This window comes from Vigna angularis, chromosome 1 (assembly GCF_016808095.1).
Source record: "Vigna angularis cultivar LongXiaoDou No.4 chromosome 1, ASM1680809v1, whole genome shotgun sequence".
NCBI lineage: Eukaryota > Viridiplantae > Streptophyta > Magnoliopsida > Fabales > Fabaceae > Vigna > Vigna angularis.
Window position 1 is genome coordinate 53,290,330 of NC_068970.1, and position 71,797 is coordinate 53,362,126.

Genomic DNA, 71,797 nt, shown 5'->3' on the forward strand with positions numbered 1-71,797 from the left:
AGAGGGTGCGCTGAGCGAAAGGTTCAGGTTTTAGTTCACTCTTTTCTTCTTTGTGTTAATTTAATTTAAATGAAGTGTGTAGTATATTATGAAGTATGTTTGAGTGTGTTTTACAGTATATGATTGATTACTATCATGAGTATGTTTCCAAGAGAAGTTGTGTGAATTTTAAGTGATGGAAGTAAGTTTCAAGGTAGAATCTTTTGGTGAGATTCAAGTTTGTTTAGAATGAATGCATGAGCTCAGTCTTGGGGGTTATCCTAAAACTCCAATGATTTTTCATTCTCAAGTAAAGAGGATTGAACCATGTCGTGAGGAGTAGCAGGAGGTCTTAGTCTTCAGGGCTTCCAGTATGCCTCAAGGTGTGGTACAGACTAACCTCGTGAGTGTGGTAGGGTGAAACCCATTAGCAATGACTTTGCAAAGCAATAAAGACCACCACGAGTGCACAACCCGCCATAGCTTGACAATCATTCTAAGTCCGGACGATCACGTCTAGGTCATAACATGTTAGGATGTTTGAACTAGTTTATCTTGCTTGATTAATCATGTGTATGTTATATGATATGTAATTATATGGATTCTTTTATATCTAGCTTACCTTTTTGTTTGTGATTTTGCTTTTGTATGTTTGGTGTTCCTCCTTTGCGATGATCACCTTGTGGGTGTGAGTAGAGGGAGAAGAGGTGTCTCTAGAGCAAGCTCTGGATGGCGAGGATGCTTCAACATAGTTGTACTTTAGAGTAGCTTTATGTATAGTTTTGATAACTCCTTGTATCTAAAGTTTTAAATTTTATGGTTATTTTGGATGACTGTAAAGTTAATACTTTGTTTACTAGTCCATAACTGTTCTATCATATTATTTTGTGACTACTCTAATATGGTTTATGCTTATATTTTGGGATGTTACACCACCAAAGTATAGTCACGATGTCAAACTCAAAAGAACAAGTTCTTCAATCCCTTTCACTTTATCTTGTCATTATGGTGCTCATTTGGGCTCAAACTTTAATTCTTCCTAATTACACATTGGTTTTTCATTCACTAGTTATTGTTTCGTGCCCTAAAGGTTGAGTTTTTGTGTTTTTAGTTTAATCTTACGTTTGTAAACTTCAAATTATTATAACTTTTGGTATAAACCTTGGAAGACGCTCAAAAAATGAAAGTTGTTGGAAGCGCTGACCATTGTTTTCAAGAGGTTTTTTTTCTCAAGAATATTATGAAATTTTAAAAAATTCATTGTTTAAGGTATGATTTTTATTTTCTTAGTATTTTTCACCTATTTTTATATATTTTACACTTTTATTTTAGATATCCATATTATTTCTAAAATTTTGGAAATTTTTGTGGTGTATTATTGTATTGTATATTGATTTTCCACGATTTCAATGGAGAAAAATTGATGAAAAATTCAAAATAAAACAAACTCACAATTTGATGTTTATTGTAAATGTTAATTGACGTTTGTTAGAAACAATAGGCGCTAATTTGGCATCTTCTACTATGACGTCTGATCTAAAATAACATATGTTAAAAGCATTTTTTTTTGTGTTATACACTTAATATGTGTTTTCATTAGCGTACAATATGACCACCTGGTCTGTCATGAATCGAGAAGTCAACGATCTTTTCGGTCTCACATGGAATGATCGGTTGACCGGCTGGTTAGAATACAAAATTAGTGCTAAAAATAGTTACATCAACCCCAAGTCATATAATATTGTTTGGGCCATAATTAGGTTAGCACTAATCAAAAGCTCATCCCAAAATTTATAAATACAAGTTTGGTATTCAAGTAATTGGTTACTTTTACTACATATATTGTTAGAGCATTCAGACAAACATTGACTTTAGCATCACCGAATGAACCGAACGGTAAAGAGAAGACTGAAGACAAAATCTTGACCTAAACTTTAAACTTGGAGATTATTTAAAGAAGAAGATTCAACATCGATCCCATAAACCGAAACAATTAGTAAAATAGAAATTAAACATTAAAAATTTAAGATTAATAATTAATCAAATATATATAAATAATCATTCTAAATATCGTATCCAATTTTAAAAACTAATATTACTTATAGTTATATTTGATCATTTTTTTTATAACATTAGCACAAATTCAAAAAAAATAAATAAATACTTAATTATCTTTCTATCTACAAATTTATGCCAACTAGGTAAACCATTCCTAAAAATTTCTTCAAAATTTAGTGCATGAGTTGGTATAAACTCTCTCAAAATTATACGCTATTAAGTTGTTATAAACTTCTTTATATATAATATATGTCAATTCTTACATGTGGGAATGAACACGCTTGTTTGTATTAAAAAAATTTAACTTGAATTATTAATTAGTTAGAGGTTAATCTTTATATAAGAAGTTTATATTTTCACATATAAATCTATGGTTAAACTTTAATAATATTCACTTTGTGAAGGTCTCTAATGTTGACGGTGCTCCATTATAATTAAAAGGGAAATAATGCATCCACTTTTCCTTTAGAACAGTCACATGCCCACCACAACCTTCAATCTTATCCTTTTCTTTTTACAACTTTATTATGCAATTGAAATTAGGAACAGTACGTTTTCACATGAGTAGTTTGAGACACGTGTCCATCTAATCTTATTTAAATATTGATGTCACAACATATATTTTAATTTAAAAGAAAATGTAGAATTAGTTGTTTAAGATAAAAACAAACTAGGTATTTGCTTTCGCATCTGGGTTGTTTGGATATTTATGTTATACTTATTGATTTTGTATTGTTAAAGGGAAGGTCGATCATGAAAGAAAATTTTGTTGGGGTGTGTTTCGGTGTAAGGGCATGTGCTGGACAATTTTGTTTGTTTAGTTATGTTGCCTTTGCCTTACATTAATATATATTTTACTCGTTTATATATATAAAAAAAAAAACTCTGCCTTTATGCCCTTTTGGCAACACCAAAAGCAACCTTCTCACCAGCAAACAAAGACAATAAACAATGTTTTTTGAAGAACATATCAACCGAATGATACACGACTCAGATATGACTATTTCCCAGGATAAGTGTACTTATAATTATTGGTTAAAAAAATTCATTTATTAAAATTATGACAGAATAAAAAAATGTACATTCAATAACATAAAATTATAATAAATTGGTCCGATTAACTTTGGATGATTCAAAACTGATCTCATTTTTGTCGACTAACCTATGATTGACTACATTTAGTTAATTATTATAAATTGATTGTCATTGATCAAACATCCATAACTGATCATATTTGATTGTGATTATTCTAGATTAACCATTTTTGGTCAACTACTTTTAGATCGACCATATTTGTCAACTACTCTTGGTCGATCACATTTGGCTTACTACCTTTGGCCGACCACATTTTACCTACTACATTTGGCCGACTATTTTTGGTCGTTCATTCTTTAACCGACCTCTTGGACATATCAACACGGTTGACCATCCTGATCGACTGATTACATAATGATTAAATTAATAAAATGATAATCACAAATAAACATGTTAATGCCGATTAAGATATGATTGAGTCGGGATTAGGACGACAATAAAAGATAAAAACCCATAATAATTACTTTAAATAAAAGTCTAAGGTATAACTTTCTGTAAGACCCATGAAAAATATTTATAGTAAATTTTAGTATTTTATTAGTAATAATAATTTTAATGGATAGAAAAATATATATTTTGAATATAAAATTATAGTAATTTTAGAAGGAGAGGTTAAAATTTTTGATAACTTATTTAGTATTTTGTTTTTTTTTAAGAAAATTGAATAGTAAAAAATGAATAGTGAATAGTAAAAAGTGAATAGTAAATAGTAAAAAGTGAATAGTAAATAGTAAAAAGTAAATAGTAAAAATAAATTTTCAGCATTAAGATTCCTTAGCATGGAAGAAAGTAGTAGGTAGAAATTAGGATCAGATTTGGTGAGAAAATGATTGAAATATTATTTTTAAATAATATTAAAATAATAAATAATATTAAAATATTAATGAATAGTAAATTTTTTTAACTATAAATAGCCATGGGAGGGAAGGGTATTTTGCACCAAGAAAAGAGGAATCAAGTGAGAGCTTGAGAAATAGAGAAGAAAGAGCTAGGGAGAAATTTTTAGTTGCAAGAAGAGTAGAGGTTCTGAAGGGTTTCGGGGAAATAAATTCAGATCAAGAGGAATCTGGAATAGAGGTAGGGGAGCTAATCTTTCTAAGCTTTTATATTATGATTTAGTACTATTTTATTACTATTCATGTCTTGAAATTATGTATGAATATTGTTAATGCTTACTGTATGTTTATCTATATTGATATTCGGTGTAAATATTATATGCTGTTGTTTTGAATCTGTTAATAAGAAATTTGTTAAAAACTAGTTGAGGAACACTTTGGCTAAGGAAAGACTTGGTACTTAAGTTGTCCATTGTGACGCACCTCTCTTTCCTGGAAGTCTCCTCGACAAGTTTTTAACTTAAATCTTGTGTACAGATTATGTACTGTTAAATTATCATGTAATATATCTTGTTGGAATATATTCAGTTTGTATGATTTCTGAAATGATTGAAGTTTATTTGATTTGAATTTATGCATCTGAACATGTATGAGTATTATGGGGAAATGTCGTAAGGGTATAATATGAGTCGAGGAATGTGAGTATGGTATGAGTCTCGCGGAGAGATTCTGTAATGTCATGGTATGTGTATGAGGATTATGGGTAGATTTCGTAATGGTATAATATGAGTTAAGGAATGTGAGCATTGTATGAGTTTCGTGGAGAGATTCTGTAATGACATGGTATGTGCGTATATGTTGATGTTGAGGGTCATGAAGTTGGAGGTTATCCTGATACTCTAATAATCATTCAGTCTCAAGTAGAGAATGATGAATTATGTGGTGAGAGGGGCAGGAGGTCCTGGTCTATGTGCCGGTTTAGGACATAGTGAGGGGACTAACCTTGTGAATGATATGGAGGGCAGAATGTCCTGGTCTATGTGCCGGTTTAGGACATAGTGAGGGGACTAACCTTATGAATGGTATGGAGGGCAGAATGTCCTGGTCTATGTGCCGGTTTTGGACATAGTGAGGGGACTAAGAATGACATCACAAGTGAAAAACCTTCCGTTGTATCGCTCATCAACATATCGTTGGGATAAGTACCTATTGAATATCGTTGGGATAAGTGCCTATTGAATACGTGGGGATAAGTGCCTATTGGGTATTGTGGAATGAGTGTTAAGTATTGTGGGATGAGTGTTTATTGGGTATTGTGGAATGAGTGTTTATTGGGTATTGTGGGATGAGTGTTTATTGGGTATTATGGAATGAATGTCTATTGAGTATTATGGTATTTATTGGGTATTGTGGGACGAGTGTCTAATAGGAATTGTGGTACGATGGTATGAGGGTGTTTGACATAATTATTATATGATGTTTGTATCGAAGTAATTATGCATGTCTTATAAATGATTTGTTGCATGTTAGCTCACCCTACTTGTTTGTGTTTTGTGTTTGGGTATGTGCGATGATCGTATAATTCGTTATACGGGAGCAGATGAAGGAATGTCGCCTCACATAGTACCAAGGAAAGGGAGGAGTAGAAGAACTATAATTAGAATCTTTTTACATGTATAGACTTATATCAACTAGGAAATTTTAAAGGGTGAGATTACGGAATGTTACCGTAAATGTAATGTTAATTATCAAGTGTGAAAATTTGGGATGTTACATTAATGTGAAAAGTTGGGATGTTACATTAATGTGAGAATTTGGGATGTTACACTTTCGGATACATACATTAAACCTGCAACACATGCATCACTACATTAATAATATATCAATTGATCATCTATTAACTTTACTACCAAAGTACCTTTTTCAAGAACCATCCAAATAATTTGGACATATAAAAAACTCTTACCAAACAAAACTTAAACTTTAAAGGATACATAAAAAACTAAACCGTTAACCTTGATCCACGTTAGTAGTTATATTTTTAATCATAATTATTAGTGTACTGATGTTTAAAATGCGATTTCTTCTTCACTTTGAAAGAGTAATTATAAGTTGTTTACAATTTAAAATATATTTTTATAGATTAAATAAATTTATGATTTTGCTTATGGCTTTCAATATTTTTTATATATATTTTGAATTTTAATAAGAAAAATATGTTTTGATCTTTATCATTTACTTAACAATATTATATGTATCAATCCTGTTCAGTCAGCCATAAAGTTACTTATTGATCAATTATTCACTTAAAAAGATAAAAAAAAATTGTAAAGGTTTATTTTAGACCAAAAGAAATATAAAAAAATTGCATCAGTCTAAAAGTTTATAAATTTTAAATGAAACACACGACTCTTTTCATTCAAGAGTAGTAATTAAAAGTTATCATTTCATTGTTACTTAATGTCACTTGCAATATCATTTATTTAGTACTACATGTTACTCAAACACCAATAAAAATATTTAAGAAACATAGTATTTTTGTAATTTGCTTTTTAACTAAATAGACCATGTCTTACACATTTAAGATACTAATTTGATCATTTATTAAAAAATATAAATCATTAAAGAATATTATAAGAATTATTTTCTATACTGATTTTCTATTACGATGTTAATATAAAATTGTCGTTATCACAAATAATTGTTAGTGTTATCCATGACCTTGAAGGTATATTTTTTGCATTTATTAAAGCTTGTGAAGAGAGAAAAGTAAATAAATGATCAATCTAGTCTTTAAATGTGTGAGATATTATTTTAGTTTCTGAATCGTAAACAGTTTTGAAAAGGTTTAATCCTTTCGGACATCCCTATTTGTGTAGGGTTGTCTCAAATAGGTCCTCGTATTTTTATTTATTTCAACTAGGTCCCTTTTTTTTAAAATTGACTCAATTTTAACCTTGCCGTTAAATTTAGTGGACGACGTTAAAATTTGTGTGACTTGACTTGCTGACTATGCAATTTTTAATGATGTGGCATAGTGTGGTGGAATTTTTATTGACGTGTGGAGTGTCCCGTTTGGATCCTGTTACCTTTCTTCCAAAAGCGGATCGTTCTCCTCCTCATCATCCTTCTTCCCTAAAAACTCAGACGGGAGCTGACTTGATTTCATAACCCGACTTGATTTTCTCTCGACGGTGTCGAGTGTTTGGGAGACGACGGAACCGGGGCAGCCAAGGTTATGGCTGCAAGGACGGAATGAGAGGATTTCCATTGAATTCCTTAATTCCTTAAATTAGGGATTTCAATCTTCCAATTTAGGGATTTCAATCTTGAGCGATTTTCACAGCATCAGAAGAAGCACCAGAGAGCCTTCTCTTCATGAACCCCACAGCATAAAGTCCAGCATACCCCAAAAGCCTTTCTGGTCTGACAATCTTCTGTGATGAAAAAAAAAACATTTTTTTAAAAAAGATCTAGAACATATTCTCACCAATAAGGCACGTTACTGTAGTAACCGGTTGCCAGCACCACTGCATCGACATAGAGCTTTTCACCATTGACAAGCTCAACTTCTCCACTATTGAACCTCTTAACTCCTGGCACCACTTTTATATCACCGGATCTAATCTTCGTCAAGGCACCAAGATCCAAAACCGGGGTCTTTCCCTTTGTGTTCTTCAGCTCCAAAGGACCCGTCGAAGGCCTTTTCAGCCCCAACTTGTCCATGTTCCCAAAAACAAACCATGCCAACAACAAGATAATCTTCTTTGGGCAGCCACCGCAAATATAAACGTTGATTTTCCAAATACTTCTCTGGGCAATACGTGAACCTATATCCAAAAAACAGAACACCCTTGTTATTATCCGGCCACTATGAGTTCGACGAAGAAATTATCCGGCACGGGAGGAGCGAAGGAGGAGGAAGAAGAGAAATAAAGGGGCTACTGATTCCATGGCACCCGAGAGAGTGAGAGAGGTCATAGGATCCAAACGTGACACGGGACACGTCATTAAAAAATCCAGCACACTGTGTCATGTCATTAAAATTTGCTTCGTCAGCATGCCACGACTCAATAAATTTAACGCCGTCTATTGAAATTAACGGCAGGGTTCCAATTGACTCAATTTTACAAAAATAGGGACCTGCTTGAGATAAAAATAAATACGAGGACCTATTTGAGACAACCCTACACAAATAGGGATGTCCGAAAGGATTAAACCTTTTGAAAATATGTGTTATTATCTTGTAATATTATTTTTTATTAAATATATTTTTACAACGACTATTTTGATATTAAACGAGACACTATTTATATTGTTAAATGAAAGTATCACATTAATTTGAATGTTTTAATTATTTGTACACTGACTTAGATATTTGATAAGCTCTTCATATATTTAATAATCACATGAATTATTATTACGTGGTGCATTAATTATTTTTTAATGTGTAACTCTCGGAAGTCAAATTACAATTAAATAGCAATGCTTACTTTTAACTAAAAACAGTTGCCTTCTTATTTTCAACTATAGGTTTTCTCTAATAAGTGTTAGATGCAACCCTTAGTATCATAATGAAAGTCACGAGTTACAAATAAATGATTCGAAGATTTTAGCATGTATTAACTTCCCTTGTATCGTAGTAGAACATTATAGAAGTATTGAGAAAAAACAATTCATATCACACTGAATTTGAAGAAATTAAAAATAAATTTAAGTATAGAGTTGGGTTGGATTGAAAATAATTACAGTCGGCTACAGAAATTGGATTATAATTTTATTAATATCCAACCCAAACCAAATTCATATCTTAATATTTATAAATTTTAGTAATATTTTAAATTTCATTATTGGTATATTTTTTAAAAATTTAATGATAAAATATATAAAATCATAAATCATCATTAAAATCACATATATCATTTTTCTGTTAATAATTTATTTCATTTATTTAAAACAAAAATATTTTTTTCAAATTGACTTAATATAAATTCGAAAACTGAATAATCTATCCGAATTAATTTATCATCTATATATATATATATATATATATATATATATATATATATATATATATATATATATATATATATATATATATATATATATATATTTGATAAGTTCGATAAATTAAATAATTATATATAAATTTTAAATATTAAATTTGGACTATACCCAAATTCAATAAATCGATCTAGAAATTAGATGTTCAATGAAATTGAATTATACTTATGACGTAGTGATCTTTGAAGACTTTCATTGTTTGTCCCTATGCTTGATGCCACTAGCCATGGTGATCCTTAATTTGAGTGTGAAAGAGAGAACTGATTTCTTGGTATATTGAAATTTAAAAAGAGCAAGACAAAATTGAAAATAACCCAAAAATAACTAGACAAGTTAATATACTAAAATTAATCCGTACATAATAATGTTTCTACAAAATTAGTTCTTATGTAGACGAATTTTAATTTATGGAAAAAAGTATTCCATTTTTTAATTTATTTTTCCATTAGGAAGAAAGAATTTATAGAAAAAAAGAGTTACTCTGTTAAAACGGATTAACCTTAACCAAAAAATTTAAATTTAATTTAAATTTATTATGGGTTAATAGATTAAATATTTTATAAGTTTATTTAATTATAATTTTTCTTTCGATTTCAAAAAAATTAATATCCTTTTTAATTAAAATTTAAATAAAGTTTAATAAAAAAATTAAAAATATATTAAACTTATAATTTAGAAAATATAATTAAAAACACAAAAATATAAAAGAAATTATTATTTAATATCAAATTATAGATGTCTCTGGTCTATTTATAATATTATATTTTTAAATAGATAAATTTAACAAAGATTTAAATTTAAAATTTTAATTTTTTAATATAATTTAAAATTTATAAATAAGTTAATAAACTATATTTTTTAATATAATTTTTTTAAAACTCAATAATACTTAAATCCATGGTAGACTGAATTGATGAGTGGATTTTAACCCTTGTTCACAATAAGATATTGCCCATGTATGCTATCATGCTGCAATTAATGAACTTCAACAGTCTTCTGCTGATAGATAAATTTAAATAACATCCAAGTTTAGCTAGTTGTTGGGTCACAGATTTTTCTCCTTTAAATTCATGTCTGCAATCATGTAGTTATAGATACTGAAATCCACATTAATATGCTTATGTCAAACAAGAAATAGGTTATGTCTGCAATCTTTTTATATGTTTGGGTCCTTCCAAGGATAAGTCTAAAGTGACATGTTCAAAGAAAAAAATGTCAATTTTATTGCTGTCTTATTAATATATTGCTTGCTGAATAATTCATTTGGAAGACTTTTTTTGTTTGCACTCTCACTTATATCAATAATATTTTTATTAACTTAAAGATGTATTTTAAATAGTCTAATCATACTAATTAACTTTTAGTTTTTACATAACTATGTGGCTTATATTTATAGTTCTATTTTTTACAATTAAAATTATCGTTTGGTTAACTCAAAATGAGTAATTTTTCGTAACAAAAAAAAATTATACCTTTTAATGATAGTCCATAGCATCACAATTGGAAAAATTTAGATTATAACTCCTTGAGACTAGTAAAACTAGTAATAGTCATTTTTAAATTTATCATATTATCAATCATAATCAATAATAATCTTACAAAATATATGCTTATTTTTAAGTTTTAATTTTGGTGGAAAATATTTTTAATTGTAATTTTAAAATTATAGTAACTTTTTATTTTATTTTCTCACATGGAAAGATTTTTTTTTGAATTTTTTCGTTTAAAGTGCCCTACACATCAAGATAGCCAAATGTGACTCTATCCTAAACTTCATTTGTTGATTTTATTACCATCCAATGTATTGATACAATAAATTGGTGAGTGAGGCACATGACCTACTTATTTCAAAGCAATAAATCTTATTCATTCTCATCCCAATTTGACAACTAATATTAGGTCTTATGACCCACTCCATCCATTTTAGATTGAATGCTGTTCTCCAAAGCCATTAGTGCTTCCCTTCCTTCTTACTTTGCATAAACAAACAATTGAAATTTGGTAATTGAAATAAAAATATCATAAGAAGTTGTGATTTAAAAAAAAAAATTGTATTATACTAGCGAACACTTAATAAAACTGTATAAATATGTAAACTATATACATACTTTAATTGTATAATACAACCATCTTATAGTTGGAAGGTCCTCATAACATACAGTAACAAAATTCAAATAAAAACACAACCATCAATTACCTTCGCAACATATGTTATTGTAGTATGTATAATCACTAATATCACTATAAAATGCTTTCAAAATCATCTCATATGGTTTAGTTTTTAAAAAGTGAAATCTTTTAAAATGAGGTAACATTTTTTTTGTATAAATATAAGTTTTAATTTTAAAATAACTAAAGTCTATAATAGTATATGTTTCTAGTGATATTTTTCAAAGTATTTGTAAAACTATAGATTTCAGTTATTTAAATAATCGAGGCCTATTTGTCTGCTAGGGTTAAAATTTCACAAATTTTGCATTTTCATCAAAGTTTTTCCATTTGTGTTGTTACATCACTCCTTCACTGCAAGAGTTATTATACTTCTTTCTTCGTTGTCAAACACGAACCACATCGTCGCTTTCGCTATTACTCTTCCACTCTTCTCCCTTCCCTTCCTCATGGACAACGCAAACTGTGTCGTCACGTCACCACTGCGAGCCTCCCTTTCCTTTCCATTTTGAAAGCGGCAAAAAGGTTTGTTCTCTCATCTTGCATTTTTTTTTTCTGTTTCATAACCCTTTCTTCCTAATGCAAGTATTTTTTTAATGTCTTTTATTCAATGTGGGGGTGAAAAAGGTTGTGGTGACTTTATTTGTTGGTGGAGAGCACGATGGTTCTGTGGTGGTTCTAGGGTGGAAATGTTGGGATGTTGAGGAGAGAAAAAAATTGAAACAATATTTTTTTTAAAAAAATATATAGAAATAGACTTTGGTTTAAGAAATAACTAAAGCATAAAGTAAAGACTATGCTTCAGTTATGAACCAAAGCCTAAAGTCCTACATTTTTTCACCTTACTTGAATATGCTTTAGTTAAAGAGTCGAAATATAATTTCCAAAATAACTAGGGCCAAAGCCCTTTCCTACCCTAGTGTATACATACACACAAAATAACATGCAAGAGTTGGCTAATAATTACATTAAAATATAACATCATCATATCATATTGTCATCACCATATTATATGAATGTAAATAAATTCACATTTAAACATATATCATCATATATTAACACTTGACATATATCATCATGTCATGCATCTTAACATTAATCATATGCCCTTTAAAGCATATGTAATTGATCTCATCATACCATTAAGGAAACATATATTAAATCATACATCTCAACATGTATAAAATACAATGACAACATCTTCTAACACATTGTCAAGTGACCTCCTCAAGATAAGTAAGGCAACATCCACTTCACTTAAGTAGTATCCTCTTCACCAAAGTGAAACACAACCTGAGACCATTGATCTCTTAGGGTTCTCATTGCTCCAACAACTACCTTGTTGCTTCATCGTACATCACTTCAACATTATAGCCAACACTTGGGTGACCATTACTTTGTTGAGATAAATCCAACAAGTTCATGAAACACCTTTTCCCCATTGTTGACTTCAACATCCATCCAACGTGCACAACCTACGTGTTATTAGTGCCACATATTTATGTCACATGTTCACCACCTTATATCATCATTCTTAAATGTTTGGAATCAACATTTGACAAAAAAGCAATATCATTTGGGTGTCTTGTTTAATGCTTGATTATATGCTTCTAGAGGATAGATAATCATCTTGACATCACTTAATAAAAGCCATCACTTGAGTTATACACCATGTTGCTTGAGTGGGTTGCACATATCTTGAGCAAAACAAGGTGGTTAATACAAGTAATGCACATTGTTTGACCTTATTTAAATGACAATATGTCGCTCAAGAGCTTGAACTATACACCACAATGCTTGAGCAACCAACATATCTCTTAAGCAAATTAAGGTAGTTATTGCAAATAATGACACTATTTAGACATCATATGAAAGTTTATATGCCTCTTGAGTGATATTTGACTCGAAAGCAACTCAAACTCAAATTAAATAACATTTTTTAAAGGTTCTCCAACATTTCTAATGTTTCTTCTACTTCCAAATCATTCACACCACAAGTTTTAACATGTAACATTATATATCATCATACCCAAACACTACTTCATCCTATAGTGCCAAATTTAATACAATCCATTTATTAAAAATAACCATCAATTTGTAAAAAAGTGATGTTAGTTCTTCTTACATAAATTGAAGCGTGCTTCTATCTAATAATTTCTTAGGAATCACTTCCAATCATCCAAACAACTTAAACAAGCATTTAAAAATTCAATCCTATACCAACAACATTCTCTCTTAACATCTAACTCAAGAAGGAGAAGAAAGAAGATATTAAAACACCAATATAGTTTAATATACTTACCTAAACAAAGATTCAATAAGTTTAAAATGCTCTACACCTCTTGAAGATCTCAATCAAATAAGAAAATCACAAACAAAATTGTGTTTTGTTAAAGAAAAAATGTATAAAAATAGAGTTTTTTGAAAATTAGTGATTTGGAGTGACCTAAAAGATAAACGTTTAATATTAAAATATTCTATACCTCACTTTGTAATCATTTTAGAGATTTTAGAAATTTTATAAAGACAAATTAAAGTATTATTACAAAACTAAATAAATTTATTATTGTAATAATTTTTAATAGGTTAAATTAGTCTTTTTATCCTAATTTTTTGATAAGTAGGCCCCTCTTTATTTTTTTAAATTAAGTCTATTTTTTTAAAAAATATTTTAATTTAGTCCTTTTAGTTAGCTTTGTACTAATGGTTTAAGGACATGTCACATGTTGGTTTATAGTGTTTATAATTTTTTAATTTTTTTCAATCTATTTTAATTATTTTCATTTTTTTTTAAGTTTTTTCATTCACTTATCAAGCTATTATCATGTCATGTAGTACTGTTAAGTGTGATGTGATAGTAATAATGTCAGTGTCATATGTCAGTGTCAATCCTTATATTTATTTTTTAATTCAATTTAATCTCATTTTTTTTTTAAAATGGAGCAATATTGTTCCTTTCCAAATTAGGATCAAGTTTATTTTTTTGTATAAATGTTATATTGATGTTTTTATTAAAATTGACATTTTTCTTATTTAATGCTTGAGTGTCTTGTTTAATGCTTGAGTATATGCTTTTATAGTATAAATACTCATCTTGACATCACTCAAGATATAAAGTATCACATGAGTTATGCACCATGTTGCTTGAATGACTTGCACATGTCTTAAGCAACATAAGGTGATTTATACAATTAATACATATTACTTAGTCTCTCTTAAGTCACAATACATCGCTAAAGAAATTTATCTATACACCATATAACTTGAGAAATCATCACATCTATTAAGCAAGATATATGTCTTTTGAGTAATACTTGACTCGTGAACAACTCAAATTGAAATTATATAATACTTTCTAATGGTTCTCCAACATTTCTAATGTTTCTTCTACTTCTAAATCATTCACATAACAATTTTTAGCATGCAACATTATATATCATCATACCAAGGCACTACTTCATCCTACAACACCTATAATGTCAAATTTCAAATTGTCCAAATATAAAAAATAACCATCAATTTGTAAAAAAATGATATTAGTTCTTCTCCTTAGGAATCTATTCCAATAATCTAGACAACTTAAGTAAGCATTTACAAATTCAAGATTGACAACATGATCTCTTAACATCTAAATCAAGAAGAAGAATGAAGAGATAAAAACTCCAATATGATTGAATATACTAACATAAACAAATATTCAATCAATTCAAAATGCTCTAAACCTATTCAAGATCTCATAAAACCATTAACAAAATTGTGTTTTATTAAAGAAAAAATATATAGAAAGAGAGATTTTTGAAAATTGGTGATATCAAGTGAGTAAAAAATAAGTGTTTAAATTCTTTTTATAAACTGACTTTTACTATTTCATTTAAAATATAATATTAAATACTTTAGGCCTCACTTGTAATAATTTTACTCTTTAAAGATTTCACAAATTATTTTAAATAGAAATTATATGATGAAATGTTACATTATAATGTATTTAAGTGAAATCATCAACATATGTACAATATGATTCGTATTCTCGCTTAATTCAGCCTCTTAGACAGAATACATAGTCAGCTTATAATCAACAGTCTCTACTTTGCGGTTCGAAATCTTGGACAATCTCAAATATGATACCAACAATTAATGATTACTTAATTAACAGGAAATTATCTAAATAACCTTGATTACCATGCTAAAAAAATGGACCAGTGGCAATTGGGTCCTACTTAGACCCAAAAGAAGGTAAAGGCCCATAACAGGGCAATATAAATACAAAGTGCCTCAGATAAAGTAGGTAAAGTACACATTAGCATTTTTTTTATTGTAAGATTTATATTTAATTTATTACGTGTTTTTTATTCTTTAAAATAATTGTTTTGTATTTTATATATATATATATTTATAAATTTTAATTTTTTTCTTTACTAATTCAATTTTTGACAATTGCATTATTTACATGCTATACCGAACTTCACATAAAAAGAATACCTGAGAGTTTGCTTTTGTTACATTAGAGAGAAATGCTAGTGCAATAATAATAAAAAGAACAGAAAAGATAATTATTTTATGAATAAGAATGGAAGCATAATTACATTATCAATTATACTCTTTAATAATAATAATAATAATAATAATAATAAATTGCTAAAAGGACGGAAAACGTTTTACTTTTCTTGTTTAATCCATTTTTTTTGGAATAGAATGAATTTTTAAATATATCAACTTTCTTTGACATATCTTGCTTAAGAAAACAATTCGAATTCAATGAGTAACTTAACTTCTCAACTCAAAATTTTCCTATATACTTAATTTAGAAGGTCATTATTTTTATTTTATTTTGTAAATAGTTTAAAACATTGAAATTAGATTTAATTTTATATGTAATTTCTAAATAATTCTTACACAGAATGCTGAAGTGGAAGTTTTGAAATTAGTGAACATAACGATTTGAGCGCGCGCAAACGCGAGAAAACTTGCATCGCTTGAGTTTCTCTCAACTCACAGGGCGTCTCTCTCACTGAGCTACAAAGCGTTTGCAATGTCTGCAACTAAATCCGGGTCAAGGAAGCGGGCTTCCGAATCCGAACTCACGAAAACCGATAAGAACAACCGATCAACAAATGATAATTTCGATCTCGATTTGGATTTCGATCTCTCAGAGTTCGTCTTCGCTGCTTTTGTCTTTTCATTTATTTATTTTTTCGGAATCCAGCTAAAAGTTTAACCTATTCTGCAAATCTGCAGTGACATCAAAGGAATCGTGTCCGCGTTGCACCTGATCAGAGACAAGGCTCAGAAGGATGGTCAGAAGAAGAACGAAGAGACAATTTCCAGGTACTGCGTTTGCGTACGTTTCAATCCTACCCGAAACGTTTCTGTCACCGTAGTTTGAACTTCGAAGATTGTGCCTGGAAAGATTCGAATAATGCGTAGAAGGTTTTAGCGGTTTTGATTCAGATTGCTTCTTTCATGTGATCCAGAAACATGCATGCTTGACGTGGACTTGTAAATTTGCCAAAAATATCGATCCTAACATTGAATTCGAATTAATGGAGCTACAAATTTGATGCAACCGCCATTTTATTTTCTAATTTGTTGTTTGCATAATCAGTGTTTTGGTGACTGTTGTTTTTTGTTTGTGATAGTGTGGGTTTTGAGGTTAAGTCTATGATCGAGGGATTGAGGTCAAAAATTGAGAAGGACAGGTAAACTTGAAGTCTGAATTGTATGTTGTTTTGACCTTTTTAATATTTTTTGCCGCTTCTTCACTGTATTAAACAGTATGTTCTCGTTGCAATGTCAGGCAAAGCATTACTAAAGCACTTTCGAAGAGTTCCAAAGAGGTTTGTAGACGATTATGGTTTCTGCATGATATTGAATAGTGGTAATGGAGTCATAAATAGCAAGGGGATAATTTGTGTGTTCCCAAAACTGGTTTAATCATTGTTTTTATTACGAGCATGCAGTACGAAAGTTCCTTGAAGAGTGAAACTACCAAGTTTCAAGCACTTCACGAGAATTTTTGCAAAGAGAAAACCACTTCTCTGCAGGCACTGAAAGGTACTCCCTCTAAGATTGTCATTGTGGACTAACTAGCTTCATCTGTTGTGAACGTAATATCCCCTTTTCTTAAATAACTGAAACTGCTTGTGTTATCTTATTGTGATTCTTTGGCAGTTTCTAAAATATATACTAGTGGTAAATCCTGTGAAATAATGTGTTACTTATGAAATATATAATAGTGTTAATTCATCTGTTAGAATTAGATAATTGTACTCTTTGCTGGTTAGACGTTAACTACTGTTCTGTCCATTGATAGATATTATCTCCAAATTTGAAGAGGAAAAGGAAAAACTATTTGTGCGATACGAACAACTGAGTAAGCTATATCATTTAATCTGCCTTAATGATAATAACAACCTGAATTCAATAATTTATTTTCTCTACAACTTTACGAATGCTTCAGGGAAGAAAGAAAGAATTATGATATCTGAACAAGAAAAGGCCTGCAATGAGAAAATTTCCCAACTGGAAGAGTCATTGAAAAAGAAGAAACAGGTAAATTAAGCAGTGGGATATAGTTTTTTTCTGTTGCATTCTGTCCGTCTCTCTTTGATTCATATATTCACCCCGGCATTAACATAACCGATTGATTGTCTTTTGTCACACAGGACGATAAAACTTTCAGCATTCTTAGAAAAACACTTGGTTCGTTCTTGGAAAGTACCTCGGACGAGGAATTCCCACCTGATGACTAAGACTGCAATGCGCAGATCGTCTGATGTGTAAAAATCACTGATTCTATTAATTTCACTGGAAAATGTGATCATAGATAAACTCAAGATGAACTCTCTTTACACAGTTCACTTTAATCTCTTATAACAACCAAACCAGGTGTTAAAAATAGTTCTTGCACCACAAATTCAGGACAATATCTGCTTATATTATGATATATTTTTCTTTGTTCATGCAGATGTTTCTCCTTCTTTTCTTGCTACCATTGTTGCTGATTCTGATTAAATTCTTCTCTAAGTCCGAGCGCATAGCTATAATATATAGAACCATTTGTTTTTCAGTGGCTCTAACCTTCGACAAGACATTCAGTTTGGTTTAACAGTCTTAATCTGTCCAAATCCTATCGTCAATAAAAATCTTTAATTGACCTGTTTGGAAAAGTAGGAGAAAAAATATAACATTGATAAATTTTTTACTTTTAAATTCTACACAAACATATGAAAGATCTCGTCTCATTCTTTTTTTTTTTTATTTTTAAGGAGAAATTTGGTCCGTGAAATTCAATATATTTGAATAGCTATAGCGTTAAAAAGATACCAGCAAAATCGTTTATTGTCCACCCTCGTAGCACTAGTGCATAGATAATTGAAATAACTGTTGTAGTTAACTCTGTTATTAGTTAGAGAGATATAGGGTGATTATGTTTTTGTAAGTGTAGCAGTTGTTTTTCTGTACAAGATGCGTGCATAGGTATGAATATGTGAGTTTACATGATCAATGCAAAACACTTCCTTTTATAATCTTCTTCCCTTTACGTGATTTTTTTTCCCAGCATATTGAAGAGACAGTATAGGAAACAGAGCCTGTCACGTTTTAGCATGACAAATGACATTCTATAAGAACATGGAAATAAGGCCAAAATTAACTCTACTTGTTAGAATAAAAAGTGAGGACAAATTGAGGTAAAACATAATCGACTATGAAAACCATTTCAGAATACTGACATTTTATCTCTACATTAAATTATAACAGCTAAAATGTTTTTCTTAGATTATGAATGAATAAATTATAAGAAATTCAATCCACTAATAATACGAATTGAGTTCATTAGCACCACATATAATAAAATGTGATATTAGTTGAGAATACATTTACGAGTTTAAATTTTATATTAAATAAAACATGAGAAATTAAATTTTATATATATATAAACAAATTCATAAACTCATTCTCTCAATTTTTTTTATTAGAAGTGAAGTACATTCTTTAATATGAGTTTGACTCAAATCTAACTATTCTTTAATCTTTAAAGTGAAATCCTTCAAACACTCGTCAAGCGTTACTTTCTTTAAAAAATTGAATGAGTTGGCACCACGTTTAAAAAGCGGATTCCCTTTATGGTCTCCACTTCTTTTCCTATAATCATAAAACTGCCATGCTTGACTTCTAATCTAGCTCATACTTGTTAATTTATCTAATAGGATTATTTTATCTTTTTATTTACGCAAAAGGATTGACTTTTCAAAATTTTTAAAAATAGGTGAAGTTTGGGAGGACAACCTAAAAAGTTAGAAGTTGTACCATTTAGGACTATTTCAATTAAGTCAGATTTGTCTGTCTGAAGTTATATGAGATGGAACGACTTTAATTTTATTTTATTAAGTTAAGTCATCATATTTATGAAAACTTGTTTAAAATTTTTTTTTTCTATTATAGCTGAAGTCTCGGCACGACTTTAGTTTTTTTTTTTTTAAGTAAAGTCATTAAATTTATAAATAATTGAGTTAAAAACAATTTTTTTTCTATTATGATTGAAGTCATACGATATGACACGACTTCAACATTTTTATTATTAAAGTAAAGTTATTTCGTATGTATTAAGACTTTCGTTAAAAACTTTTTTTCTATTATTGCTAAAGTTATACAGTAAATACAACTTTAGTTCTTGATTTTTTTTAAAAAGTTTCAAAATTTTATTTTTTAAGTCTTTTATATCAATAGAATGCTCCGAAAATTTTAATATTTTAATTAGTTTATTTGAATATAGTTATTTATTAATAGAATGAATGGCTGGAAAATTTATTAGAATAAAGACTAAATAAATTATATAATTCTTAACTAATATAAAAAATTTATGAGTGGGAAAATAAAGAATACAAAATGAAACATCATTGTCTATTGCCTGTTTGAACAATTTCTTTGATTATAACTTTTGTTACGATAATAAGAATATGTTTTTGGCCTACTTTGAGTCGATTGATTCATTTCATTATAAGTACGAGTAATAGTTGGTCTTTTTAATTATTTACTATGCATTTTAAGGTTTAGAATAAAGTTGAGACTCCTATAGGTTGACCAATAATCCCATTTTGAATATGATGAAATTAAACTTTGTAACTCTTGCAAATGTTATTTAGATTGTACATATGATCACCAAATGTTACTCGTTGAAAGTGGTAAAAGGAACAAACAACAATAACAAAAGAACAAGACAACTTCAGAACTTCAAACTCCTGTAATCACATCATCATTCATTTAACTTAACTTAATAAGGTATGACATTGGTTCAGGTGACTGTATACATCATGTTCCTTCCATCGTACATCATCTTTCCATCTAAATTTAACCTTTTTTTCAAGTCCATCTCACATTATATTTGAAACCTATGCAACCACACCACTTTATTCACTTACAATCCAACTTCACCTATGAATTATTATCAACTTACAATGTCTTCACAATAACATGATAATGAAAGTGGAGATGATGAAGATGACGATAATCAAAATGATAATAATATTGAACACAAATTTCCATGTCAAATGCTCTATCATTACAAGCAACATCTTTTGAACATAGAAAACATAAAAAACCGAAAAGATCTAAAAAAAATCAAACTGCTTTACACAGATAAATATTTATATTAGAATAATTATTTGATAATAAATTTTGATTTCAATTATTTTATTTTAATTATTTTTAATTTTTAATTCATTTTAATCATTTCAGTACTAATATCATTATGACTTTTTCTTTATTATTTTTTTCATGTATTCAATTAATTAAATTAATTTTAAACATTAAATTAATTAAATAAAATAACAAAAAATAAATATCATTAAAACATAATAGAATAAAAATTAAAAAAATTCACTTTATTTTTAAACAAGATTAAATAATTTATATTTTAATATATTTAAAAAAATATAGAAAACATACATTAATAAAAAAATTATATATAATATGAATATAAATGAAACATTCAATCCAATTCAATTATGAAGAAAAGAAACACTTTAAAGACATTAAACTCTATCCATTTATATTTTAGACAGTCAATAGCATATGACAAGGATATTCAAGGGGTACAAATGAAAGAGGGACCAAGAAGAGGAATAGAAGAATGTCAAGTAAAACTTAATTATGGAAAAATTGCTTCCAAAATCTTATATTAAATAATGATTTCATATGGATGTGCCTCTTTGTAGGAAAGCAATTTTGAGATTGATCCATAAATTCTCATAACTAATTTGTTTGATATACAAGGATGATAGATCCAATAGGCAGGCCACTAACAACCAGATTTTGCAGGAACTGGTTTCCTTTGTTGTATAGACCATGGAGGCCGCTCGTTGTGTGCCTGCACAAAATCCATGAGAGAAATTCTGGTTTAAATGAAACTTAATTGTATTAGCATAAAAATTCTATAGCATTAGCAAGGTAGGCTCAGTTGAAAATCAAAAGAGGAGGGTCTAACGAAGAAAGATAATAAACTCCCCTTAATGAAAATAAAAACCCCGTACAAAAGCAAAATCATTCTAGTCATCGTTAACTTGGATACGGGAAAGAGGATAAGATAAACTAATTATCCTGTTTTAATACACGGTTTAGTTAGTTAATGAGATATGCTTATTATACCACTTAACACTTTCCTAATCTTTAATTAACAATTAATCTGGTTGAGGGGAATGGGATACAAACTAACATGATAAGTTAACAGTTTTTTCTTCCCCCTTATCCCTATGCTACCTCTTTGGGTTTCACTTGCAACCATCTCTGAACCCCCTCAGTAAATTTGATCTGTCAAGCCCCTATTATCATGTATTTTTTTTCCACAGAAAAAAAATAGAAAGTGAAAATTGGAGTGGAAACAATGTCTATGATGGTATAAATTTGACTCGGAAGTTTGCTTTAACCGTTTCATATAGCTGGATTTAAAGCAAAGGGAAGAAAATTTCATTATTTCTGTTGCTATTTGAAGGGGCTATAGCTTACTATTTTTTCTGCATGTTATGGCTAATGGGATTCAGCAATTTCTTAGTGCAAATGCGGTAGTTCGTGCCAAAAAGCTATGGTGATGTTATTGTTATAGCTATCAAGTGCATGTCCCTGTCTGACCGCCTAAGTCCTAGTTGCCTGATACAAACTTCATGTTAGTTCAAATTTCACTACTTTAACTGATATCTAATTAAGTATGGATAGAAAGTTAATGATTATGTGATTAATCAGAGTACATGCAGTCAGTTTGCTTTAATGCATTGCTACGGACAAATTTGTCATTCACCACACAAACAAGAGCAGCCCCGAATAATTCTGATGCAGACACCATCTATTGCATAATTTTCATTCAACTCATAAACATTCTCTCTCTAATAGGAAGAATATGCAGCAGCAATACAATATAAATGGTACATATTAAAAAATCAAACAAAGTGTCAGTCAAAAACATTTTAAAATAATAAAATGAAATAATTTCATAACTGAAAACAATCAACATAAATTAAAGTGATATAGGTCAGATTAAAAATGTAGCAATCAATTGAAAATAATAAATATAAGAATTTCCTTTTTGAACAAATCAACTTAAATTAAAAAGGGTCAGATTTGTAAGGCAATTTAAGGTCAATGTTGTTAATTTAGTCTGTAAAAATTAGGCATTACATTAAATTGACATATGAGATGTAATTGAGAATATATTATTATAGAAGAATATACAACAAAAAAAGTCAGAAATATTAATTTGGTATCAAAGTTTCCTTCATCTTGTAGCCCATGCTCTTATAGATCAATCCTTTGAATTTCAACTTATAGAGGATGGTCTCTTCATCGAATGGATGTAAAGAATGTTTTCTTTCATGATGACCCAATAAAAGAAATCCATGTGACTCCTTCAGGTTTGTTATCCTCCTATGACATAGTGCATAAAATAAATTCCTCCTTATATGGCTTGAGAAAAGCTCTTAGGGCACAATTTGAGAAATTGTTTTACTTAAATTCTCTGTTAGCCAGTGTGACACCTCTTTATTTATTCATCACACAATTGTTGACATTTTTCATTCTTATCTATGTTGATGACATTGTCATTATGAGATCCAATCAAATCCATGCAAAGACTCAAACAACCACTTCAAGCTTCCTCTTCAAAATGAAGGATATTGATTACTTCTTAGGTCTTAAGGTCCCCTCTCACTCCAAAGGTATCCTTTCATCAACACCAATACAAATTTAATTTCTATGGTTGCCCTTCAATCTATTACCTCAACGGATACTCGTCGAGGTTAATGTCAAATATCATAATAAGGGTAATCTTTTACACAATCCATTGAAGTATTGCCAATTGGTGAGTGATGAGTAGTCTTAACTATTTTGTGTAATCCTTATCATTTTCACTTGGCTATGTTGGATTGAGTGTTTACCACTAAAGCCAAAAGTTATAGGTAATAGATAGGAACAATTCTTTCTACTTAAAAACATAGTATTCCTATCATCATGGTTCAATTGCGACTTGGCCTACCTGGAATCCGTCTTAGGACAATTGATGTTACCTGTAATTATCTCATCCTCAACACTTATCCTATTGAGAATCAAATTCGTGACTTTAGCTATAATTCCAATTGTTGAATCAAGCACTTATCACTAGGTCAAAAGCTATAACTAATAATAAGGGCTCAACTTTTTCTACTTAAGAAGATAGTGGTCCAAGCGTCATGGTTCTATTGTAACTTGACCCACCTGACCTCCACTGCAGTACAATTGATATCATTTGCAACAATCTGGTCCTCAACAATTGTTCTCGTAGAAATCAAACTTGTGACCTTGGCTTTAAGACCAATTGTTAGAATGAGCACTTACCACTAGGCCAACTAATAGTCAGGGTGCAACTCCTTTACTTAGGAGTGTGGCTACCAAAATGCCACAATTCTATTGTGACTTAGTGTACCCTACCTCCACCATGGAACAATTGATATCACGTGCAATAACTATTATTCGTCACACTATTTGTTTCTTTTGAAGGGAACTTCTCAATGCAATTTATTTTTTCTTGCTAGTTTGTCTCTTTGATTGCCTACAGTGATGCAGATTGGGCAATCTATCTAGATACTAGGAGGTCTATATCTAGTTGGTGCATGTTTCTTGGTCCTACTTTGGTTTCTTGGAAGAGTGAAAAGAAAGTCCATGTTTACAAGTCGTCCACGTGAGTCTAAATATCAAGCTATGTTTTGACATTATTTGGATGTTTGTTGGCTGAACTTGGAATTCTTCCAAGCAATGTCACACCTCTCCATGTTGACTAGTGGAACAACTTGCCACTAATTTGATTTTTCATGTGTGCAGTGAGCATTGGGGTGGATTGTCAGTCTATTCATGAAGCTCTTAATAATCATGTCATCTCTCTTCCTCGTGTCAACTTGGGACTTCAGCTTGCAAATAATTCTACCAATTTTGTTCCATGTCCCACCACTAATTCTTTGAAGCAAAGTGGTGCATTCTTGAGCAGCCTAATAATTGTTGTTGTTGTTTCCTTTTATATGGGTTACAAGAATCAGCCTAGAAATAGTATATATTTAGAGTTCCTATTTTAGCTCGCACAAAGTAAGAATTGTATTAAACTTTCATTAGAGGTGCAATTGACAATGTATAATTTATAGAAGAGTATAGAACGAAAGTAAAGCAAGAAACAACAAATTCCTGCCATTCTCTGTTCCACTTCAAATATAGGACAAGATACCACAATACACCTGAGTTATATAGTATGCATATAAGTTATATTACGATGATATTGTATCTAAATTTGTCCAACTCTCACATGCTATCGTATCTTATCCACTAATTACGACCTGAAGGTTTCAAAGAGTAGTTCTATTCAGAGTAAATCCCACTACATTGGCAGAGAAAATACTAGGATTTTTAGCCATTGGCGGCATCCCTCCAGTATTTTCCATTTCTAAATATATCAATCACCAATAACAATTCAAATAAAAGTTATACACATCCATTATGTATTCAACCACAACATGTAGATATTATAGTCTTTGTATAATCTAAATTTCATTCAAAATGTTTAAAAAAGTTAAAGGGAATTTTCCTTTCACAGAACTTTCAATTACTCCACAGTAATTCATGATAATATGTCTGGTAAACCGAACATCGTCTCAAAAGAAAACTATATTTTTCAGATAAAGTACTAAATACATAACAGTTAACATACCCCAATTTCTGTCACAAATTGGCATGAGGAACACCTAACATGTGAAGCACCAAATGGGTACATTAGCAATACCGCACAACTGCCACACTCAACTTGCCCAACCTGATCAGCTGTAAGGAATGGGATATTGATTTAAATATCTCACCACGCAAAAAAGAGAATGCCATAAGTCATGATTGACAAGGAAGTAAGGCAACTTCAAGAAAATATAATACAGTTTTATAAAGAACTGAAAACATCAATATATGAAGGATTTTTTTAAATAAAAGCTTCATATCACTGTGGGATTAGAGGTGCCAACTGACACGTCTAGTCCCACCTATCATTTGCAGCACATCAAAGAAATTTATGTAAAAGAGAGACAATATAAAAGGATCATGAGGGGACTAGACCAAAACTCACGAAAAAAATTTGAGAACTGAAATGGTAGCAATGCCAATGAGAAAGATGAACAACCTTCTAATACAATGTTGACAGCCTCACAGCATGAACATTTAACATGTTTGGCACCTCGTGGATAAGAAAGCAGGCGGTGACAAGAACCGCAGACCATCTGACCCCAACCTGTTCACACAGCTTGCCAGTCAGAGTGATCAAGTTAATAACCAATTTCATGAAATGGTTATAAAAAAAAGCAATGACTCTTTCAGGGATATCAACAAAAAACCAATTCCTTTAACTCTTTCACAGACTTCAAACAACAAATTTGCGATATTGCATTCAAACCCCTTTCTGCATCTGTCCACCTACTCAGAATCACATTAACTTGAATCTCGAAGCTATTAAATGTAAAGAGTAAACCCTAACTCAACAACACTCGTGGCTCACAATCCTGATTAAAAGCGAAACACATTCCCCAAATAAAATGAATGCGCGTTTTAAAGTTCAGTGGTTCAGAAGAAAAAACATGTAATCTACTTAATAGTGCAGTTGATGATTCAAAAGGCGTGAACAATTTTAAAAGCTGATAAATTTGCAGAAGAATAAAACAAATGAAAGCAATGCAAGTAGTAGAGGGTTTTGAAAAGAAAAGTATAAACTGACCACATGGACTAGGCGGTGGTGGTTGCGGTTGTGGTTGGGGTTGCGGCGGCGGTTGCTGTTGCGGTGGCGGCGGATGATTTGTGATTGGTTGCCACCCCGGTGGGGGACCTTCATCGTCTTCCTCTTTCTCTGTTTGTTGACTATGCATCTTCCTCGCTGCGCTGCCTAGTATCGATCACTTCGTTTACCTGTGTATGCTATTTCGTGCTCTTTTCTTCTTCAGCAGTAATATATCATTCTTTAAAACTTAATTTTTTATTTTGAATAATTTAAAATTTATAGAGAGCGTATTTTGCTTTTATTACGGTAAAGATTAAAGAGTATATTTTAATATAAATTTTGAAATAATTTATAGAAGAAAAAAAAACCTCTTTTGAGGGTAAAATATATATATATATATATATATATATATATATATATATATTCTATTAAAAATTTGTTTTATTTAATACCTAAAATTTTCATATTTTTAGTTTGAGTCTTTACTATCAATTTTGGAGTCTGAAATAAAACACTACCAACTTAAATAGTAAAAGAAATTAAATTTTATAACTTTAATTATATTCTTCAACAAATCAACAAATAAAATATGATTGATTGTCTTAATTAGAGTTCATACATGAATAATCATACTTTAATCTTAAGTTAATTGGTTTTAGAGTTGATCTTTATTGAACTTGTTCGGTATAAGTAGTTTGATACAAAGTCGAATGGTCTACTTAATGACTCTTTGGGCTTAGTGGCTTGTTTGACATATTAATGATTGACAATCTGATTTAATGCATGGTTGTCCGATCTATTTGGTGATCGTTTGAACTCAATGACTTGTTTGTCGAGCTGGTGTTTAACTATTCAGTCTGGTGCACAGTTGTCCATGCTCATTGACCTATTTGTCGAGTTAGTGTTTGACCATCCAGTCTGGTGCATGTTCATCCAAGCTCACTTAATTGTTTGTTAAGCTGGTAGAGTATCATCTGATCTAGTACATGACTATCCGAACTTATTGACATGTTTACCAAACTAATGTTTGACCATTCAGTTTTAATTGACCGTCCAAGTTATGGATGCACATCTACTAAAATAATATTATTTTTATGTTTGATTCCTAAAGTAAACATATTATTTCATAAGAATACATGTTCTCTATTATTACTCGCTTATTTATTATTTTACTGTTGTTACTATGGGCTCGTAGGCTACCGATCGGTCACGACCAGCTTCTCATCCGTTCGGTCTCGATTAGCTTCTCATCCGTTCGGTCTCGACCAGCTTCTCATCCGTTCGGTCTCGACTAGCTTCTCATCCGTTCGGTCTCGACCAACTTCTCATCCGTTCGGTCTCGACAATTATGGGGCAGAATTAATGCACAATGAATGTGATAACGGCTACCGTTAAACAATTAAGGTTGCATTTAATGACCATTAAGAGGTAAATTAATTTGTCAGATTCCTTTAAACTCTATAAATAAGAGTTTAGGCTTAAGGTACAGGGACATTCAACTCATACTACAATACGCCCTATTTACGTCCTATTAGGACTTCAATATTTAACTGTAACAAACAGTTTATAAAACTGCTCCTAACTTGAGCGTCGGAGTGCCTTTTGCAGGTACCTCCCCTCTTTTACAAAGAGGGTGACTGAGTGGTCAAGACTGAAGTTCACCGAGCGGCCAATATTGAAGGTGACCGATCGGTCCAAACTGGAAGCAAACAAGCGAAGCGCACCAGTCGAAGGTTAGTGTCTCGGTCTCACAATCCCTACCGAAACATTTTGGCGCCCACCGTGGGGCCGAGAGCAAACTGAAGACACCCAATGGTGACCACAAGAAATATGGAGGAGCAGAGCACCAGAGATTTAATAAGAGAGTTGCAAGCCCAGATTGAGGCACAGGCGCAGACTATACAAGCGCAGGCGCATGCGCAGCAAGAGATGCGGCGGAGGCATGAGGAGGAGATGAGGGCGCTAAGGGCCGAACGGGAACCTCCCGAGCGGTCCGCCTCAAATCGAGAGAATGCTAATGAGGCAAGCCATAATCACGCCAACCCGAACGGTCGGGCTAGAGGGGAACCAACACCCCTGCAGACCGCTCGGCCTACCAGTTTGTTGCCCTTCACGGCAATCATCATGCAAACCCCAATGCCAGAGAAGACTCCCCCCGTGTTGGATAAGTATAATGGTTCGGCTGATCCGGATAATCACTTAAGGACGTTCGGTAATGCAATGGCATTCTATACAGACAGCGACCCGATCATGTGCAGAGCCTTCTCGTTGTCACTTAAGGAAGAGGCATTGGAATGGTATAACACTCTTCCTCCTAACACAATGGATTGTTTCGCTACTGTGGAAAACCTCTTTAGGAGACAATACGCATCCAATCGGAAACAGGAGGTAACACCGGCGAATTTAATAAATACTAAGCATGAGAAAGGAGAAACTTTGAAGGCTTTTATGAAGAGGTATATTGAAACCGCACGACGGGTTAGAGAGATAGATCAATCTTTTATTATCAATAATTTGCCTTCGTGTATGAGACCAGGATATTTTGCGGAGAAATTGTATGCACGACCGCCAAAAACTATGGAGAAGCTCCAAGAGCGAGCAGCTGAGTTCATCCGGATGGAGGAAATGCGATTGTCGCAAAGGAAATGACAGCAAGAGGCTGATGTGGGCGGAAGTGGAAAGGACGGCAAACGACCGTTCGACAATAACGATAAGAATAGGGAGTTTCCCCGGCCATTCAAGTTTCACCGTTATACAACCCTCAATGCACCTAGGGCAAAAGTTCTCGAAGAAGCCCTTAACGCAGAACTTCTCACACCCCGAAGGAAACCATCTCCAAGAAATGCAGATGAAAGGAAGAGTTGCCGGTACCATCAAAACCATGGACATACTACAGAAGACTGCATCACGTTGAAAAATGAAATAGAAAATCTTATCCGGGCGGGACATCTCCGTAGGTTTATAAAGGAAGCAAGATACGGCCTCCCCAAGGAGGGATATTCGCGAAGAAGCCCCGAGCGGGCAATTAGGAAAGACGAGCGAGGGCGGGGCTATAGTCGCAGTCCCAGTCGTCATCGGGAACGGTCGGTTCGTGGATTTATCAACTAAGGAGAAACCTCCAAAACTCTATTAATGTCATGGTTAAATTTAGTTTCAATTGATTTAGACTTTTGTTATTATCCTACGCTTTCATTATGGAATAAATAAGGCCAGGTAATTGAGGACCAATCAATTGTTCCCAAATGTTGTTAAAGAAGTGCATATCCAGCGAAAAAAGTCTCGAAAAGTCTGAAGAAAAAGACCGAGCGGTAAATACCGCTCGGCCGAGAGGTAAACCCCTCTCGTCAAAATTGAAGATAAAGACCAAGAGGTAAATTCCTCTATAAAGATTTGAAGACCGGGCGGTAAATCTCACTCGGTGAAGAGGTAAATTCCTCTATAAAGATTTGAAGACCGAGCGGTAAAAATCTCACTCGGTGAAGAGGTAAATTCCTCTATAAAGATTTGAAGACCGAGCGGTAAATCCCACTCGACGAAGAGGTAAATTCCTCTATAAAGATTTGAAGACCGAGCGGTAAAACCCACTCGGCGAAGAGGTAAATTCCTCTATAAAGATTTGAAGACCGAGCGGTAAATCCCACTCGGCGAAGAGGTAAATTCCTCTATAAAGATTTGAAGACCGAGCGGTAAATCCCACTCGGCGAAGAGGTAAATTCCTCTATAAAGATTTGAAGACCGAGCGGTAAAACCCTCTGGCGAAGAGGTAAATTCCTGTAAAGATTTGAAGACCGAGCGGTAAAACCCACTCGGCGAAGAGGTAAATTCCTCTGTAAAGATTTGAAGACCGAGCGGTAAAAATCCCACCCGGTGAAGAGGTAAATTCTTCCAAAGATTGAAGACCTAACGATCTTATTTGATTGACCGACCGGTCTTATAACAACCTATTCTGACATTAATGCCTTACTCTCTCACCATATCAAATTTCGAGTTGTTATATTTCTTTAGTACAGGTAACAGGATACTGCAAATTACAACCGAGCGGTAAATCCCACTCGGCCAAGAGGAAAAACCCTCTCGTCAAAGTTGAAGCCAAAGACCGAGAAGAAAATCCCTCTCAACCGAGCGGTTCTCACTCATTAATCAGGAAGCTCTGATAACAAGGACTGTCGAGCGTGCGGCTAAATTCAATCCATGGAACTGTTCGGCACAAATAGAATAGAACGACTTGAAGCATAGAGAGCAAACTCCTTAATACAACGAGAACAACCTCCCTCAAACTCATAAGTCCTATAGTTAACCGTTCGGCTAAAGCCGAACGATTAACTCAGACTTGGGGGGCTTATGTTACTATGGGCTCGTAGGCTACCCATCGGTCACGACCAGCTTCTCATCCGTTCAGTCTCGATTAGCTTCTCATCCGTTCGGTCTCGACCAGCTTCTCATCCGTTCGGTCTCGACTAGCTTCTCATCCGTTCCGTCTCGACCAGCTTCTCATCTGTTCGGTCTCGACAATTATGGGGCAGAATTAATGCACAATGAATGTGATAACGGCTACCGTTAAACAATTAAGGTTGCATTTAATGACCATTAAGAGGTAAATTAATTTGTCAGATTCCTTTAAAGTCTATAAATAAGAGTTTAGGCTTAAGGTACAGGGACATTCAACTCATACTACAATACGCCCTATTTACGTCCTATTAGGACTTCAATATTTAACTGTAACAAACAGTTTATAAAACTGCTCCTAACTTGAGCGTCAGAGTGCCTTTTGCAGGTACCTCCCCTCTTTTACAAAGAGGGTGACTGAGTGGTCAAGACTGAAGTTCACCGAACGGCCAATATTGAAGGTGACCGATCGGTCTAAACTGGAAGCAGACAAGCGAAGCGCACCAGTCGAAGGTTAGTGTCTCGGTCTCACAATCCCTACCGAAACAATTGTTAATTAAAAAATTGCTTCTTTATCCAATCCGTTTGGTGGTTAGAATAACAATGCAAAATAATCAAATTGGTTTGGACTTGAAGGTTCTAAGTGACCTAGTTATTTCCCAGCCTCCCAAATGTCTAAGTTGTCATAATCAACTTGGTTTGAATGCATGTCTTAGGTAAACAATCGGTTTTAAATTGTGGCGCAAATTTACAAACCACTAAATCATCCTACCATATGTTGGCTACCTAATATTTTCCTCTCCACTCCAGCTAGTCAACACACACATACATATATTATATTCACCTTTTGTATATTGAAAGCACCATTTTTCTAGTGATAAACTCTGCAATAAACCATGACTAAGACCAAGAGACTTCTCACACTTTTCCTAAGGTTCCTTGCCATTGGAGCAACAATAGCAGCAGTGATTGTAATGGTGACAAGCCATGACTCTACTCAGGTCCTAAACCTGACCTTCACTGCCAAATATAGCAACGTCCAAGCATTCAAGTGAGACCACCCTTCTTTTTTCTCTCTGTTTCTCTGCTGTGTCTTCAAAATACATCGATTTTGATAGCTGCTAAAACATAACTATACAAACTTTCTGAAAATTTGCTATGTGTAGGTTCTTTGTGATAGCAGAAGCCATAGCATGTGGATACAGCATAATTCTCCTTTTCACATGTTCCAAAACTTCACTTTGGCGTTTGGTTCTGATCCTGGATGTGGTAATATTGTACATCAGCAACCACCACTGTAACTTGTAATTGAACCTCTTTGAGTCGTAATAAAAACTAACACATCATTTTGATCAGGTGATAGCAATGCTACTCTCTTCAAGTGTGTCAGCAGCACTGGCAATAGCTCATGTGGGCAAGAAAGGCAACACTCATGCTGGTTGGTTACCCATTTGTGGACAAGTTCCTAAATTTTGCGACCATGTCACTGGAGCTCTTGTTGCTGCTTTCGCCGCAGCTATAATATACTTTCTGCTTATTTTTTCTTCGCTTTACTCTGAGAAGAACACCCTCTTCCTGTAAAACTAGCAACACATACATCACCACTCAATTGTTTTCTTGATTCTACGTACCTATGTAGCATCTTTTCGTTCCAGCTCTGGGCCCTTTACTCTCTTTGTACTGATTTATTAGTTCACAGATAGATAAATCAATATCATTGCACTGATTCATGTGAATTGTCTTCTTAATTTTATTACTCATCATTGATGTGTTAGTCACCGACCAGATTATTTGCTGTCTGTTTGTTATCTAAATTTTTATCTGCCGTACTTCAATTAAAATTCAACTCCAAACTTCATTTATCACAGAGTGATAGTGAGTTTCGTTTCCTTTAAGAGAAACCAAATTGGACTCTGCAAAGAGAAAAACTTGTTAAGAGGAGATATCCTTTTCCTTAGGTTCAAACAAAGATTAAGCAATGACAAAGTAATTTTTTTTTTAATATTTAATTAAATTGAACTTGAAATTCTAATTGTAAGACTTTTCTTGTCGAATTTGAAATCATTGGTTAAACTAAATTAAGGTAGTTGATGGAGGGAAGAAAAGGGGGAAGAAAATCTGCAGAATACGAAGCAGTGGTAAGTGCAGGCCGGAATCTTAAACGCCTCCAACAAGCGCACGCTCACCTGGTGGTGACGGGCTGTCACCGGAGCCGAGCTCTGCTGACCAAGCTCCTCACGCTATCGTGCGCCGCGGGTTCCATCGCCTACACTCGCCGCCTCATCCGCTCGGTCGCCGACCCAGATTCTTTTCTCTTCAATTCCCTCATCAATGCCTCTTCAAAATTCGGTTTTTCTCACGATACCATTCTCTTCTACCGTCGCATGCTCCACTCTCGCATTGCCCCTTCTAGCTACACCTTCACCTCCGTCATCAAGGCCTGCGCCGATATCTCCCATCTCCGACTCGGCACGCTTGTTCATTCCCACGTTTTTGTTTCTGGGTATGTTTCAGATTCCTTCGTCCAAGCAGCATTGGTCACGTTCTACGCGAAATCATGCAAACCTCGTGTTGCGCGGAAGGTGTTCGACGAAATGCCTCACAGAAATATTGTTGCTTGGAACTCCATGATTTCGGGATACGAGCAGAACGGGCTATCCCGTGAGGCTGTTGAGGTTTTTAACAAGATGCGTGAGACTAATGTCGAGCCTGATTCCGCGACATTCGTTTCGGTGTTATCCGCTTGCTCTCAACTGGGGTCGCTTCATCTAGGGTGTTGGATGCATGAGTGCATCGTTGGGAGTGGGATTACAATGGACGTGTTTCTTGCTACCTCGTTGGTGAACATGTTTTCACGGTGTGGTGATGTGGGAAAATCACGTGCAGTTTTCGATTCGATGAACGAGGGGAATGTTGTTTTGTGGACCGCTATGATATCAGGGTACGGGATGCATGGTTACGGTGTTGAGGCTATGGAGGTTTTTCGTCGAATGAAGGCACGTGGGGTGGTACCTAATAGTGTTACTTTTGTTGTTGTGTTATCTGCATGTGCGCATGCAGGGTTAATAGATGAAGGTCGTGCAGTGTTTGCAACCATGAAGCAAGAGTATGGTGTGGTGCCAAGCGTGGAGCACCATGTCTGTATGGTTGATATGTTGGGGCGAGGTGGGTTGCTCAATGAAGCATACAAGTATGTGAAAGGACTTCGATCTGAGGAGCTTGTTCCCGCAGTGTGGACGGCGATGCTGGGAGCTTGCAAGATGCATAAGAATTTTGATATTGGTGTGGAGGTTGCTGAGCATCTCATAAATGCAGAGCCAGAGAATCCTGGCCATTATGTGTTGCTATCTAACATGTATGCGTTGGCTGGGAGGATGGATAGAGTGGAATCGGTTAGGAAGGTGATGATCCAAAGAGGCCTAAAGAAGCAAGTGGGTTACAGCACCATAGATATAGATAACAGGAGTTATCTTTTTAGCATGGGTGACAAGTTCCACCCTGAGACCAATGAAATTTATCGTTATTTGGATGAGTTGATGTGGAAGTGCAAGGTTGCAGGCTATGCACCTGTACTTGAGTTGGCGATGCATGAGTTGGAAGAAGAAGAAAGGGAGTATGCCCTCAGATACCACAGTGAGAAGCTTGCAGTGGCCTTTGGGCTGATGAAAACTGGTCATGGAGTGATACTAAGGGTTGTCAAGAACCTTCGCATTTGTGAAGACTGTCATTCAGCATTTAAGTTCATCTCTGTTGTAACGAATAGAGAGATAATTGTTCGGGATAAGATTCGTTTCCATCATTTCAGAGAAGGCTCGTGTTCTTGTTTAGATTATTGGTGATGGAATTTAAACCTGCCTGAATCTCATTATTAGTTTTATTTACTAAAGATAGTAACAAAGAAGAGTACTACTTTATAACAACACATTACGCATTGCACATACTAATGAAAATTGAGAAGTCAGTGGGATATAATGGCCTTTTAAAAAAACTATGATATGGAAGCATTAAAGTCTGGAAGCATGATCCACCATTATGAATAAAGACAACGAGAAAAAAGGTGTTAAATGCTTTCTAGAAATCATAAAATGCCCTCTAAGAAATGATGTTTTATCTTAAAGATTGAATTAAGTATTTTCATGTAGGTGGTGATTGTTTTTCTCTCATTTTTCTTTCTCTCATAATTTTGTATATTTATGTCTCAAACAAAACAGATTATCTCAAAGTAACAACAATAGGTGATTGTTTTTCTCTCATTTTTCTTTCTCTCATAATTTTGTATATTTATGTCTCAAACAAAACAGATTATCTCAAAGTAACAACAATGACTACCAAAGGATTCTTCACTTAATTCTCCACCTCTTCAGTATGTCATAATACATTAGTGAGTCGTCATTATATAGAGGGAAATACAAAGCAAATCACTCCAATAATTGTATTTCTTATTCCATTTTTTACTTCTAGAAGCTATGTTGTAATACATGCACATATCATAAGCACACTTGTGATACTATTGAACTTTTTATCAGCAGTAGCATAGCACCAAACCACAAGGTTGGATTTGATATTATACAGATATGTAAACGTATAAATATTACACACAAGATTGGAATATCTAGGTCGGGAATTTTGGTAGTTACTTACAACTTTGTAAGTAAAGTTACTTTTGTAAATTAACAAACTGACTACAATCAATTCCTTTATCACAAAATGCCTCTACAAGCTTGGGGAAGAGCTTAGCAAGCATAATTTTAAATCCTGCTGAAGTTCCCTTCAGGTTTTCATCTTCAGATTTTCCAGTACCAAAAACACATCCAATGGAAGCTCCTTCAAGACATGCCTTACAAGCAAGAAGTATATTTTGGGAGCGGTTTCTGAAGTGCTCTTCCACCAGTTCTTCAAAATGCTGTATTAATCATCATTGTCAGTTGCAATTAAGTGGAACAAACTTAACAGTGGAAATGAAAACCTACAGAAACTTAAGGTGATGCTGGGAAGTATGAGTACTTGGAAATCATGGACACAGCAACTAGTTCCGATCCCTTTGAATATAGTGGAACATATCTTTCACCAATTAATCAAGTTTATCATTTAAATATGCACCACATGTAGTTTGTGATATAGTAGAGTCGTATGCCTTTGTGTCTGTGTTCCAAGACACACCTTACTGGCGTTTTATACACTACTAGTTAAACGAATGGTCAACATATCACTAATGCAGAGAAAAAAATTGATGAAAAGAATAGTATATAAGTAATAGTTTTTACCTTTGGTGGCTTTCTTAATACATACATCATCGATTTGGTTGTGACAAGGAAAGCATTTTCATTGTAAGTGACTGAGTTTTTCTCTCCCTCAGCCCTGCCAATTTGTTGGTCATATCCAGCCTCGTTGAAATAAGGCTTCTCATTAAGGACAAGTGCCTGTAGAGAGAGAAGGACTTGGAGAATTGTGGAGGCTCCAGGGTTCCACACTTCAGTGCCAGTGCCTGTCCAAGTGTTAAGGAGACTCAGACAGATTCTTCCTGACTCATACAAATTAGGATTTAATCGGAGGCCTCCAGAATTGTAGTGCACCATCTGCATGGGATTTCATGGTGGAAATGAACAAGGGTACTGATGCATGGATCACAAATGAAAATAATTAACAAGCACTGCAAACTATATTTAAAAGCTTACGGGTGGTTCATTGGGATACTCCGGAGGGAAGCATATATCAAAAAAGAACAATCCCTCCTGATAAGGGGTTCCCGAAGCACCGACAATAGCTGCTCGCATGAGATCCATTCTTTCTTCAAAAACACGAACATAAATAGTTTCTGTTTTGATCAACAAAGATTGTAAGTGTATTTGCAGAAATTGCATACAACTTACTTTTCCAAACATTCATTTTGTCAAGTAAATGAAGTATTTAATACATGGCCAACATGAAATCACATAAAGAAGCATTATATAACAACAAATACATCACTGTATATAAAAGAATGTGGTTCAAAATAATGAAGATAAAGTATGCACCAGGAAGATTTCTCTCGAGGATGCTCCATTCTTGCTGAACCTTTTTCACCCAACCTCTTTTTACCTACAAAGGAAAGATAACAATTAGCCTAATATATAAATGAAAGGATTGCTTGTAATTGTGTATCTTGTATACAAGTGACATGAGTACACTTTTTTATGGTGAAAACATATCGTAGTAAGAACAAAATCACTAAGTAATAATGAAAAATATTTTCTAAAATATTTTTAACTTTATGTAATGCAAGTGATGAACAATTTCTAACCTGTGATATAGATAACCCTTTTCCCTCATCAAAAAAATGGTGATCAGGGCAATTTTCTATCACATCGAACTGCTTGAACTGGTTTGGACTGTTGGTGTCTAAAGAAAATGGAAACAAATCATTCTTCTCACAAGTCTTGATATTTTCAGGATATGAACTTTTGTCTTCAGTAGATTGCAGCTCAGTCATTGGATGTTGTTCAGCAAAGATATCACAAGTTTCCAAATCTTTCTTATCTACAAAATCGTATTCATTCTCTTTTTCAAATGTAGGTAACGCGGAAACTGCTCCTGAGAGTAAGGCTCCACTGAGTGTTTGGAATATGCTGGCTTTAACGCTGGAGAAAAGTTCAAAGGCAGCTCGAGGAAAGGAAAAAGAACTACATTCCCCAATATTCTTTTCACCATTCTCTCTACTAACATCACCATTTAATAGGTCCTGATCATATACAAATGTGATTCATCAGTTTATAATTAGGCACTTGCATTGACTCCTCCCAGTCAACAATTAATTGTTGAAAAATGTAATTTAGGATCATATTTGACATCATAATTTCCAATTTAAACTTTTTTGAAAAAACTAAAAAGGAGTATAAAAGTTTCCTTATTGTTTTATGTTGCTGCATTAACTACCTGACTTTTTACTATAATTTCCAAGTTGAGACTTCTGTGTCTTAAATGTTCCAATTATATAATGCATTCTAGAAATGCTAGTAATGCACAACATTAAACATAAAACACTAGGGTGCACGCAGAGCTGAAAACATGTACTAAAGAAAAAACAAAAGTGTTCCTCACCTTTCCCTTCTGGTCTGAAGACAGACTCTCATGTTCAATCATCTCCCGAGTTAACTCTTCAACATTTGTCTCATAAGGAGTGGTGGCTGCAGTTGAATCTTCATGTTTCTCAATTCGAAGAATTTCATATGGTGCAACCTGTTGGGAAAACAAAAATGATTCTTACATTACTTCCACAAGATGAAAACTATAAAAGTATAAGAACTAAAGGTAAAACATTTCTGTTTTACGAATAATCAACCACTTGAATGTTGGTTACTTGAGCAACACGTGATAACCCACATTGTATATTTCTGGTAAAAGAATCACTCTTTGAACGTAGCTTATCACTTCCAGATGATTAGTTAATAATGCTCAAAATCAAACTGAAAAATATATCACCAATTATTCCTTTTTTATCATTCTTTAGTGGCCAATATTAGTGCAGCCAAGTTCCCTAAAATCATTAAACATACAATGTGTAGTCCAAGTTTAGTTGCTTCACGTATCAAATCCACATTTTGATTATGAAGAGTTATCACTTATAATTCCAAAAGCTGTAGAAAAATCATTATAAACTAATGTCAACTACATAAACTAACATGTAGTAGTATACCAAGGCTTCAGCTCCGAAACAGAGTCACATACAGTAGTAAATATCTAGATAGGACCACTAATTATCTGTCAAACTGTTCTCCTAGATAATTAGATATGGAAAGCATACATTTCATGAGTTCTATGGTACCGCATTCATCTAGCAGCTGCATAAACTACATGAATAAAGTAAATTGTATATCATACCTTAGTTGTGAAACCAGTTGCCCATGTCACCTCCACATTGCCATCTTTGAAACCAGTAACATTTCCAATACAGGACATGAAATAATTATCAGGGAACTCATCCTGATAACCTATTTGGTTCCCATTTTTGGGAACAGCCTCTGCATTCACGTCTGTCACTGATTTTTCTGTTTCTTTATCAGCTTGGTTGCCAAGCTGTTTTTGAGCCGCTTTGAACATAATATCACCAAAAAAGCAGGAGTAATCTGGGTGCTCTACAAGTTCATAAGCACTCACAGTTTCCTCCAATTTTTCTCCAGTCAAACGATCTGGGTTGGATATGGAAATAGTTTTCCATTGTACCTTTACAGTACGCTCCTTTGCATCCATACATTGGACAACACCCCATCTTTGACTTCTACTTTTAAGAGGATAATCAGAAGCACCTTTTTCCAGAACAAACTGGTGTGGCCAAAATTCATGATTGTTTATAACATTCACAGGCAGTAAATTCTCTGGATCCAGTCCCAAAGTATGTTCACCATTTTGCCACACAACATCAACTTTGGTCTTTATCTTCCCAATTATAAACAACTCACCAATGTGAGAGTTAAAGTTATTTCTCTTATACTCTCTGGACACACATTGCTCCATTGTAAGATCACTTATAGGTGGATGCTGAATAGCCTCTTCCTCTTGGTCTACAACTGAAAGCATGCACCAATCTCCAAGGTGCCAGTTTGCATTCGAAAAACAAGATAGCACAGTCAAATTTTCAGAAGCTTGCCAGCATTGAGGAGTGCTCACACTCAAATTGCAACTCATAAGAACAGAGGAAATCCAATTAACATACACCATGCCTGCTTGCACAGCACAAACAGTTCCTTCATCACGATTGCGCTTCCAAGTATCACACAGCCATCTAGTTGGTTTAGAAGAATTGGAGGACTTAACCTCTACTCTCTGTCCAGGATAGTATGGATACTGTGAATCTTCAGGAAAATTACCAGTCAGTGGTAAAAATTTTTCTCTTTCCAAGGCAGTGATATCACATTTATCTCCATCATCAAACAATACAGTGACTTTGTCTACCACTCTTTGAACTCTACCAAGCCATGGCCCCTTAATTACATAATCACCTTCTGAAATGGAGCGAATCCTCAAAAGCTTCCTCGAGTTTACATTTTTTATTACTTTTCCTTTAACATTTTCCAAATCCACAAACACATCAACACTTGTTACCCTACCCATTCGTCCAGACAGGTCAGACAAGGAGCAGACCACATCTCCATGAACAAATGCTCTCTCGAATGAAAGAAAATCATCAATCCTTCCAATGGTTTCCTCTAAACTTGATAATATACTCTGAGCTTTTCCACCATATAGAAAATCCATTTCCTCTTGATCCTCACTGCTGTTGCTATCACTGGAAATCTCCCAGTCTGAATCACTAATCATAGGATCCATCAATTATATACCTGTCATAATATTTGATGGTAAGATCAACAAAGTTATTCAAAGTACAACAAATTAATATGATAACATGGCAATAGGGAAGAAAAGTTGTTAGTCCATGTGTGGAAACTCTTACCAGATTCTGAAATAGATAGAACCAGAATTATTTTGCGCTAAATGGTATCTTGAGAAGAAAGGGCACAGACTGTTAATTTAGATGTAGAATTCAATCCTGTACTTTTGTTATCTTGAATGAGACCTATGCATGAAAATCAACAAATTAGTAATCCATTTTCACTATTTAGAATTGTTGATGAATATATCTTTTAATTGTACACAAATGTTAATATATTCATCAATGAGTAAATGAATATCAAAAAGTAAATAGGGAGTCAAGAAGATCCTTACCTTCTCAAGAAAATTGAAGCATCAAACCCCAGTGTGTGTATAGTGATCACAACTTTTGCAACTTTTGCCACTATTGATTTCAATGGATAACTGTTGTACTACAAAATATTTCTAATTGATACTGATTTTAGTCACAAACAGTTTCTCCAAATGATTAGTCTGAACGTTGAAACTGGAGAGCTGAGGCCAAAGGAGATTTTCCGAGGATAATACAACCCAATCTTGATCTCTTTTTGCCAATAGGATTATAGGAATCAAGGACTCCAAAATGCCAAAGGAGATATGCCCTACTTGAACGGAATTTTCACAGATGTAACCTTTGGAAGAGACTTACAACAACAAAAATGTCTACTATTGGGTAGTTTACTGGAAGAGAAAAGTCTAGCTATTGGAAGAAACAAACCAAGATAATCGAAAAGATGCCAAAGGAGATTTGCCCCCAAGAACGGGTGGAATTCCTAGTGAAATTACCTCTGAACGATAATACTCACCTTTTGAAAGCTGAATGATATTTTAAGAAGGCAAAATTTGTTTTTCATATATTTTTACCACTTGAAATCTAACCAAAGGAAATTAAGAAACTTTTGCCAAAGGAGATTTGCCCAGTAGAACCGAATCTTAAATAACTGCTGGAAGAGAGCTTCGTATTCTAAGAGTGAGGGTTACACACAAAGGAGATCTTCCTCCACAATAATTCCTGACACTCTATCAGGTCTGTCTTGTATCAAAAGAAATTGGCTAATATCCTGGACCAATAAGATTTCAGAGTTGCAATGAGGATTTAGCCATTCAACACAAACATTTTGTGCTCCTTGATTCACAGGAAAATGGAAAATTCAGGACACAAATGTCATTGGCAAAAGTACTTCTATTACTGGATCCTTCTTTTGAACCTGCAACAAAATGAATTGAAATTACTTATACTAACCTTTTACCAGTTACATTATGAAAAAAAAATGAGAATAACAAAAGAATGAAATTGCAGATAGCTCAGCTGACTACTTTAGACTGTAGCAGCATAGTTCAGGAGCCAAGAGAAACCAGGATTGAGATAAACTAGAGAACTGCTCTCGATAAATAAATATGTTTGGTTGCACATCAAATAAACAAAATCGAAAGGCTTATTAAAAAATAGGAGAATTACCAAACTTTGTAAGAAAAAACAGTTGCACACAATTCATGGGTATTTTTCACCTCAAACTTCATGATAATGAATAAAATCATTCCCCACCGTCCCTAGTTGGCTTTGAAAAAGACAGAAAAAGGAAAAGTAGCATAACCTATCCATAAAAACAATGATAATGTATAATCCATTAAAACCAAATAGAATTTGCCATAGTCAAATAACCTTAACTTCATATTTTAATGAACCAAGGAATTCATTCGAAATAGCATCTAACGTAAATATGTTTCGTAGAAATCAACCTTACTTAATTCGGCATACATTAGAATCACTTAACAGAAGAAAGTTATAAAAAAAGAAAGCGAGTAAATAAGAAGACAAAGGGAAAGTACCTTTGCACATTTGAGATGGTTGGATCCACACAAAGTATAAACCCAAAAATGGTCCATGACTATAAATACCAAGTGAAGGAACTCCACACAGAAGAACCAAACAAATTGAAAGTATATGCTATTTCACAAAAATTTGCTTTCATCTTCAAAAATTTGTCTTACACTCCCTTCTTCTTAGCTAAGAATTTCAACCTTATTAGAAGAAGGAAGATATGAGTGTTGTTCAGAATTTCAGAAAGGCCTAGTTCCAGTCCCAGTTCCAGCATCCTCCATGTCACCACCAAGCTTAGAAACCATTGCAGAGTGACCCTCTTTCTCTCTGATGGTAAGGCTTATGATAAAGATGGGAACTTGTGTGTGTTAGTGTAACAAGTGGAGTCTTTTTGTTACATATAAATACTGTTATATATAAATTTGCCAATATACAGCAATTTCTTATCATTAAGCAAAGATATCTCTAGTTTATTCTCCTGCATATTCTTATCGTGTTACTTTTCTAGCCAAAACCAAAGAATATCCTTGATGCTTCAAAACTGAGTGGAATGATTTTACATAAAAATGTAGCGTCTGCATGATCTAAAAGACAATCTGTTAAGAATGTTTGAAGAGACAAGTGAATCAATCTTTTTTTTTCCTATTAATATACAGAATATACTGCACAATGTCCTTGACAGAAACAAAAAGGATATTATAAGCCAATCAGCATGGTTATATGAACTGAACCACAAGAGTAGAAGACTTTCTTTTCATAGTTGCCAATATTTAAAGAATGTGATTTATGCACTAAGGCACTGTCTAGTTGGAAAAGTAGAACATTCCACTAACTGAAAATGACCAACTCCTAACAACTTTTCTCTCTTCCCATTCCCATATGGAATTTTAAACCTTCTCTTTTTTTCTTTTCATTCAGTGGACTCCAGATTGACAGTGCTTTTCGTACGTTGTTATGTTCTGCATATGCATGCTCCAGATTTGATTCCAAATTTCAATGACCTTTCATGATTGCTAGGTACCATGTTATGGAAAGATATATGAAGCTTCTTCTTTTATATTAGTCAAGAATTGCATCAAAGTTTTGAACTTCTGACTTAACTGGCATAGCCCATTTGTTTGTGCTCACCTTTTCTGGTTCAATTCCTGCCCTTTATTGCTTTACTTTTCATGTTGACAGCCAAGGCTGAAAAGTCACTAATTTATTGGTTAAACCAATGGCCAATGAGAAATGCACCACATGAACTTCTTGTTTCTGTTTAAAAGTTTCTTGAGCATCATAACAGAATAATTATGCTCATAAGCACTAAGTAGATAGATTGATTTCAGTTCAGGGATAAACTCGATTCATTCACTTCTTGTTTTCTTCTTTATAGATGTTTAGAAGCAATTTCCATACTATCTTAATCTCAATGGTAATTATTCAAAAATGAAAAATTAGGCAATAAGAAATATATAACCCTCAAGCAGAGATATATACATATTTTGTCCGACAGCGAATGAAATGATATGTTCAACCACCACTAGGATAGACTCTAACGATAACTTTAATATCATATTAAGAAATGGACTTTAAATCTAATTCAACCTATAAAATCGGTTTGTAAGGTGATGTTTGCATTCACGTATATACTATAAATTAGTTTTACGCGGGACTTTCAGAATTCAAACTCACATAATTAACATTATTTTCAACCCAAAACCATAAAATAATAAGTTTATGTTTTCTTTCATAATGATGTTCAACTTTTTCATTTATACATTCCAACACAACTTTCTGTTAGCCATTTTGATTCATATGTCATTAGTCATAAAACAAATAATATGCTCATGGATCTATGGTATTTGCTGATGATGCTAAGGCTTTATTTTTTCCATTTTGGCTCCCTGTCACATTACATTATTTGCATAGTGGAATGCTTGCATTAACAAATAGGTAAAAACAGCACAAAAAATCAGTCAGGGGTACCGTTTCGAATATTCACATATATACTCTGTCATATTGTTTTGGGTGTATGCAATATAATTTGCATACCATGATGTAAATCTCCACAGAATAAGGTGAAAGATCTTAATTGGTAGGGTTTGAGCCACCTGTACAGCATATAATTATAAACTTTTGAAATGGGTATTTACGTGTCAATTTTGTTAGATGATGACACTCTTGGAAAATGATACTATATCCATTATAAAATCATTCAACTTACTTTATCTTTTTTATAGTGAATAAAATTATTCGAAAAGTAATATATTTATTATTGTTCATGTGCTGCTTAAACTACAGTCATAATATTGACAGATGAAGGTGACATGGAATTATTCTATTTCCCGATAGTGCACACCTGAAATGCATAATCAAAGGTCACAAAAGTGCTTCCACACGCTTTGAATTGACAATATCAATGCTTCTGCAGGAAAACATCACCTAAAAGTGCTTCCCAAATCATGCTTATCCTCAACCTGTTCACTTTCTGAATTAACCAGAGGAAAATATTAGAGTAATTTTTATGTATTAATCTTGTAAAGCTTTATACTTTTAGTTTATGATTGAATGATCATTTTCAAGACAAACTGTTTACTGAATTAACATTAGAGTCATCCTTCCATAATACTTAATTACCAGAGTGGTGAAAATGAATCTGTGATTCCATGAGCACTTCAGGAATGGTAAACAAGAAATATATTAAGGGTGGTCAGTCCAATGGCCAACAAAACCATGTGTAGCACTAAAATTGCAAGGTTGAGAACAAAGGAAAGGTCTGCGTCAACTACTGTAAAAACTAGTTTCCATGTCTAATAATTGAATTGGGCTTGTGAATTAAGAAGACACTTAATCATTAAACATTGAAGAGGATCTTTAGTCAAAGTATAATTACTAACAGAATTAAGATGTTTTTAAGAGAAGAATAGCATACTAACAATTACCAAAGGTCTTAAATACTAATTTGCTTCCTCTCTTTTTTTTTCAAATTCATTTCAATTTTCATTAATTTTATTTAATTTAGTTATTATTTTTAAAGGCATTTAATTAATGGAAAGTGAACTGTATTTGTCATGTCAGTATTTTTAACTTTTTAACTTTTTAAATTTTTTTAATTCTAAAAAAATTATTTACAATAAAAGATCAGCATCATCAAAGTCAATGTTTTATATTTATTTGGTTTTTCTATTTTTATTTTTTTAATTTTAGTTTCAATTATTTAAAAATTTGAATAATTTAGTTCTTCTTTAAATTTAACCCAAATTTAATTTTTGTATAATTGTTATAATGATAATTTTATTAAAATTTATATTTTTCTTAAATATTTTTAATTTAAGATTAAAGTTAGTTTAAAATTAAAAATAGAAAATGACACTTAATTTAAATTTTAAGAAATTAAAAATCACGTATAATTTAAAAAAATAGAAAGTGAAAAATAACATAGTTACTGTGAATTTATAATATATAATATATGTCTATATGAGATTTCAATATGAAATCTTAGTTTGTGATGGTGACCCATGTTTGCTTTGTATAGATTTTGGACAAGGTTGAGTGACACAAGTCTAATCCAAGAGCATGAAATTTTTTAAGAGGGAAAGATATCTACAAATGGTGCAGTGTGAAAACAAAAATAATGGTCACATGAACAGCAAGTTCTTTGTAACCACAACTAACTATACCAGTAAATCAAATAACAGTCCACTCTTAGATCTTTTCAAAGAATTTTATATAGCAGACAGTGGCCAGAAGTGGAGCAGCTGCTGCAACATAAAGTTTATTAAAATAATCATAATCAGAAACCATAGTGGAACCCGAAGTGCTTTGCAACTTCATTACTCATCAATAAAAAAAAAACAACTAACTTTTACCATGTGTTTGTTTCCAACGACGGAAAGTGATGATTTACGCTAAAAGCTCCAAAATTAAATTAAAACTACACAAAAAACAAATTATTATTCTGATTTGATGCCTTATGTGATTTTTTTACGCTTACGTCTACAAAGGTTTAATATTGCCATTAGATGGCATTTTAAGACAGATAGTTTTCATGTTTGGAAGGTGAGATAACTATCATACTAGATGATGTGTCACATTGCTACACCTATTTATAATGGAGCTTTTGGGCATGGATCGCGTGAGGGCTAGAGTTGAAATGAGATAAGCACATGGTTCCAAAGTTAGGCTCAACCGATTAAAAGATGTTTATAACGAGTGTTGTGAGCAACAATAGTGGGAGTGTGCAACACGAACATACTTGTTGCATTTAGTTGGATGCACGATTTTCATGAATAAGAGGGTTACCTTGGTCCATGTATCCTACTTTATGTTTGTTAGAGACTTGCATGCATGTGCCGGATATGTCTAAGGAGTTGTTGCGTTGGCCCCACTTGTATGAACAACTCAAAGATGCCAGTTTTGCTAAGATAAAGCAAATGGCTGGATATCTAACCCTTACATGTATACAAATATCTCACACTTTGATTTACTTTATATTTTCATTGTTTACCAAGCTGTAATTAATTTTTTTGTAGAATTAGATTTATGAGCACTTCCTTGGGATGGGAAGGAGGCATTTGTTGCTGACTTATGATGAAGACAGACCTGTATCGTACACTTGGTGACAAGGAAGTAGGTTTCCAGTCTACTTAAGGCTAGGGCACTCTTTGGATGGACTGACAAATAATAGGGTCATTTAGTGTCCATATGAGTCACATTAGACTAGTTGTCCACTTCTGACGATTATTATGTTTCTTTGCTAGATTAGAGTTGGTCAAATGGTTCATTGACATCTCCCTGAATAAGTGTTAAGACAATTTGGGTATGAGCAACCAATCTCGCAGTCATGAAACGTTGTTCCAAAGGCTGACATAACCACCATTGATGATTCTTGGTTGCACTTTGTGAACCACATGTTGGTGTCTGCTTGTGTTCAAGGGTACCTCTAATAGTTTAAAAGGGTATTTCATCCGTATGTAATTCCTGGTGCCGACGATGACCGATCGAGTCATGCACCTTTACTTCGACGATATATTCTAGATGACGTGTCAATTCGTTGTAGATCACCGTTAGAAACTGGTTTGTTGGTATGTAACAGTACATTGTTTATGCGTTAAAGTCTATTTAGGAATGTTAATTAATTTTTTTGTGATCGTCAATGTAGGGATCTGAGGCGCGTTATCATAATCTTACAAACGATGATTTCTTGTCGTGATGTCAGCAAGGGTACTATAGTTTGGGATCGTACTAATGAGGTCTTACAGATAGCTCGTGCGTCGATTGAAGAACATCCATCCAACAATAGAGGAGGTAGACATGTACGTTTCAGGTATTCATCATCATCGGGATAGCAACCTCTTGTACTATGTATTTCATTGATTAAAACTTTTTATTAATATTTGGATTGATAAAACCTTTTTTTATTTATATAATTAAACAATTTTGTCCAATTTTACATCCTTACTATAATAATGGAGAGGATGTGAGTTTTTATATGCATGAGAGTTTTACGCTTTGGAATGAATTAACAATAATTATAATGAATGTTCATCTATACATTTGTTAACGTTGCACAAATATCAGGATTCAACCAAGTCTACATAACTGATAGTAATGTCCATAAACTCGATAAGCGTTTGCATCCTACTTATATAAAAAGATGATCACGCCCACAACTCGGGATAACAATGGGTTGAGGATATGATATTCACCATAGGTAAAGAACAACCTTCTTGTAAGTGAACCTGAAAAGTAAAAATTAATAAATGAAACTTTTTTACAATGGAACAAAAGAATAATAACTTTACTTACATGAAATGACATTCATTAACGTGTTCAATACATATTAATCGATGTTGTCTGATATCAGAAGGCGGTGTACTACATACTGGGAAGATCATATAATTTTGAGCATATGTGAGACAAACTAAGATGACATTTATCGATTCACAATACCATAGTAAATGTCCGGTATAATCACCCACTTGTCCATATGAGCCTGTAAGTAATGAAAGAAATTGTTATGAAACAAAAAGGAAAGAGACATAATAAGTAAAGTCTCAACTAGAGCAACACATACCGCTGATTGTGAGTTAACTAGCAAAGACTTCCTTAGTTCTTCCCATTGATCATAGCCTCCTAAAAATCTTGCATATTCATCATGTCATAGACTAAGTTCTTTAAACAAGTCATGTCAAATAAGGAACCATGGCTCTTCACCTAGTCCCAACGAAGTAGCAATGCATCTATAACTACAATTATCATCATCTACGACATTAACAACATTGATAATATAAGGGTGACAATGAGATGAAATTGATCTAACATCGGTACTTTCCTTTTGTGCACAGATTTAGCCTTAGATTGCACTTGTGTTTTCCATGATGAAGATTCATTCATGGAATGCAAGGCCTCTACGTGTTCAAAATATGAGGGGTCACACTTTGTAGACCTTTCAATTTGTTGAAGTTTACTCTTATGTGCACCCTTTGTTTTAACTTTATGTAATGAAGGTACCACAAATGTGATTGAAAGACAAACAATTTCAAGCAACTTCTGCTTGATTTTTACTTTTTCTCCAATGTCAATCTTTTTTAGATGTTCTTGTATCACATGAAGTTCACGTTGAATGCATAACTCTAGTTGCAATTCATTTTATACAACATTTGAAAAGTTCAATTTGGTCCACATGGTATGAATTTCAACTAGAGGAATCATCCCAATATCATATCATGCTAATCGAGAAGAACGGGACAGATCCATATCGTGCTAATTCATAAGCATATGGCAAACCATATGCTCATATCGGAATGTGTCCACACCTTTCACTATCTCATCTTACATGTTTTACCAGATTTCAAAATCTGGTGAACCCTTAACTAACTTTCAAAATCTAATAACTTTTTAAAGAGAATTTATCCGATAACTAGATTTTGAAATCCAATTATATTTGACAATGTTTCTAATTAAATTTCAAAATTTGATCAATTTCTTATAAATCAACTTTCAATGTCTGATTCATTTTCTAAAACTTCCAAATACAACGAAACAAAAGCCAAACCAACCAAATACAACGAAACAAAAGCAAAACCAACTTATTTGTGAAGAAGATGAACAGAGGCACAGGAGCTCCACCACCAAGCGACCATCAACAAAACTCCAGCAACAAGGACTACCAATTGTAGAGCACAAAGGAACCACGAACCACAAGAAGAATGAAGCAGAGAACAAATAAAGGGGATGCAGGTGTTCAATAAATATATTGGCTAATAATTAAATTTTGTATGGTAAGTAGTAGTCACGGCTTATTTTTCTTTTTTTTCATTTAATGAGGACAAAAAAAGTCAGCTTAGAGGTGCAGGAAGAAATGTTCGAATTGCAGGACAATCACTCGAATGGGAAAGTGAAGAAGCCCAAGTGATGCCATCCCTAATTGTTATTAAATATTATAACCTCTTTTACGCAGTTTTCACTCAGTTTGGTTTTTCCTCATCAGCATTATTGTTAGTGTATTTTCCTCATCAAGTCCAAGGCCAACCACGTTCCCTGTTTTTAATTTGCAATCATAATGCAGTCAGTGGATATATTCAATCGTCATGTTGAAAACGTAAAGCTCAAATAGATGGTGTAATCTTCTTTTCTTTAACATCTCAGTCAGAAATTAGTAAAATGCATTCCACAATATCATGTTTTTATCTAACATTAAAATACAGGAGTCGTTATTGAATGAGACCTCGAAACCAGTTTAAGAATTGATTTCAAACATCCAATCGCTAGTTATAGCATTACAAAAGGGAAAAGAAAAATTGTGTAAAATCCTACAAAACCTGACTACCAAGTGGATGGTTGACTATTTCTGCCTAACAAGAATTTGCAGATGCAAATGGAGCTTATCAGCAATACCCATGCTCCCTAAATGCCATCCAACTATCAAAACTTACTGACACAGAGAGAGCAGCAATTAATGTCAACAGCTATGCGGGGATAGTACATCCCTTTTAAGCAGAAACTGCTACCTTTTTCTGTTCTTTCTTGGCAGGTTTTGAAGGCTTTTCAGTCAATCCAACTTGAGGTTTCTCAATTCCCTGAATATCTGTTATCCTTAACTTTGTCAACTCCTGAAGATGATAACCATTCATCAAGTAGAATCAGTAGAAATAGTATTACATGAAAACAGTACGTGATTAGGTAATTGACGTCCAACACACCTGTCGATGCCCTTTGGTTCTTCTGTAATTCTTTCTTCTCTTTTTCTTGAAAATAATCACCTTTGCATCTAGTGCCTGTTACAAAGGAAAAGTGAGCACAAATGCAAGTGTATATACAGAAAGAAAAACAACAATACATTGGTTAGAAAAACCAAGAAATATGTCATTGTTGCATCACAATAGAATCAAAAAGCTACTAGAAACAGCACAACTAAAATGCACTTTTGCAGTTAACAGAGGAACAGTGGCAGGGGGATCTTGCAGGAAAGTGGGGAGCACACATAGATCATGATAAAAGGAATCCATAACGAGCAAACATGGTTCGACCACTTTAAAAGCCAAATAAATCACTAGGAGATATTTGACACTGATCAATAACAGTCCCATACTTCCATTTCAATTCAATCCTCAACAAGACCAACTTTTATACTTTTCAGTTTTGGAAAATTAAAAATCAAGACAGAAAAGCTCATAAAAAGACTCATTTGCTTAGAGAAAATTATTTCCATTTTCATTATCCATTTTTATTTTCTGAAAAACAGTTTTCATTATCATTCTTCCAATATTTAGAAAACTTGTTCAACAACTTCAAAAGCTAAATCGCTAGAAAATCTAGCAATTCCATACTTCCATTTCAATTCAATCTTCAACAAGCCCACCAAAATGGAAATCAACTTTTATACTTTCAGTTTTGGATAAAAATAATAATGAAGACAGAAAAACTTATAAAAAGATCCATTTCCTTAGAGAAAATTATTTCCATTTTCATTATTCATTTTTAGTTTCCGAAAAATAGTTTTCATTATCATTCTTCCAAAATTTAGAAAATTTGTTTGGGTACTTTATTTTCTATTTTCAGACTAATGTATGCATTTCTAATAAATTGTTTTGCAAGCATTCCAATAGCTAGCTATTTCGTCTCCATGGTCAGATTCTTCAGTCCAAGACTCAATCCTATTACGAAACATTTCTCAGGAACCTTGGTTTTTCTGTTTTTCTCTTTTATAAGTTTGTCTTTCCATGTCTGTAGCCTCAATGTTCACAAATATAAGAATTAAATAAGAACACTACGAGTTCAGGAAACTGTTCTGCCCTTTGCCCAAGAATTTGACCTTTATTTTTGAAACTGTCAGAATGAACTTTTGAACATCATTCAATGTGTGTTTATTACCAAAAGTCACTGCTCAATATGTGAAAGAGTTTCGATCATGCACTGAGGTATATACTCTCCTGCCATCTACTATTTACTCAACTTCTCCCCTCTCTCCATATAGTCAAAGCAACACCTTCCATTCAAAACCAGAACCATGTTTCTCCCTTTGCACTGCTGCCACCCATGGAGTGGATGGGTGTGAAGGATCCAAATGGCATTATGATAAATGGTTTTGGAGGTGGAGACTTCAACCTTGTTTGGTTGAGAATTAGATTAGGTTTTTCTTGTTAATCTCATTATGTTCGTTAACCTAGGTTAGTTTAATTTCAGAATTTAGATTTCCTGACGATGCTTTGCTCAATTTTCGTTTCTTATCTTCAATTTACTTCATAGAACATTCATTCGCACACTTAATTTCACTTCCATACCACTCAATCACTTATACGAAACACACCTGCACTACATCCGTCAAATACCCGTTCTCTGTTCCTCTGTTTTCGCTCTTCAATTCATATTTTACTATTTTGATGTCTCCAATCAATTTTAAATCCATTTTCATGTTGTCTTAGTCTTAGATAGCTATGGGAATAAGTTTCACTGTAAAATACATGTCTAGTTTCATTGTTGCATTTTATCAAACACCTTCGTTATTTGCTGTTTTACATCATTTTAGCCACCGTTTTGATTCATTTTAGGTTGATTATCATATATACATACATCTCACATGTTTATATACCACTTCCATGCATTAGAGTAGCTTTTACTTTTGCTTTCAGATAGATATATGTTTTCCCTCACTGTTAAGACACAAGTTCAGATGATACACTGGTTCACCACACTTTTAGTCATTTCCTAGAATTGATTCCCTGGTTGACCACTTTTCTACATTTAAGAGGGGGGAAATAGGTTTTGTTTGACTTCCTAAGTAACTAGGAGTTTAACAACCCTCTTTACAAAACATAAGGACAATATTTGATTTATCGAACATGGGAAATCATGTTAATTAGCCACACAAAATTCACAATTATAATCATCATTATGAATGCATATGTATTACTAGAAAGATGGTGAATGCAATGCTGGTGCAAGTAACGACTGAAAGGGCAGAGTATTCCATCCAACCCTATTATATTCCTACTCCCATCATGAAAAACCTGATTCACATAATTGAAATGAAATGTCTACACTCACATGCTCCTCAACAACAGCATGAACAGCTGCATCTGGTACTATTGGTCTGCCAATAATTGTCTGACTAGCAGAGCCAAGCAGTAGAACTTTGTTCAAAATCAACTGCAATGGACAATAATGAAATGGAATATCAAACAACTGGCATGACAGAGTCCATAACAAAAAACAGCAAATAATTAGTACAGAGAAAATAAGTCGTGGATAATTACTTGATAAGCATGTTGACACATTTACACAAACATATTGCAATCACACAAACGACAACGCAAACAATGCAGTTTGTAAACTATCAAAATGGTAAGAAGCAGCTGCACATAACAATAATAACGCAAACCGTTCCATACTAGGTAGGGCTTAAAAAACAACTACTTCAACAATGATGTTTTCGATAGCGGAACCACAAGCACCCAAAACGTATACCATTTTTCCAAAGAACCGTCTACCTAAAGCCAAATCATCACAACACACAAACTAGAGTCAGGAATTTCTAGCAAAAGAGAACTCACCCTGTCATTCACTTCACAAAACTTCAGCCTTTCGGTGAAAATGCTGTCTCCATTACTTACTTTAAACTGGTGCGATCCAACCTGAACGAATAAAAATACACAAACAATCACCACTTCCTTTCCTTGTTTCTCAAACATAGTTGCTTACGAGGACAAAAGAAAGTCGAAAATGACGTCGGGAATCTGCAACACAGTAGTGTCTTTGTATCCCCATTGCAACTTCGGTAGCATTTATTCAAATGCAGAGTTACTGATCAAGTAACGAGTGAGATAATTGAAGCCAATGAACAGTAACTTGAACATGGATGTCTGTATCAGTAATATTGTTTAATTAAAACTTCTTTGAAATGCTTTAAATTTAATGGCATGGCTAGGCCCAAAGAAAGAGTCTAAATAAAACTTAAAATTTGAGCAATTTTGAACAATGTGTACTGAAGCCAATCGAACGAGTTTATTTATAAAACTAAAAACTAATATTGGAAAGTGTAATCGAATCGAACAAGCTCTGAAATAGTGCAATGGCAGAATGTTTGAAAAGATGAACCTGAACAACAGCGAAAACAGGTTCGTAGGGCTTAAAAGCGTCATTGTCCTTTGAAAGGGGACCAATCACTCTGTAGCCGATAGACTCGGCTTCCGCCTCCTTCTCCTCCGCCGTGTAAACCTTTTTCCGACTTGACACAGGGACATCGTCGTCGTCATCATCATCTTCATAATCTTCTTCTTCACTATAATCCTCTTCGTCGCTGTGATCGTCTTGTTTGTCGGAAGATAAATAGCGTAGCTGAGGCCATTGTGCAAAAGCAGAGGCGGGTGTGGTGGAAACGGGTGAAGAAGCTTTGGCGAGGTGAAATGGGGGCAGAGTGAGAGAGCGGAGCGAAGATAGGTTTCTGAAGAGAAACGGTGTCGTTTTTGTTAAAGTTCGCAGACACCTCCTACTCGCCATGGTTGCTGGTGTTGTAGTGTCAGAAACTAGGTTTTGTTTTGATCTCACAGAGGAATCACTACCACCTGCACACAGATGGGCCTGCTAAACTAAAGTGATCCTACAAAGGTTTTCTATTTCTCCATCCCATAATTACTACCTACACCCCATGACTTTTAAAATGTGATTTTATCTTTATTGGTTTATTTCATCCAATCAGAGATAACACTCTCACGAACGACGAAGATAGAAAAAAGGCCAACAGAAGATCCGTTCATAGCAGGAAGGCCATAAACATAACCCCTTCGCATAATAAATTCATGTTCGAGCTTAGGGGCTTATATATTATACGGTCCTTCGACCAGGCGACTAACCCAGACCGAGCGACTCCCCCAACATCGGCTCCCGCAAGGCCGACTCTCCTAAGGTCATCTCAAGACCGAGACCGCCCATCCAGGTCAACCACCTGACCGACCGTCATGGCCGACCAACCACTTGGTTAGCTGTATGGTCCTCCGACCGGGCGACCAACCCAGATCGAGTGGCTCCCCCAACACCGACTCCCCCAAGGCCGACTCTCCTAAGGTCGTCCTAGGACCGACCATATAACGACCGAATGGTCTTCCCAAGACCGCCCATCCAGGTCAACCACTTGACCGACCGTCCTAGGTCGGCCACTTGGTTAGATTATAAACAGTAATTGCTCATTAAAGCCCCTAATGAAGATTAAGGTATGATTGGGCCATCATCAGGCCCACAAAAGGTAAAAGTCCATTACAACTGCTATAAATAAAGGTCTCAGGTATGATTTCGGGACAAGTTGCATACGATGCAATATATACATGCATTACTTACCGCTCGGTTATATTACTAACTTGAGCGTCGGAGTGCCTTTGACAGATACATGTCCGACCGAAGGAGGAGGGAGAACGAACAACTGGGATACGAAGAAGAGGAGAGAGTCTATTCGGTCTTCGCCAGCACGTCCAGTCCTCAAAAAGCCGGTAACCGTCTGGTCTTCCACAACTTGGAGCGCCTGAAGTATTTACGTAGCCCGTCTAGTCTTCAACGTCCGTCTGGTCATCAAGGCCCACCCAGTCTTCAACACAATTAGGAGTGTTTTAGTAGGGTCACACCAGATCCGACTGAAACAATTAGCTTACAAAAATATGTCACTAAACGAAAGACACGGTTTAATTATATAATTAACCCATGTCAAACAAGTTTTCAACCACTCTTATAATTCACTTTTTAACTCAAGATTATATATATAATATGTTATTATACGCATTAAAACAATTGTCTTTGAAATTATCATTTACTGATTAAAGTGGATTTTGTATTATCTAAATAAATAATAAAAGGCTACTTTACTATGTGTAAGAGAAACAATGTGGAACAAGAATGAAATTTAGGGACATTTGAAAATTTTCATCATAAAAAAGTTATCTATTAAAAATAACTTTTTGATATTTTTATATTATTTTTTGTATGAATATTTGTGTCATGTTATTTATATTGTGTCATATTATTTAATCGAGTTATGTATTGATCAATGATGATAAAAGTATATGAGTGGAGGTTTATATTTGGATGATCGTTTTGGGATGTTTAATGTAAAGAAAGTGTTTTGGTAAATATTTTTGTGGGATCAAGGCACGTGACTTTACTGCTGCTCCTGGATAACTTTGTCGCTCACTCTCCGAATGCTCGCTCTCCTGCACTATAGACCGAACGCTCGCTTTCCTGCAATATAGACCGAACGTTCGTCCTTCGATTGGTCGCTTGCGCTCCTGCAATGTAGGCTGCACGCTTGTCCTTCGATTGATCACTCGCGCTCCTCAGATTGGCATCGCTCATTCTCCTTCACCAGCAGAGGGAGAGGTACCTGCAAAAGGCTCTTTGACGCTCAAATTAGATACATTTTTATTTTAAATTGACAAAAATAATATTTTATATATTTAAATTTCAATTTTCTCTATATTAAACGTGAAAAATATAAGTCAGTAAGAAACCAAAGTAGTCCTTATGACCAATTAAAAAATAACAAGATTTTAAACAATAAGTCATATTTTGCATCTTATATCTTCAATAAAGCGCGAAATTGACAAGTAAGAGTTATTTAAATTCATTGATTTACTATATAAATATAAACACCTATTTAAATTGGAATTTTCTTGTACTAACATTAAGATTTGATAATCCTGAAATGTATTATAAGAATTGAAGAGAGTTATTAATCTTGTATCTCATAACTTATAATCTTTTTAGGGATTGCATGATAGAAAGTGAGAAAATGCAAAATGAAAGAAAGGAAGAAAATTAAACAAGAGAGTGAAATGATTTGAATTAAGGAAAAAAAAAAGTAAAGAAAGAACATATTTGAGTATAAAATTTCTAAATCATAAGTCCGTATCACATTAATTTACGCATGGCAGGAAAAATAGCACGTGATATTGACAACAGAACCCACCGAATGAGGACAGTACAATAGTTTTCATAATTTTAGAGAAAAGTAAAAAAAGATAAAGATGGAAGTGTTTCTAGAAATATGGTATTTTTTAAATGAAGTTTGAATAATTAACTTTTTATTTATTTATAAATTTGATACTTTAATGATATAATATTCATCTGTCATTTCAATTTTCTTATATGTGACACATTTTCTAGATATTTTAATACATAAAATTTCATAATAATATTTGTGTTATTCGTCTTCCTCCTTCTTTTCTTTTTCTTTTTGTTCTTTTCTTCTTCTTTTTGTTTTTGTTAGTATTCATCTTTAATTATTTATCATATGTATTTTATCTAATTTTGATAGAAAATATGGTTCTCATTTTATCGATCATTCTAGTGAAGGATTTTAAATGAATAAATTACTGATAAATTTATTAATGTTTAATACTTTTTTGTCTCTAGAAAGAGTGAAATGTTCAAAGTGATCCTACTTTTAGAAAAAGTTGGAAATGATCTTTAGTTGTGAAAAAACGGGTTAAGTTAATCATTTTTGTCTACAGCGTAAAAAATGTAATAGGTGTCCTCTGGACAAAACATAATGACATGTCCAGTTCTTGTTATTGCGTGACATTGCGAGGTTAAATGACGTGTCAATTTTGATATTTTAAAATTAAAGTTAATGATGTGTAAATGTTTTAACAGAGGTTAAAAGAAAAGAGATTTAGGTTAGAATGATTTCACGATTTGGGGTTGAAGAATCTGGTGAAAGTGGTATTGAAATTTGGATCGTGGTGGTTCGTTAAAGGTGCAATTTCAATAGCGTAGCTGAGGTCAATGTTTTTCTTGGTATAATTTTGTGATTTCTATCTCGCCACAACTACTTTCCTCACCTCAATGGTTTACGCACAAAGCAAATGGTCATGACTAGGGGTTCCGAGACCCACGCGAGAGAAGAACCAATGAGAAACGGGATGCGAAAAACAAATTGGGGATTTCCCAATTTAGGGTTTTTCCAATTTGGAATAAGGATTTTTGATTGAGGTTCTTCCGCGGTGGCACCAGAAAAGAAGGACACTAGAAAATTGGGGATTTTCCTTAGGGTTCCAAAATTGGGGCTTTTCCCAAATTAGGGTTTCTTAACAAATGTAATCAGAATTTTCAGATATTATATAAAAGGAAATACTTGATTAGATTTTAATTTCCTTTTTTTAACAAACTATAATCATTCTTCCCGTTGTTTGCTTCCTGCTTGTATCATTCAACCTGTGTAAACCACTCTTTCAAGTAAAGAAATTGGTACCACTTTCATAAGCCACTGTGAACCACCGTAATAAGAGCTAAAAGACTATGAACCTTAAGCACGAACAAGGGAACAATGGATCGAAATTCATTACAGATATACAATTTGCAATCAATTAAAGAACCCAAATTTGGTTTATGCTATCTCGCCCCTGGGAAGAAGCCATCCCTATCTCGCCACAACCACTTTCCTCACCTCAGAGACCAAGTTGCACGAACTCAAACCCTGACCCCTCTTTTTTTAACCTCAGACAAAACATTGCCACGTAATCAATTTTTTTGTCCCAATTTTAATTTTACACGTTATTTAACCTCACACTGTCACACAATGACAAAAATTTGACATGTCATTATGTTTTGTCCAGTGAGCACCTGCACAGTTACATATTTTACGCAATAAGCAAAAATGATTAACTTGACCCGTTTTTCACAACTTGTGATCGTTTCCAACTTTTTTAAAAAGGTAAGACCGCTTTGAACATTCTCCCACTTTCGAGGGACCAAAAGAGGTATTAAGCTATTTATTAACAATTTTTCCAAAATTTAATTATCAATAAATTTTTAAAAGAAAATTTATCAAAAAACTTAACCAAATAATTTTTTTTAAAAAATTCCACAGATTTATTAACGGTTTTTTTTTTTAAAAATTATCGATTTATTGAAGAATTTTACCATGAGATGGTCAAAACTAAAAGGAAGAACATTGACTCCCATTTTACCAATGAAATTTACTGACAAAAATATTTGTCGATAATTTGCTAGGATTAAAATTACATTCCCACCAAAATTTTTTCATTTGTGTTGCATTAGTTCTCCACTATAAGAACCATTTTGCTTCCTTCCTCGTCACCAAACACGAAGCACACTACCACTTTCGTCGTCACTCACCACTAATCTATTTTCTTCCTTTCCTTGTAGACAACGCATGGTGTGTTGTTGTGTTGTCGCTACCAGTATCATTTTTCTTCCCATTTTGAAAATAGGTAAAGATTCGTTCTTTCATCTTGCATTTTCTTTTTTGTTTCATAATTCATTTTTCATAATACAAATATTTTTTTAATATCTTTTGTTCAATGTGAAGGTGAAAAAGGTAGTGGTGGATCTGTTAGTTGATGAGGAGCACGATGGTTCTACAGTGAATAACACATGAAGAATGAAAGATTTTTTTTTTAAATATAGGAATATGCTTCGATTCTTATTAAAAAAAGAACTAAAGCATAAAGTAAAGAATAGACTTCGGTTAATCGAAGTCTTTATATATATTTTATTTCGTATGAATATACTTTGATTAAGGAACCAAAGCATAATCTCCAAAATAACTAGTGCAAAAGACCTTACCTGCACTAGTGTAACCTAATTACGTTAAATTGTGTTGACGTGTCAAATGTATTTTATGTTAACGTTTTGAGTTGTTTATACTATTTGACATGTTTTTGCTTCAATGTCAGTTGGGAAGCGCATTTGACATATTAAAAAAATGAAATATAATTGGGTTAAAATGATTATATCCATTCACTTTTATAGAATGTAAAAAAATTTCAATTTATTGTTAATAGTCAGGAGCTAAAAACATATTTAACCATAAAGAAAATGAATAATAAAAAAATTCATTTACCTACAAACATTACGTGCAAATTTTACTATGAATAATTAAAATTCTAAACTATAAATAAACTTTGTTAAATCGATTTTTTTCTATCAATATTAACATTTTTTAGTAACTCAACAATAAATGATATTCAATTTAATCTAATTAAACTTAATTAGATGGAGTTAGGTTATTAAGTAACATCGACCATACACCTCTATTAAAAAGTAATATATATATATATATATATATATATATATATATATATATATATATATATATATATATATATATATATATATATATATATATATATATATATATATATATATATATTAGAACAATAAAGTATTAAGTAACATCGACCATACACCTCTATTAAAAAGTAATAGTAATATATATATAGATTTCGGTTTTCCATAAACCGAAGTCTATTGGACGAGTTAAAAAACGTATTTTTTACTAATCATACAATCAACTTATTTCATAAAATCTTTCATAATATATATTTTTCATAAATTAATATATTTGAAATGTATACGAATGTACGAGTATGAGAATGTGTGATACTTCCTAAAAGAATAACATATATTAACAGAGGTTGTAGACCCTTATGAAATTGTTGTAGAATAAAAGATAATAAAAACATACCAAATATATCACAATTAATATGATAATAATATTAATATATTATCTAATCAAATAATATATATTATGTTAATATATACTATCAAAGGATATTTTATATAATATTTAACTATATATTTTGTTAATATATAATAATCACATTAACAAATATATTTTTGAATTTTATTTAGCCACTTTGAACTAACGCTAAATACCATATTTTTTAATATATTTTATTGGATTTATGTGTAATATTTAGGACAAGAGATTACGTGATCAAATATCTATAACTTTTCAACATTTTGGATAATCTGACTTTATGTAGTTAGTTTGCAACTTGCTGTGTTTTCCCACTTCCTTCCTATCTTTTTCTTTTCACCTTATTTGTCATATTAACGTTGTTTAAAATTATTTCAATTAATAAAAAGTACTTTTCATATTCAAAATAGAAATAAAAAATCCTGATTACTCATCCATTTATTAATTACACTAGACTTTGATAGCGAGTGACATGAACATTTAGTACCAGTACAACAACTTGTTTTTTGTCGTGACCCATACACGTTTTATGACAGCACCATATTACTTTAGTTTTAATAAAATATGATAAGAATAAAATAAAGACCAATTAAGATGCTAATTTTTTTATCTCATTTTTTGTTTTAGATTCAGGTTGCCTATAATATCGTAAAAAACAATTTAATCTTGTAATTTTGTAAATTTAATTCAATTTAATCTTTTCATATGTTGATGTTATTAGTAATTTTATGATAAATCGTGTCATATGAAGTTGTTTCTACATGAATGTTAGTAAAATTGAATTTTTAATATCTATAATATTATTTTATAATCATCAAAATAAATAAAAAATTATTTGTGAATGAATTTTAATATTTCTGAATTTATTGATATGTGAAGTAGGTAACTAATTTTGAAATTTTAGAAAAGTCAACTTAGACCAACTAGGGATGATTAAAACATGAATCATGTATATCCGTTTTATCCGTAATAAAAAAATTTACTTATTATCTATCGGATCTCAGTTTAAAAAATACATGCAATTTTTATGGACATTCGTAAATATGAGCAGATATTAAAAATAAATGTTTTATAAATTTTTAAAATAAAATCTAAATAAAATTATTAAAAAGATATAATATAAATTAAAATTTAATTTATATTAAATTTAAACTAATAAGTATAAATTAATTTTTATTTTAATTAAATTAAATTTAATAAAATTTAAATTAAATTTTAATTTTAATTTCTGTGAATAATAGATACTCGCTAGTATGATATCTTACCAGATTTATTTATAAATCGATCCTAAATAATAAATATTCATAGGTATCAACTCATGAATTTTATCTTTAAATACTTGCCGGCATTGTATATCTTTTTCATCCTAATTAAACTCTTTTTAAACTTTTTTTCTATAATCTAAACAACATGTCTCATTTAAAAATATAATAATAATATATTTCTATAAGGTCAAATGACCTATTTCAAATTGTGACATGTTTATGTTTATATGAGGTAATAAGTTTTTCTTTATATATATATGATTTAATTTATTTTTGAATTTACATATTTGGGTCACATTTTAAATTAATTATCGAAATAGTTAAATCGTACCTCATGAAAACAACTTCGTCGTAAGAAAATCGTCAAATACATACACAATTTCTTAAAAACATTGAAATCGTCTTAAGTTTAGCAACTTTAGCAAGAATGTATATGATTGATGACTTTAACCTTAAGTAAAGTCGTACTTAATGACTTCAACCTAAGCTCAAGTTTATTAAAAGCATGAATGATGTTGGCGACTTTGGTTAACTAAAGTCATAACTAGAATTAGTGATTTCAGAATACACTAAAGTCATGCAATGGTTTGACGATTTTTTCACTTATATTAAATTAAATAAATAATTTAAAATATAAAAAATTAAAATCATAAGTCTCAAGTATGATTTTATCAAAACTAAAATAAATAAATATTTTATTTTAAATTTATTTATTTTTGTATAAACAACTTTGGATTTTATTAATATTTTTTAAATAAAAATAAAACATTTCTAAAAAGTATTCCTACGTATATATAGTAAATATGTATAAAATTTAATAACCAAATTATTTTAAAAAACTGAAATAGGAAATACTTACATAAAGATATATAAAAAGAACATTAAAAAGGTAAATTATTTTTTATTTATTAACGAAAATATAAAAAAATATCTCCAAATAAAAGTAAAAGTTATATAAAACATTAATATATTTAAATTCTTTGTAATCAAATTATTAAAAGAATATATTAAAGATTATTAAAAATATCTCAAAATTTAAATATATAACTATATAAATTCTTAAAAAAGACATAAAAGAATTTAAAAACGAATAAATTAAAATGAAAAATAATTTAAATAAAAATATATTCATATAAAGAATATACAATATAAAAAATTTGAAAAAGTTGATATGGTACATCTCACTTTACCAAAAGAAATTGTACTTAAAAAATGCTATTTTAACTTTTTCAATTTTATTTTATGTTATAAATTTATTTATTTTATTTTATTGTTAAATTTCGTTATTCTAATTTTCTTATATAAATATATTTTCAATTTGATTAATTAGTTCTTAAATTTTTTTAATGTTTTTTTAAACTTTTATATAATTATATATTTAAATTTTGAGATATTTGTTTTATTAATTTAAAATTTTTAGTAATCTTTAATATTTTAATTTTTTCTAATAATTTGATTAGAAATATTTGAATATTTTAATTTTTTATATAATTTTTACTTTTATTTTGAGATATTTTTTGATAGTTTGATTAATAAATTAGTTTTTTCTTTTTACCTTTTTAAGGATTTTTATCTATACTTTTTGTAAATATTTTCTATTTCAAGTTTTTTAAAATAATTTGGTCATGAAATTTTATACATATTCTTTTTTTATATATATAGGATTATTTTTTAAAAATATATTATTTTAATATTTAAAAAATATTATTAAAATCCAAATTTGTTTATACAAAAATAAATAAATTTACAATAAAAAATTAAGGTGGTATCGATTTTTTTATTATTTATTTATTTATTATTTTAATAAATTATAATTTTCTTTTATTTTAAATATTTTTTAATATAAACAAAGAAGTCATGAAACTATTGCATGACTTCACTTATTTTGAAGTCGTTAACCCCTTAGGAGAAGTCACTAACAGCTTCATGACTTTAAGGAATTTGGTTTTAGGTTGAAGTTGCCAATCATATATATGACTTTATTGAATAATGGTGATTAATTAAGTTTAATCTTGTTGAAATTCTCAAACCTGCATGTACGACCTTCTTATAATTAATTTAAAATGTAATTCACATTCACAAAAATAAATTAACTCAAATATGTAAAAAAAAACCCAAGATAATATCTACTTCTGTAATATGTATTTAGAATGTTGATACTAAAGTTAAATTTGATACTATGTAATGATAAATGTGTGATGAGTGAATAATATTGTATAACTTCATATATTCACCAATTTATATATTATTTTAATGACACTGATAAATGTGTGATGAGTGAATAATATTGTATGACTTCATATATTCACCATTTATATATTATTTTAATGACACTGTATTTGTACGAGATTTTGACTAATAATTTTAATTTTATTTCTACATAGAATACATTTATTTTAATTGATATCTTTAAATAAAATGATTTATATAACATTTAAAATAGATTGTTTAATGTATAAATAAAATTTAGGTTTAATACATCATTTGGTCCCTACTTTTAGGGGTTTGGTTCAAAGTAATTCTATCTTTGAAAAAAGTTTAGTAAGACCCCATATTTCGTTAAAAAATGTTTAATCCGGTCCTTTCCGCTCACGTCATTAAAAACATAACGGTGCAAATGTCACTATGGCATCTCATAAGCACATGGCACGCAAAGACGTTAATAGGTGGACTTAAATGATTTTTTTAATTTTAAAAAAGTTTAAAAAAGTCCCTGCCACATTACCACCTTGACACGTCATCCTCACCATATCTAGACAAACCCTAATTTCTCTCCAAGAAACCCTAGCCGCCGCACCATCCAGTGCCGTCACCACCATCCTCGCCAGCAACTGTCCTCTTCAATGCATCACGGGTCACCACCAAAGCGTCTTCTTCCTTCTGTTGCACCTCCATCACCTTCGCATCTCACCTTCGTTCTTGCACCACCACCCAATGCAATCCCTTGTTATGTCGCGACCACCAATCTTCATCATTTTCACCCTTGCACCAGCCAAATCGCTGTCACGCCAACAACACTGCCATCCAATCTCCACCACAAAATTGTCCACCATACACCGCTGTTGCAAATCACGAATCACCACTCTTCTCCACCACTAGTCGCACCGCTGCTTGCTTCCACATACAACCACAATCAGACCTGCAAGCAAACCAGAAGCCAAGTTCAAGTGTCGTCGCATAGCACCGTGGAGACCTAGGGTTTCTCAGGACTGTCGGCGAGGATGGCGGTAAATACGTGGCTGAAAGTAGGGATCAAATTTGTAAGCTCACTCAGGTTTAGCCATGGTGACATTTGCACCGTTATGTTTTTAACAGCATCAGCGAAAAGGATCATATTGAACATTTTTTAAACGAAATATAGGGCATTTCTGAAATTTTTTAAAAAGTAGGATCACTTTGAACCAAACCCCTAAAAGTAGGGACCAAATGATGTATTAAACCTAAAATTAAAATAATATTGTGAAATTTATATAAATAGCTTTTTTTTCTTATTTTCATATTTGAAAATGTTTCGATCTCAAGTCCGTCGAGTGATATCATTAGAGTATATCACCATATATATATATATATATGTATATACATATATATATATATATGTATATATATATATATATATGTATATACATATATATATATATATATGTATATATATATATATATGTGTACTCTTGAAGGTTAGAAAGTAAGGAGAGATCAACCTATAAAAGACTCTCTAACAATCAAATAAGTTGGAAAGTGAGATCTTTATGTATAAAAGAGTAAGTATGAGTTTTAGTGTCATTTCCTTATGTGCATGCAAATTTATAGGGTCTTGGGGCCCTAAGTCATTTATATGGTTTAAATAAAGAATATTCCTTTTAGAGATAGGATTTTAAAATGCATTTAATGGCTAGTTTAAAGGATATAATAAAATTGTAGAAATTTTAATAATGGATCCTTGTTGGATTGGTTCGCTTGACATATTTCTGGCGAGTATGCACTTAAGCTTCCATAGTCTCAGAAGTTTGATTTAGCCTTAGGGATGTTAGTGATTATCCTTGTGGTAGGGTTTTGCTGACATGTAGAGTTTTCAGATGAATTGACCATTTAGATGAGCTTATATATCTTTTTGACCATTTGACTGAGCTTATAGGGGGGATTGGTCGTTCACCCGAGCTCTTTTATCGATTCGGCCGAGTTCTTGTATAGCTATTTGGTAGAGTTTGTAAGTGAATTGACCTATTAGCATGATAACTCTCGTAGAGATGATAAGTTTTCATACAAAGAAATCTAAAGACTTGTAATAAAACTTTTTCAAAGACAGTGTTAAACAATGTAAGCTTGAGAGAAAATGACTGCGTAAAATTCAAAGCATTATTATTCTTATCTTCTCTTTATGTAATCATGTTTATATAGTCTTCTTAGAAAAAGATTCCTTACTCAGATGCATTGACTTCCTTGTAGGTAGGTAACATTTTAGTACGAAGTCAAATGCTATGTGTTTTTGCAGAGATAGCTTCTATGGATGAATAAAACGTAAAACACTTGAAGAAACATTCCGAGAATGTCATCCTATCTCTTAACGTTATTATGATCCAATGCAAAACTTTAGAAAAAAACTTTGTACTTTTGTGTTCTGGATAGATAAAGAGAACACAACGTTATTTTGTTAAACAATGTTTGTTAAACTTCAAAACACAAGTTACTAGATGGTTTTGTCTTATTAAATGATCTTGTCTTAACACCATCAACATGTCACTCCCCAAAGCCATGCATTTCTAGGACGTGATAATCACCTTGGTAGAGTTAATATCTAACTTTTAATTTAGGCTTAATACCACTTTTGGTCCTTAATTTCGTCCACTTTGTTCAATGTGGGACTTAACTTTTTTTAGTGTTCAACGTGGTCTGAATTTTCGTAATTTGGTTCAAGTTGGTTCTTTTTCATGACAGAGTCTAAATCGTTAATGACACAGTGTCCACATGAGCAATCAATGAATGAGTTGTTCCAATTTTTGTGATGTTGTCCACCACATAATCTCATCTTCTTCCCAACACACCCAATCATGCCCTCCTCCATGCCGCCACCACCAAATCTAAACCACCAAACAAATCCCTTTCCTTTGGTTCTTCTTCACACCTCTTTCCCGTTCTCAAGTCTCCCTCCCTTAGGCACCCCGGTAGGATCATCACACCCAAGACCCCTTTGATTTCTCTCAACAAAAGATTTCTACTTTGAATGAAAGATAAGATGGAACATTTGTGTAAAATGTCATGGGAGTCACTTAAAGCCGAAATTACAATGTGGAATCAAGTGAGTACATCACCCATTCTATTTTTCAAGTCTGAATGAAAGCTTTATGAATCTATCTTCCCCAATCTCAAACCATAGATCTGGAATCGGGTTTTTGTGATAGTGGTGTTGCGATTTGTGCTTGCAATTAGGGTTTGGTTTTTTCAAGTTTCACATGAATAGGTCGTGGGTCTAGTTTTTTTGCAAGTTTCATACAAACGAAGATGATGACGATTGTGGCGTGACCAATGGTGGTGTCGTGGCTGTTGTGTCTTGAAGAGATGGTTGAAGAGACACTTGAATATGTGGTGGTTGATGGTGGTGTGACTTCATGGAGGAGAGCATGGTGGCTAATAGGATTTTTTGTGTGTGTTGAGAATAAGATGAGATGACGTGGCAGACCACCATTGCTCATTCACTGATTGTTCACGTGAACATTGTGTTGTTAACAATTTAGATGTCGTAAAAAATAAATTAAATTAAATAAAAATTACAAAAATTTAGACCAAAATAAACATTAAAAAAAAGTCGAGTATAATGTTGAATAAAATGAAAAAAAAAATAGAAACTAAAGAATTAAGCCCTTTTAATTTAATAATATGTATTGTATATACTTGACTCCTACTTTTTATATTATATTATATTATGTTATATTATTATATTATGTTATGTTACATGACATGTGATAATGATGAATTGAGAGGGAGAGAGGGTCATCTTGTTTCCTTATATGAAGGTCACGATTACGGTGTTCTGTAAATAGTACAGTGAGGAAGGAGAGGAAAAAATGGCGTGCACGAAGACGCTGATGGTGACGAATATTGCCGGCAATATTGGCATCGTGCTGCAGAAGAAAGTTAAATTGAATAGGCAAGTTCGTAGTCTCAGACATCCCACAGAGAAAGAACGATCTGTCTCAGCAGTGAAACTTAAAGTGAGGAAGAAGGGGAAGCAAAGTTGTGCAACAATGGTAGCAATGAATGAGGGTGAGCTCATCTCTGAGAATTCCACCACCGTGAAGCTCTCGGCTCTGGTGACTGTGAGAAATAATAATTTATTGGGAAGTGAAATGGTCAATAACCTTCTCACCGTTTTCTTCCCTCAAAACCACACCAAAGCTCTTCTTCTTCAACTCGTTAGCACCAACCTTCCTCCAGGTACATCTCAACCTTCACTTCATCCTTTTTATCTTTTTCTTTTGTTTTCTGGGATTTTCTAACCTTTTTTTACCTTTTTTGTTTTGTTGTTGTCAATGATCAATTCTTGATAAAAAATATTAGAAATTAAATAAAAATTTCTGAATTTTTGAAACATAAAAAGATATATGATATTTATTTTGTTATTACGTAATGGTATATTAGAAGACTAATGGTGATTGAATGAAGGGAGAACGGAGGGAAAGTTGAGCAAGGAAACAGTTTTAAAGTTGAGTGAAGAGGAAGGGTTTGGAGGAATAAGCAGTTACAAAGTGGAATTCAGCGTTGATTCTAATTTTGGAAGTCCTGGAGCTGTTACAGTTGTTAATGGTTATGAGAATGAGTTGTTTTTGGAATCCATAACCATTCAACAAAATCTTCATTTTTCTTGCAAATCTTGGCTTCAACCCAACAAGCTCTACCCAGACAAGAGAATTTTCTTTCTCAACAAGGTAATAACACTTTTCTTTCTCTCTAAATCAACTTTAAACTACAATGCTTTTTTTTTTCTCTTTTTAAAAAGTAGACAGGCTTGAGAGTTTCAGATCCATTAAAATTAAATTTCATTAATAATATATAAATGAATATAAGTTTTACTTTATAAATTGAGTTTGTAAAATTAAATTTATAAAATTAAGTTAAATTTAAAATTTATTTTCTCATGAGATAAAATTTATCATAACAAAATTTATTCTAAGATAAATCTATTTTTTATTTATTATCGAATCTTTGTTGTATGTTGAATTTATTAATTCGCTTATTATTGAATTATTTATCTAATTTTATACTCGAAGTATATATATCTTAGAATCAAAAAATATATTAAAAGTTTCGTATTAGCTAAATATAAAATCAATTTACAAATTTTATATTACAAATTCAAATTTTTAATATGGATTTAAGCTTAAAATCCATTTAAAAGAGGCTCATGATTTTAATACCAACTGTAAACCCAACAACTTTTTTTTAATCTCCATTGTCCTGTACCTCATTAATAATTCTGGAGAGCGAAAAAGTTGTTGTTGATTTCTTGACCAATTTTGTTCTCAATTTTTTTATGATATGAATAATATTTAAGCAGTATGTTTTTCTAAATGGAAAATTACTTTAAATTTCTTAGATAGTATTTATCATTTTCCTTATTTTTTTTAAACTTATAATATTCATTTGGTCTTTTTAGAAGTACCGTTTTAAAAATTTAAACCATATAAAATTAATTGGAAGTTTTAGTCTCACTTTTGTTTACAACTTATGTCACCACTAAAAGGCTTTAAGAACAAAAAAAATGGTTATCCGTTAATATCAATATCAAGGTTTAACTTATAATTTGGTGGGTAAAATAAAGAGAATTATGTATAATAAAATAATATAAACTATAATTTTATTTAGTATTTAATACACATAAGGCAACAAGCTAAATAGTAATAATTAATAATATATAATATACATTATGTTTAAATTGAAATTTTTTATTAAAATTATATATGCTTTTCTAAAAGTAGCTTTCAATTCATATTTTTTCTTTTACAAACTACGGAAACTACAAAAAAATATAATTTTAATTAAACTATACAAAATTAATTTTTTTATAACTACTTTTATATGTAAAAATATTATATAAGATTTTAAAATTATGATTAACCATACATTTGAAGATAAATTTAAATCGTTGGCACCAAATAGAAGAATATATTTCGTTTTCAGCTGAGTCATGGAAGTTTGAAATCGCATTCAGGTAGCACTCATCACAATGTTTATGATTGCGATTTAATGCAATTTGATTAATTTAATTAAAGTAGTTTTTTAAACTATGGATGTCATCCACTTATCATACAAAGTTTGATATGTGAACTAAATTGTTAAAATAAAGCCAACGTTCATTTTTTTTAACTATGAGATAAAAGAGTTATTCTATTGATAAAATATTTTTTATTGTGTGGCTTATTTTATCATACACTTTTCTATCCTTTTAATATTTATATATTTTCAATCTGAAAAATATTTATTCGCAATTCACTAAAATAATATTTACGAGACTTTCAAAATCATCATTATAAAGTAAATAACTTAACTAAACGACGATCTAAATTGTTTCTTTTATATATTGATATTGATTGTGTCATTTATTTTTAAACATATTATATTTTTATTTCTCTAAAAGTTTTAAAAATCGATTCTAATCCTCTCAAAATTGTGTGTTATTCCTCTAATTCAAAAATATTTCACCTTCAATCATCGTATTTTTTTTTTTGTCATTTTATAATCGCTATTGAATGTAAAATATAATTAATAAAAGGATAAAGAAAAATGTATTTTTAAATTACACGAACAAAAAAAATAGAGACGTATGAAATTATTTTGGCGAGATGAATCATATAGAGTGACTTTAGTTAAACTTTCTGATTTAAACAATTTTTAAAAGTATCACTTAATTAAGAACTAAACAAAATTTTCTTAGAGAAAATAGAAAATTGTTTACTTTTAAAATATGTAGTATAGGCGAATACATAAAAAACTAAAGTTTGTTCATTTTATGAAAAAAGATATTTTTGTCTAAAAAAGTAAACGCAAATAAACTCATTTCTTTTATTTTATTTTTCTGTTCTGTAGTACAAAACAATGTAGCAACTAAGAAAACGTCTTCATTGAGATGCTCGCATGTATAAATGTATAAGTACACCTATAAATCCAAATGGATTCAAGTTAAACCAAACACTTTGAATTAGGTATTTTGAGTGTTAAATTAAGTTCAATCCTGTTGGGTCTTTTCAAGCTCTAAATTAAGTTTTCTATCATAAATGAAAATGCATATATGGTGTTTGTACAAATGACCAGGCGTATCTACCAAGTGAAACACCAATTGGGGTGAAAGAGATGAGAGAAAAGGAGATGGTGAAGCTAAGGGGTGATGGAAAGGGACGCAGGGTGCCTTCTGACAGAATCTATGACTACGATTTGTACAATGATTTGGGACATTCCAACTCTCACAGGCCAACACTCAACCCTTATCCCACACGTTGCCGCACTGGACGCCCACTCACTACCACCAATGGTCACTTTCACTCATCACATCTCGCACCATTCTATGCATGAATCTTTTCTCTTTACGTTATTTTGATGCTTGCATGCAAACATGGACAGGTGCCAAAGTGGAGTCACGACCGAGTGAATCAGAGTTAATATACGTTCCAAGAGATGAAGAATTGAACGACATAAAGCGAGAAGCTATTGATCAAGGAAAGTTGATGGCAGTGTTTCGGAATATTATGCCTGCGTTAACAGATAAAATCATGGGCAATCAAGCACTTTTCAACATTGATTACTTTATTAAGGAATCAGGTCAATCTATTCTCTTCAATTTGGGAGGTGCTGCACAAGATTTTTTTAAGTTCGACCCTCCAAAAGTATTTTCAAGTAGGTCACTCTCATTGGACAAGTTTGTATTTGTGTGTCTACATGGTTTCATTTTAGACACAAATTATTCAATTGAAGTGGAATGATTTTCAGGGAAAAGATCACATTTCTTACAAGATGATGAATTTGGACGCCAAGTGCTTGCTGAGTTCCCTCTAAGTATCGAAAGGCTAAAGGTAGTCACGAAAAGACGAACGTTAATGACACTAAAATTAAAACAATAATACAACTTAAGAAGAAAATGGTTTAAAGGAGCTTTATGATATTTCATCTTCAATTTTCCTATAGGTTTTCCCACCCGTGAGCAAATTGGATCCCTCTAAATATGGTTCAGTGGAGTCAGCATTGAAAGAAGAACACATTATAGGGCAGATTGAAGGGATGTCTATTCAACAGGTACAAAAAATTCGTCCTCTTTCCTTAGGGTAAGCTATGCGGAAATGAGAAATCATATATTGTTTAATGTTCTACTCTGCTTATAAAATTTAGGCATTGGAAGACAACACGTTGTTCATGCTGGACTATCACGATTTTTACCTTCCATTTCTGGATCGGATTAATGCTCTTGAGGAGCGAAAAGCTTATGCAACTACAACAATCTTGTTCCTCACTAAAATGGGAACTCTG

The 71,797-nt window shown here is 32.4% G+C and overlaps 8 protein-coding genes across 10 annotated transcripts in view; 5 read left to right on the top strand and 3 right to left on the bottom strand.

Moving 5' to 3' along the window:
• Positions 1–16,180: 16,180 nt before the first annotated feature.
• On the top strand, positions 16,181–18,100 carry LOC108341323 (uncharacterized). The gene is made up of 8 exons (XM_052871464.1): positions 16,181–16,352; positions 16,437–16,526; positions 16,838–16,897; positions 16,996–17,035; positions 17,159–17,252; positions 17,512–17,571; positions 17,659–17,750; positions 17,864–18,100. The coding sequence occupies exons 1-8, from the start codon at positions 16,231–16,233 to the stop codon at positions 17,948–17,950; spliced, it is 645 nt and encodes a 214-aa protein (XP_052727424.1). The 5' UTR covers positions 16,181–16,230; the 3' UTR covers positions 17,951–18,100.
• Positions 18,101–21,323: 3,223 nt separating this feature from the next.
• LOC108324545 (protein LOL2) lies at positions 21,324–26,689 on the bottom strand. The gene is made up of 4 exons (XM_017557489.2): positions 26,461–26,689; positions 25,873–25,980; positions 25,417–25,526; positions 21,324–21,567 (listed from the first exon to the last, which is right to left on the bottom strand). Exons 1-4 carry the CDS (start codon positions 26,606–26,608, stop codon positions 21,499–21,501), a joined length of 435 nt encoding a protein of 144 aa, XP_017412978.1. The 5' UTR covers positions 26,609–26,689; the 3' UTR covers positions 21,324–21,498.
• Positions 26,690–28,272: 1,583 nt separating this feature from the next.
• LOC108326205 (uncharacterized) lies at positions 28,273–29,109 on the top strand. The gene has a single exon (XM_017559562.2). It carries the CDS (start codon positions 28,273–28,275, stop codon positions 29,107–29,109), a length of 837 nt encoding a protein of 278 aa, XP_017415051.1.
• A 2,459-nt stretch (positions 29,110–31,568) lies between these two features.
• LOC108341229 (CASP-like protein 1C3) lies at positions 31,569–32,682 on the top strand. The gene is made up of 3 exons (XM_017578923.2): positions 31,569–31,897; positions 32,013–32,115; positions 32,203–32,682. The coding sequence occupies exons 1-3, from the start codon at positions 31,743–31,745 to the stop codon at positions 32,425–32,427; spliced, it is 483 nt and encodes a 160-aa protein (XP_017434412.1). The 5' UTR covers positions 31,569–31,742; the 3' UTR covers positions 32,428–32,682.
• A 31-nt stretch (positions 32,683–32,713) lies between these two features.
• Positions 32,714–34,766, top strand: LOC108338486 (pentatricopeptide repeat-containing protein At2g33760). Its single transcript, XM_017575394.2, has one exon. It carries the CDS (start codon positions 32,937–32,939, stop codon positions 34,683–34,685), a length of 1,749 nt encoding a protein of 582 aa, XP_017430883.1. The 5' UTR covers positions 32,714–32,936; the 3' UTR covers positions 34,686–34,766.
• Positions 34,767–35,331: 565 nt separating this feature from the next.
• On the bottom strand, positions 35,332–42,242 carry LOC108320700 (probable ubiquitin-conjugating enzyme E2 24). 3 transcript variants are annotated; one of them, XM_017552223.2, is made up of 10 exons: positions 42,061–42,242; positions 40,546–41,438; positions 40,274–40,396; positions 38,704–40,160; positions 37,924–38,061; positions 37,127–37,564; positions 36,861–36,924; positions 36,522–36,661; positions 36,111–36,422; positions 35,332–35,749 (listed from the first exon to the last, which is right to left on the bottom strand). In XM_017552223.2, exons 4-10 carry the CDS (start codon positions 40,147–40,149, stop codon positions 35,504–35,506), a joined length of 2,784 nt encoding a protein of 927 aa, XP_017407712.1. In that variant the 5' UTR covers positions 40,150–40,160; positions 40,274–40,396; positions 40,546–41,438; positions 42,061–42,242; the 3' UTR covers positions 35,332–35,503. The 3 variants fall into 3 exon arrangements, with proteins under 3 accessions (XP_017407712.1, XP_017407716.1, XP_017407704.1); XM_017552227.2 differs by lacking the exon at positions 42,061–42,242 and adding an exon at positions 41,690–41,772; XM_017552215.2 differs by lacking the exon at positions 42,061–42,242 and adding an exon at positions 41,548–41,648.
• A 7,411-nt stretch (positions 42,243–49,653) lies between these two features.
• Positions 49,654–54,138, bottom strand: LOC108322750 (50S ribosomal protein L21, mitochondrial). Its single transcript, XM_017555010.2, has 5 exons — positions 53,633–54,138; positions 53,089–53,169; positions 52,583–52,684; positions 50,239–50,313; positions 49,654–50,148 (listed from the first exon to the last, which is right to left on the bottom strand). Exons 1-5 carry the CDS (start codon positions 54,032–54,034, stop codon positions 50,029–50,031), a joined length of 780 nt encoding a protein of 259 aa, XP_017410499.1. The 5' UTR covers positions 54,035–54,138; the 3' UTR covers positions 49,654–50,028.
• Positions 54,139–67,268: 13,130 nt separating this feature from the next.
• The window catches only part of LOC108319146 (linoleate 13S-lipoxygenase 3-1, chloroplastic), a 6,718-nt gene continuing 2,189 nt past the window's right edge, over positions 67,269–71,797 (top strand). Inside the window, exons 1-7 of the mRNA XM_017550183.2 lie at positions 67,269–67,717; positions 67,946–68,208; positions 70,592–70,808; positions 70,898–71,170; positions 71,264–71,346; positions 71,459–71,566; positions 71,660–71,797. The exon at positions 71,660–71,797 is cut by the window's right edge and continues 164 nt beyond it. Of these exons, the coding sequence (XP_017405672.1) occupies positions 67,348–67,717; positions 67,946–68,208; positions 70,592–70,808; positions 70,898–71,170; positions 71,264–71,346; positions 71,459–71,566; positions 71,660–71,797 (1,452 nt within the window). The 5' untranslated portion in view covers positions 67,269–67,347. The remainder of the gene's footprint in view (positions 67,718–67,945; positions 68,209–70,591; positions 70,809–70,897; positions 71,171–71,263; positions 71,347–71,458; positions 71,567–71,659) is intronic.

Excerpts from the sequence above, each read along its gene's own strand:
- LOC108341323 (XM_052871464.1), top strand. The coding sequence starts at position 16,231 with ATGTCTGCAACTAAATCCGGGTCAAGGAAGCGGGCTTCCGAATCCGAA. Across the intron at positions 16,898-16,995 it reads TCAAAAATTGAGAAGGACAG|GCAAAGCATTACTAAAGCAC; the intron begins GTAAACTTGAAG and ends TTGCAATGTCAG. Across the intron at positions 17,572-17,658 it reads TGTGCGATACGAACAACTGA|GGAAGAAAGAAAGAATTATG; the intron begins GTAAGCTATATC and ends CGAATGCTTCAG.
- LOC108324545 (XM_017557489.2), bottom strand. The coding sequence starts at position 26,608 with ATGCATAGTCAACAAACAGAGAAAGAGGAAGACGATGAAGGTCCCCCA. Across the intron at positions 25,527-25,872 it reads TGTCAACATTGTATTAGAAG|CTGATCAGGTTGGGCAAGTT; the intron begins GTTGTTCATCTT and ends CATTCCTTACAG. Across the intron at positions 21,568-25,416 it reads AATTTGTGACAGAAATTGGG|GCACACAACGAGCGGCCTCC; the intron begins GTATGTTAACTG and ends GATTTTGTGCAG.
- LOC108326205 (XM_017559562.2), top strand. The coding sequence starts at position 28,273 with ATGGTGACCACAAGAAATATGGAGGAGCAGAGCACCAGAGATTTAATA.
- LOC108341229 (XM_017578923.2), top strand. The coding sequence starts at position 31,743 with ATGACTAAGACCAAGAGACTTCTCACACTTTTCCTAAGGTTCCTTGCC. Across the intron at positions 31,898-32,012 it reads AGCAACGTCCAAGCATTCAA|GTTCTTTGTGATAGCAGAAG; the intron begins GTGAGACCACCC and ends TGCTATGTGTAG. Across the intron at positions 32,116-32,202 it reads TGGTTCTGATCCTGGATGTG|GTGATAGCAATGCTACTCTC; the intron begins GTAATATTGTAC and ends CATTTTGATCAG.
- LOC108338486 (XM_017575394.2), top strand. The coding sequence starts at position 32,937 with ATGGAGGGAAGAAAAGGGGGAAGAAAATCTGCAGAATACGAAGCAGTG.
- LOC108320700 (XM_017552223.2), bottom strand. The coding sequence starts at position 40,149 with ATGGATCCTATGATTAGTGATTCAGACTGGGAGATTTCCAGTGATAGC. Across the intron at positions 37,565-37,923 it reads CTTCAGACCAGAAGGGAAAG|GACCTATTAAATGGTGATGT; the intron begins GTGAGGAACACT and ends GTATATGATCAG. Across the intron at positions 36,423-36,521 it reads AGTATCCCAATGAACCACCC|ATGGTGCACTACAATTCTGG; the intron begins GTAAGCTTTTAA and ends AATCCCATGCAG.
- LOC108322750 (XM_017555010.2), bottom strand. The coding sequence starts at position 54,034 with ATGGCGAGTAGGAGGTGTCTGCGAACTTTAACAAAAACGACACCGTTT. Across the intron at positions 50,314-52,582 it reads ATGCTGTTGTTGAGGAGCAT|GCACTAGATGCAAAGGTGAT; the intron begins GTGAGTGTAGAC and ends CCTTTGTAACAG. Across the intron at positions 50,149-50,238 it reads GAACCAAAGGGCATCGACAG|GAGTTGACAAAGTTAAGGAT; the intron begins GTGTGTTGGACG and ends TATCATCTTCAG.